General features: G+C 40.3%; 1 protein-coding gene across 1 annotated transcript; it reads right to left on the minus strand.

Moving 5' to 3' along the window:
* Positions 1-26,014: 26,014 nt before the first annotated feature.
* FGF3 (fibroblast growth factor 3) lies at positions 26,015-43,556 on the minus strand. The gene is made up of 4 exons (XM_063289596.1): positions 43,497-43,556; positions 43,280-43,445; positions 37,397-37,500; positions 26,015-26,347 (listed from the first exon to the last, which is right to left on the minus strand). The coding sequence occupies exons 1-4, from the start codon at positions 43,554-43,556 to the stop codon at positions 26,015-26,017; spliced, it is 663 nt and encodes a 220-aa protein (XP_063145666.1).
* Positions 43,557-72,089: the final 28,533 nt, after the last annotated feature.

The following is a 72,089-nucleotide window of genomic DNA, read 5'->3' on the forward strand; positions in this document are numbered from 1 at the left end:
GGGAAACCAAGTATCAGAGAATGAGCGCATGAGCAACATCACTTTTCTCTCCCCATTACTCTTATCCCTCCTCTCCTCACTGTGCGTCAAGTGCCGACTATCGTTCGTTATTTTCTCTTGCCTTTCTTCCCTAATGATTTATAGTAACCTACAGCATCATCTAATTTTTACTGCACGACATACCAGTAATGAAGACAGGGTTTATATTGCCAAAACAATGGCTGGTGATACTATCAATCATTAGGAGGGAAATAGCCTCTCTCTCCAAAGAAATGCCAGTTGAGGCCCGGATCATATGGGAGGAGAGAGTTGCTTGGACCTGCAGTGGAGATGAAGGGAAAGGAGGGGTGCTAAAGGACCTCCCTATTATGAAAATATAGTATGTAACTTTTGGGGCTTTGAGTAGTCAATCCAAAAGGTATTTCATGAGTCAGAGCTAGATTTTTGAAGAACTCCCTTCCATCCTTCCCCTTACATCACAAGTCCCCACTGAGCATCTTCAGAAATGAAAGTGCAGCCCATAGAACAGCAAAGAAAGAACGAAAGAAACCACACACACACACCCTTCAAAAAGTGTGTGAGGTAGGGAGCCCTTGGTGCTCTCTGAGTTTGGTTGTTTGCCAGCTACGCAACATCTTCAGTGCTGTGGGGTATGTTGCTCCAAGACTATTATATGGGCAAAGATGGAAAGGCTCTGAAACACCCACATCAGAGGATTGGGTGGTGAAGATGACAGAACTAGCAGAGGTGGCAAAATTAACTTACTAGATTAGAGAAAGATCAGTAACTACATTTATTAGTGACTGGAAACCCCTTATGGACTTTTTGCTGAAAAAAAAGAAAAATGAATCTGGGATTTATGGGCCTGAAGATTAGAAAGAGTAGCTTATGGAGAAAAGGAAACTTTGATGTAACCTTAGGGAGAGAGGGTAAAATATAAATTTATCTATAACTTCTGTCAAGAAGATCAGAAGCTGCTTCTTTATAATCTCTTCTCTTCTCTTCTCTTCTCTTCTCTTCTCTTCTCTTCTCTTCTCTTCTCTTCTCTTTTTCTATATTTCTTTTTCACTTTCTTATTACTTTTCTTTATTCTTTAATTCAAAAATTGCCCTGTTTTTAATTCTGTTGAAAAACTTCTTCAATAAAAATTATTTTTAAAAAATACATGGGGGGTGGGGGCAGGAAGATCTCAAAGGCATGCAGGCTTGGAAGTTACAGCTGTGTCCAAAAGTGAGTGTGGCTTACACCAAGACTGCCACAAGCCCCTTAAGGAGGCTTCATAACTGTCTTGTGAGTCACTACCCCAAAATACTGTAAATACTATTGGCTCAGTGAGTTGAGCAATGCAGGATTGGAAACAATCTAGAGAACTTCAGGTCAAAGGGGAATGATGGCAGATTGCTCTGTGGAAGAGGAGAGAACGGGTATCGTTATACTGTATAGCTCTAAGACAGTTGGTGGCTGTTGAACATACCCAGTATCTAGGCTTTTCTTTTTTTCAAACCAAAATAATTGCTATTAATTATAGTTCTCTCTCACATTTACATATTCAGACAAAATGGAAGGAAGGATCTCTTCTGACTCAAATACTGCAAAGATTTCTTTATACTGGCAGAGTTGTACATTCAGAAGGCTACAGAATCAGTTTCCTACATCCTACATTAAAAGACCCTGGAGACCTGCTTTCAGAACAGGCCAGTGCTTCCCAACCTTTTGCCTTCATTACCCAAAACCGCTTATCAGAAAGTCCTTTTTACCCAATATAGGTAAAACACTTTAAGTCAATTTAATGGGTTCATGGTGCGTCGTTACCCAAAGAAGAACCACTTTTACCCAATTCTGGGTAATTTACCCAGGTTTGGGAAGCACTGGAATAGGCAATACTAAGCTAGAAAGATGAACAAACTGACAAATAGAAGAAAAATTGCAGTTATGTTATTCTCCAGGATAGTATCTGGCTGTCCAAAAAGTCTTCTTGAAAGACCTTCAGCTTTAAAGGCAACACCTGGGCTTTCAAATCTACTCCCTTTTGACTTCTCAAGCAAAGACTGTCTATATTATCTCTAGGAAGTGAATTTGAAAGCTCAGTACAAAACAAAGAAAGATACAGAACTGAAGAGCGACACAAATTTATAAGGAAGCCAAAAAATTATTTACAATTCCTTCTTTTTTTTTCCTTTGGAGGGAGAAAGGCACATAAAGCTGGACTGTAATGATTGCCTATTCAAAATCACTATCAGACTCACACAAGGCTTTCATGGACATCTGATTTAATAATGAATAGTATGCAGGATCACAAGCAAAGCTGAGAATAGTAAAAGCATGGGATTTCTCCCAGTAAAACCCCAGGCAGTGTCCAGTCCCTCCCCCCAGAGTCAGTACGATTCCATTCCCTGCAGGTGCCCCTAACTGTCCTAACAGTGAGAATCACACTGAGACGAGGAGTAGTTCTCTAGTGTTTATTACTGCTACATAAACAGAATCCTAACAAACTGAATAAGCGTGGGAAAAACTCAGACATATAAACCCCAAAAGTTAAGGCGGGCCTGATCTGTGGGCTGCTTAATTCCTCAGTACTACGCATGCGTTTTCCACCCTGGATGGGAGCCCCTTCCTGCTCGCCATCATTACTCATGACACTAACGGTCTCTGCTGGTCTTCGGGAAATGTCCTTGACCAGGCAAGATAACCCAAACATGCGATCTTCATTCCTTGCATCGCAGCCTGGAACAAGAAAACAGGAGCAGCCCCCTCCCGTACAGCAACCCGTGTCAGCACCAGCATGGCATGGGAACATGTTACGATGTTTTCCAGGAACATTGGAACAGGGACTATGACACAGACATTGTAGCCATGACTGTGATTAAGGCATGATATGCAGAAACAAATGGCAAAGGAAGTCTTGCCTGCTAATTTTCTAGATATCAGAAAAAATCCTTAGAACATCTATGTTGTAATAGGAACAGTCATATAGGTGGGATATTAGCTATGCAGAGCAAGCCGGTAGTCTAAGTGGACTGAAATGCTGAAACCATTTTTTGGGGGGCAGGGGAATGTGTCTTATTTTAGAGCCATTGAAAGTTCTTAGAAGCCTAGAGCCTATCTGTTGTAAAATCCATAGAAGTAACACTATGCTGCATAAAGTATATCACAATTCTCCTCTTAAAAGTCTTAATTTCCTCAATTAGAAGTCTTCAGGTTAGCACTAGTGACATAGAACATGGACTCTTGATTGAATACCAAGGCCATAAATCAAGAGTGAGCCATTGCCTGTTGCTAATGAAATGTTCCAGTTGTGCGCTCCTAAGGATTATGGTGTCAACAAAACTCTTGATTTGGATCACGGCCTTGCCTTCACTCAGAAGCCATACATTAATCTTGATGTACAAAGTTTCATTGCCCAAAGCAAAGCAAAGCAAAGCGCCAAGCTGAAAATAAAACTGTGATGTCAAAATAGATGTAGGGAAGTGTACGAAATACATCACGGACAACAACAAAAGGGGCATGTGATCAAATATATTCCAGAAATAGAGAATAAGTCTATTTAGATGGTCATAATTGGATTACTAGATTGATGGAGAAATACTGAAATACCCACAATGAAGGAATGGATGGTAAAAATAGCAGAATTAGCAGAAATGGCAAAACTGACCTGTCTGATCAGAGATAAAACAATAAATACTTTTATAAAAGACTGGGAACCCTTTATGGACTTTTTGCTGAAAATGGAAGAAAAAAGTGAAATGGTGATTTCTGGATTTGCTAATTGAAAAAAAGGTTGAATATAGGATAGAAGGAATCTCTGTAATGAAATCTTAAAGAGGGAGGAGGGATAATTTGTTTGTAACTGCTACAAAGAAGATCAGAAGTCACTTATTTAATTATCTTCCTTTTTTCTTTCTTATTGTATTGCTTTTTGTACTTTTTCTTTTTGCTTTTTTTCTAACTATATAGTTTCATGTTTATCTTTTATCTATGAAAATATCTTTAATAAAAATTATATACATATATATACACACACACACACACACACACACACACACATATATATATATATATATATATATATATATATATATATATATATATTGATTACTAGATAATGGCTTTAATTGTTTTTTATTAAATCCATTGTGGGGGAGATGGGCAGTGATAAATTTGATAAATAAAATAAATAAAAAATAAATAAATTATGTGGCACTGAGTTGGTGTTGACCCATATCTGAGCTTAAATAATCAGCCTCATTGCCAATAATATTGCAATTCCATTTTTCTCAAGAAACATGGCACAACTACAGAAATAAGATCACTATTTACTAATGTACATCAAGTGAAAACACAGATGAAGTGGACAATCAGTTGCCAGATCTCAGATCTCTGCTTTAAAGGGAAGATGCACCTACATAAGCTAACTTTTTTTTTTTTTTTGCTTTTATTTTATTTTTCCCAAACATCTCTAGAATCCAGACAATAACATTTTTATCATGAACAACATACCAGTCTTTGGTAAAACAAAGTACCATTTGTTTCCCAGAAGTTTCAAGGAGATACTGTGTGCAAAAGAATATAGGCAGATTAATATTAATAGATTTTTGCTCTACATGTCGACAGTGTATCTATGCTGGTCTATGACCATAATAAAGATGATTTGATTTGATTTGATTTGATTTGATTTGATTTGATTTGATTTGACTTGACTTGACTTGACTTGACTTGACTTGACTTGATTTGATTTGACAACAGTGTATCTATCCTAAAATCAGTACCTGAATTATGAGGAAACCCTGATATCCCCCAATTTTAGTGTAGTATGACTTCTGTCCTTCTAAAAGCAAGAATGGAGGGAGTACAAAAAGCTCAGGGCCCCTCACTCCCTCTGTAATTTGAACACTCTCCTGAACCCTTATTGTGAATTTTAAAATGAACTCCATCCCCCTTACTTTTAGCCCCTGAACTGGAAAAACTGCTCAGCAAAATGCTTTTACATAAGCAGAGGTGTACTGTATGGTAAAAGACTGTATTCGCTCCTGAAATCTATGTCAAAAAATTGAGGACAGAAGATGAAAAACTGTATTCATGCACTGATTATAGCCCATTGGAGATGCCATAATTAAAGCTCTCAGCATTGACTCATTGAATAACCTTTCTCATTAAAACTTTAGCCAAATCCCTAGCCAACTGACTAGCCTAGCCAATTACACTGGCAGGAGTCCAGACACAAAAATAGAGCAGATCACTCAGGCTAGGCTTCTCCAACCTGGTGACTCCTAAATGTGCTGTGACTGCAGTTTCCATAATTTCCAGATGGTAAGTCCAACGGACAGCACATCTGAACGTAGCAAGTTGGGAAACTCCAGAGTTACTGTTTACACAGCATATGGCTGTCATCCTCAAAGTCCACAGAAGGGGACAACCAATCATCTTCTGCATCAAAGAGTTTTAAAATAATGTTTAAATGGAATCTACTGTACCTCTGTAGCTTAATCTCATTTGATTTTGTTTTGCCCTCTGAAACAGCAGAAACCATGTCTCTGCCCTCTTCTATGAAACAGGCAACACCTTTTGTGTTTGAAATACATCACAGGTAGTCCTCGTTTAGTGACCACAATTGGGGCCAGCAACTTGGTCATTAAGTGAAGCAGTTGCTAAGTGAAACATCACAATTTTATGATCTGACTTTAGATGTCCTTGGCTTTACAGACCGGTGAAGATCATAAATGCAAGGACTGATTGTAAGGTTACTTATTCATCACCGTCATAACTGAATGATCACTGTATGAGGCAGTCGCTAAACGAGGACTACCTGTATCATGGCCTTTCCCTTCTTTAAGTCAAGCATAGTTCATAATATAACACTTGCTGAGCTCCTGTATATACATTCTTAAATATGACATAGGACTGATTGTAAGACTTCAAACATTTCCTGGCTTGGAAAGTATGGTTTTATCAAAGCTGCATAAACTCACATTAGATCTTTTTAAAGCAATGTCACATTGCTTACTCATGTTCAGCTTGTGACCAATATAATGCCAAGATCTCCTCTCCTTCAGCTTCCTTCTTCAAAGAAGTTAGGCTGACTGTCTTGCTATTACCTTTTAGATAAAGATGGTTTTGTTTTAGCAGTCTTCCTGTGATCAATGCTCTCCTTAAAGGAAAATTGTCTTATTTAATCTGGTCATTTAATGTTGGAGATGGAGTTCTTCAAGGAGTATCAACGTGTGTGTCACTGTGTACCCTGAATAAATGGCCATGATGTGGTAGAATTCACTCATCTATGAGTAGTCCTACAGCAAAGGATGGTTACCTTGTCGTGGTGCTGGAGCTTGAGCACCTCAGTGATGCCATGAGCTAAACCGTGAAGGGCCACCCAAGACGGGAAGGTCATGACAGAGAGGTCAGACTAAATGCGATCCCTGGGGAAGGTAATGGCAACCCACCTCAGTATTCTTGCCGTGAAAACTAAATGGATCAGTACAACCAGAGATATGTCGGTATACCATCGGAAGATGAGACCCCCAGGTCGGAAGATGGTCAAAATGCTACTGGGGAGGAACAGAGGATGAGCTCAACTAGCCCCAGACGTGATGACGCAGCTAGCTCAAAGCCGAAAGGACGGCTAGCGGCCGACGGTGCTGGTGGTGAACGGCGAATCCGATGTTCTAAGGATCAACACACCATTGGAACCTGGAATGTCAGATCTATGAGCCAGGGCAAATTGGATGTGGTTATTGGTGAGATGTCAAGATTAAAGATAGACATTCTGGGTGTCAGTGAACTGGAATGGACTGGAATGGCCCACTTCACATCAAATGACCACCAGATCTACTACTGTGGACAAGAGGACCACAGAAGAAATGGAGTAGCCTTCATAATTAATAGTAAAGTGGCTAAAGCAGTGCTTGGATACAACCAAAAAACGACAGAATGATCTCAATTCGAATTCAGGGCAAGCCATCTAACATCACAGTGATCCAAATATACGTCCCAACCACAGCTGCTGACGAAGTTGAAGTAGAGCAGTTCTATGAGGATCTGCAGCACCTACTGGACAACACGCCTAAAAGAGATGTTATTTTCATCGCAGGAGACTGGAATGCTAAGGTGGGCAGTCAAATGACACCTGGAACTACAGGTAAGCATGGCCTGGGAGAACAAAACGAAGCAGGACATAGGCTGATAGAATTTTGCCAAGACAACTCACTCTGCATAACAAACACCCTCTTCCAGCAACCTAAGAGACAGCTTTATACATGGACTTCCCCAGATGGACAACACCGAAACCAGATTGACTACATCCTTTGCAGCCAAAGGTGGCGGACATCTATACAGTTGGTAAAAACAAGACCTGGAGCTGACTGTAGTTGAGATCACGAACTTCTTCTTGCACAATTTAGGATCAGACTAAAGAGATTAGGGAAGACCCACAGATCAGCTAGATATGAACTCACTAATATTCCTAAGGAATATGCAGTGGAGGCGAAGAATCGATTTAAGGGACTGGACTTAGTAGATAGGGTCCCGGAAGAACTATGGACAGAAGTTCACAACATTGTTCAGGAGGCAGCAACAAAATACCTCCCAAAGAAAGAGAAAACCAAGAAGGCAAAATGGCTGTCTGCTGAGACACTAGAAGTAGCCCAAGAAAGGAAAGCAAAAAGCAACAGTGATAGGGGGAGATATGCCCAATTAAATGCAAAATTCCAGAGGTTAGCCAGAAGACATAAGGAATTATTTTTAAACAAGCAATGCGCGGAAGTGGAAGAAGACAATAGAATAGGAAGGACAAGAGACCTCTTCCAGAAAATTAGAAACATCGGAGGTAAATTCCAGGCAAAAATGGGCATGATCAAAAACAAAGATGGCAAGGACCTAACAGAAGAAGAAGAGATCAAGAAAAGGTGGCAAGAATATACAGAAGACCTGTATAGGAAGGATAACAATATTGGGGATAGCTTTGACGGTGTGGTCAGTGAGCTAGAGCCAGACATCCTGAAGAGTGAGGTTGAATGGGCCTTAAGAAGCATTGCTAATAACAAGGCAGCAGGAGACGACGGCATCCCAGCTGAACTGTTCAAAATCTTGCAAGATGATGCTGTCAAGGTAATGCATGCTATATGCCAGCAAATTTGGAAAACACAAGAATGGCCATCAGATTGGAAAAAATCAACTTATATCCCCATACCAAAAAAGGGAAACACTAAAGAATGTTCAAACTATCGAACAGTGGCACTCATTTCACATGCCAGTAAGGTAATGCTCAAGATCCTGCAAGGTAGACTTCAGCAATTCATGGAGCGAGAATTGCCAGATGTACAAGCTGGCTTTAGAAAAGGCAGAGGAACTAGGGACCAAATTGCCAATATCCGATGGAAAATGGAAAAAGCCAGGGAGTTTCAGAAAAACATCTATTTCTGTTTTATTGACTATTCTAAAGCCTTTGACTGTGTGGACCAGAACTAATTGTGGCAAGTTCTTAGTGGTATGGGGATACCAAGTCATCTTGTCTGCCTCCTGAAGAATCTGTATAACGACCAAGTAGCAACAGTAAGAACAGACCACGGAACAACGGACTGGTTTAAGATTGGGAAAGGAGTACGGCAGGGCTGTATACTCTCACCCTACCTATTCAACTTGTAGGCAGAACACATCATGCAACGTGCTGGGCTTGAGGAATCCAAGGCTGGATTTAAAATCGCTGGAAGAAACATTAACAATCTCAGATATGCAGATGATACCACTTTGATGGCTGAAAGCGAAGAGGAACTGAGGAGCCTTATGATGAAGGTGAAAGAAGAAAGTGCAAAAGCTGGCTTGCAGCTAAACCTCAAAAAAACCAAGATTATGGCAACCAGCTTGATTGATAAATGGCAAATAGAGGGAGAAAATGTAGAAGCAGTGAAAGACTTTGTATTTCTAGGTGCAAAGATTACTGCAGATGCTGACTGCAGTCAGGAAATCAGAAGACGCTTAATCCTTGGGAGAAGAGCAATGACAAATCTCAATAAAATAGTTAAGAGCAGAGACATCACACTGACAACAAAGGTCCGCATAGTTAAAGGAATGGTCTTCCCCGTAGTAACATAAGGCTGTGAGAGCTGGACCATCAGGAAGGCTGAGAGAAGGAAGATCGATGCTTTGGAACTGTGGTGTTGGAGGAAAATTCTGAGAGTGCCTTGGACTGCAAGAAGATCAAACCAGTCCATCCTCCAGGAAATAAAGCCAGACTGCTCACTTGAGGGAATGATATTAAAGGCAAAACTGAAATACTTTGGCCACATAATGAGAATGCAGGACACCCTGGAGAAGATGCTGATGCTAGGGAGAGTGGAGGGCAAAAGGAAGAGGGGCCGACCAAGGGCAAGGTGGATGGATGATATTCTAGAGGTGACGGACTCGTCCCTGGGGGAGCCGGGGGTGTTGACGACTGACAGGAAGCTCTGGCGTGGGCTAGTCCATGAAGTCACAAAGAGTCGGAAGCGACTAAATGAATAAACAACAACAAACATGAGTAGTCATTCACATAAAACTCGTCCTTATACCTATAAAGTATTTGTACTTCTCCATGCTGAAACACTGTAAGTATCACACCTGCCTCAGCACAGTAATGAAATACCTTCTTTATCTAAATCCTGGGTGATGGGATGGTGTTTCTTAGCAAGAGATTTCAGAATTTCCAACATAATTCACCCAGCCATTAAAATGTTCTTTTAAGTGTTTGCTGATTAACAGATGGCCAGCAGATGCAACAGAATCATATGATGCAGGGTTATTACTGATGCTGTTGCTTCGCTTAATTATAGAGATTTATATCTAGAAATTGCCTGTCTGAATAAAAACAATTTTTAAAAAATAATATTGCCAATTGGAAACTAACATGGCATGTACAAGGAGCTCTTGTTGTTGTTGTTTTCATATAAGCACCAAAATATATGATTTTCTTAGCTGCTCTCAGATATTACTCTAGTTTTAAGGATGCTCCGTTACATTTAATCATCACTGTAATCTATTCAAATACTGAGCAATTTAACTATCCTACTTTGTATATTCCAATTATCTACACTGGAGATGTTGAATAGTGCTTCAAAAGAAATCCTCTTTTATAAAGTTTATAGTTGTTTTTCCCCTCCCCAGCTAAAATATGGCTGCATTTTGACAGCAGAATTTTAAAAAAAAGAAAGTCAGTTTTAATTGCCTTCAGTTTAAGTACAGTACTGGCTGAGTTGTAGGACCAGCTTTTAAGAAGAGGTTCATTTAAGAAGAGGTTCATTGTGGTTAAATGCAAAACATTAATGCAAATTCTTGGCTTGGAACTTGGTTGATCATGCCCCATTGTCTTGTCTCCCATAACTGATGGGAGTTAATTGTAACTGATGTATGCTCTCCACATATCTTGGGGAAGGTCTCTACCAGTTTATGTGTCCAAATTTTTCTGTTGAAAAGCAAGGCAATTCACTATTCTTCCAGCCACCAATTCTTTGAAACAGTTGGCATTTCCTTGAATTCAGTGGTGCATAATTATACCTTCCTCTCATTGCAGTCAAAGTGATTTAGCTGTATTGTCAGCCTGAGTATTCGACTGTTGTAATTGTATTACATCTTTAAGCAGCGGTACTTTCTTTTTAATGTAATTTTCCAGGTGATCATATTCTTATTTTTCTTGTACTACTTTAAAGATCATTCCATAACAATTAGATTTCATCATCTTATTTTGCCTATATATACATATTTCCCCCCCAACATCTACCCAGAAAGATTTGCAGGAAAGGTAAAAAGCCTTATTGACTCATAAAGAAAAGTGACTCACAATGCAAGGATTGCACCTGTGATTCCTCCCCAGTGCCTGCATCTACATGTGCAGTGTGAATATCTGTGTAGAAGAGACCTTTGCGCATACATTTACACACAAAGGAGTTCTCACCACAGCAATTCTGTATCAACTAGGATACTGTTTATATCGATCTTCTCACACAGCAATATGCACAAAGTCCCCTTTGGAGAGATATTTGCAATGTATTGGGGGCTGGAAGTATTTGATGGCTTCTCTTGCATTAGATAGACAGAAGTCAGATATTCCCATTGAGAAAAAAATGTTTGTCAGATCTGTGCCCAGTTTTTAGACCCAGAATAGATGTTGGAAGAGTTCCCTGAAAGGTCTGATGACAAATTGAATAACTGTATACATTGTTATGTGCACCTTGACTTACTCAGAATAGCTGGAGCTCCTGGCATCTCCCTGCCTTCATGGGGCAGATGCAGCTGATACAGATAATACAGAGCCAAGAAACCACTATTGACTCCACTGATCCTATTGATCAGTAGGAGACCATAGAAATACAAAGATGTTACTCTGTAAGCAGCTACCAAAATGCCACCATCAATAATGTACTACTTTAAGTCCCTGGAGACATTGCAGCAGACAGGAAGAGGAAAGACTTGGGAGAGGAGTGGGAAAAAAAGCAGAATGGAGAACTATGAGCATGCTTTGTTTATGACTGTTGTGTAATAAAGAGTTTTAAATCGCTATTTTTTCTGAAGTCTTTTGAAGGACCCTCTAAGAAAGAACATACCCACTGATGGAGAAGATAGGATCCTGAAACATTACATAAGCATGGCTCACTTTGATCTTCTTGTTCCCATACATCGAATATTAATGCAGATGACCTGTAGACAGAGTAGAAGTTCCGGATGGGCACTTTTACATAAAGTTGTGAAATTACTATCAAGGTGGGCAAGGAAGAAGATGCTAGCCAAAAGGCTACACTGCTGTAACAATATTTTTTCAAGCATATTAGGAGAGAAAAAGCACATTTTCACAAGCTAAAGCTGTTTGGGTAAACATAGAATGCAAGCACCTAATGAAACTAGGGAATTAGATAAATCATATGAATATGGAGACTTAGAAGCAGATGTGATTTGAGATCATGTGGTGGGAAAATAAAACATTGTGTGATAAATATCTCCAGCAGGAAGATTTGCCACTGGATAAAGCAGTTACCATGGTCAAATAATAAGAAAATGCTCAAGACGGAAGTTGCCTGAGGGCACCAATGGGTAGCACCTCTGTAGATATTTCCATTAACTGGGTTCATTAGCAAAAAGTAGTTACAAGGCTAACAAAATGTAGTCAGAAAGTGTCTGGGGCAAAGAATTTTAGGACTGAAAATTAGTCACAGGCAGAAATTCCTTGTTATTGCTGTGGATTATTGCTATGTTGCAGAGAACAAGTAGTGCACTTAACACTACCTGTTTAAGCTGAAAAAGAAATTGGACATTTGACTTGAGAAAGCCAGGCATGCATCTCATAACCAGGTCATAAAATGGTTATGCAAGGAGCAAGGTGATGATGTTTGTTAGGATAAGAGAAGTTGAAAACGGGGCAGAGTTTGTTTATTTTGTCAGTTCTGAAGAAAAATAAATGGTGAGTGTTAATGGGAAGTAATTAGAGATGGTGATTGAGGCTGGTAGAGTGCAGAATTTTATTTGTAGTGAACATTATTATGCAGTATTTTAAAGCAAGATATTAAAGTTTTGGCCAACCAAAATATTTTTTTTTTTGGCTTTTAATCAGCCCCACCCACCCACATGCTTGCATTACTTCACAGCACAACTTCCTTGGAACAGTAATGTGGTTAATGGTTTTAGATATATTATCAAAGGTATTCTGGAGTCATTATTTGGCCAAAAAGCTATTTTTGCTTTTTATATTCTTCAGAAAGGACTCTGTGAATCGTATTACAAGTGCCACCACTCATTCTCAGAGTCAGCTGGATCATCTGATGGAACAGTACAGCTTATTGTTTAAAGGGCTTGGGCAAATTCCTGAATATTCTCACAAAGTTACAATAGATGTGAGCATTGTGCCTGCTGCACAGGAGCTGAAATGTATACCATATGCCACAGCAGAAGCCATGAATGCTGAATTAGGCAAAGTGTACGTAGTAGAATAGCACTGCAGAGGTAGTACATGAAGGTACAAGTTGGGTATCCATCATGTTAATTGTACCAAAACAAGATTCTGATGAAATCTATCTTTGTACCAATCTAAGGGCAGTAAAAAAAAAAAAAAGCTGTGGTGTGGGAGCACCATCTTGTATGAACAATAGAAAATATTCAGCCTGTGATGCAAGATGCATAGATACTTGCCAGATTTATTTATTTATTTTATTTATCCTGCCTTTATTTTTTGTCTCAAGGCAGCATACATACTTAATGCTCCAACATCCTACTTACCACAAAATTTTTTGGCAAATAGGATTAGTACCAGAATCTTGCAATTTGACAACTTTTATAACACACCATCCTTATTATAGGTTCTGTAAAGTTCCATTGGGATTCAAGTGTCCTGTTGTTATCTACTGAAGAACTTTGTGATAGACTGAAGGCAGTTTTATTCCATAAAATAGGACTTAAGCTAGATAAAAACAAATGCCACTTTGGTCTCAAAGAGACATAATAAGACATGTTGTCTCAGCTGAAGGAATTAAATATGATCCGAAAGAAGGTACCAGCTCTTCTGCAAGCCACAACTCTTGAGAATCTGGATTTGCTATGTTCTTTTCTAGCTACCTGCAGCTATCTCATAAAATGTGTTCCTAATTATGCAGCTTTTCAGAACCACTGTGCTTACTAATCAAAAACGGAATTGCTTGGCAAGAGTTTGCAGTAATTGCCTTTGCACAGATGCATTTAAAAGATGAATTAATTAAGGAACATTAATTTGGCTTATTATAATATAAATGCACCAACATTTGTTGTGTTTGATGCCAGTCCTGTGGGACTTGATGTCATCTTATTATAGTCTAGGAAGATGGATCAAAGAAGCCTGTTAAGTATGCCAGCCATTCATTTTCTTTTCCTGAGCAGAGGTATTCACAGACTGAATGTGAAACTTTGGGATTTGTGTGAGCTATAGAAATGTTTATCTTTTGGGACATCTATTTGTGTTGTTAAAATAGACAAATCACTCCTATACATGCTTCAGCCAGCATTTTATCACTCTGCATCCAGCATCTCAGTTGGATATTGCGGCCTTATGGTTTTATTGTTCAACACATTTCTGGGAAATGAATGTAGCCAATTCCGTTTTACATGTTCTATTACCTAATTCAGGATCAAACTCATAGTGGAAATGTATGTTTGTCCAGTTGTTGATTTACGTATGCTGGATTTTTAAGCATTATCATTTAAAGAACTCTGTCTTGCTTCTTAGCAGGCTACTTTGCTCACAAGACATATGGACAAATAATTTAATCCAACAATGGCTACAAGTAATTCCTGCTGCACTGCAACCATTTAAGCATGATGCTGGCAAACTTTCTGTCTTCAATAATCTCTTGTAGTGTGAGTGGATTTTTACCACTAAATCTAAAGTGTGGAGGTTTTTAATGGTAGAACATGTGATATACTAAGGTATTGTACAAACCAATCCAATCCTGCATGCTAAGTTCTACTGGCCTAATACGGACTCAGGTATGAACCATTTTATCAAGAACTGTACTCTTGCATGAAGTCTCAACCTTTATATGATGATCAACCACTCTGCTCTCTTCCACTACCACCTCAACCTTGGACAAATTAGGCACTGATATTGTTGAACCCATGCAACAAGCATATGCGCTTAGAGCAAAAGATTCTTCTTACCTGGAAGCAGTTTGTTGCTACATATTTCAGTTGTTGCCACTGTCAGTGAACTGTAGAGAATTTTTCCCCATTTTGGATATCTCTATGAAGTGATTACTAATAATGCCCAACAGTGGGCATTAGGTGTTACCTTGTTTCATGTTTCCTCTAGTCTTGGGGCATTAAACATATCCGTGTTTTTCTAGTCCCAAGAATAACAAGAAAATAGAATCTTTTCATCACTATTTGAAAAAAGCTCTGCAGACTCCACACTGTGAAAAAAGGAACTAGAAAATGGAATTATCTGAGCTTTTAATGGCATATTGTTCTACTCTAGACAGGACTTAAATGATGTCTCCTATTTGGTGGCATATTATAAAGCTCAAGAGCTCTGGAAGATGATTCATCATTGAATGAAACAAACTGTAAATATTAACTTCTCTTTCCAGCCAGCTGTTTTTCTGTTTCTTATATTCGTACAAAATATACAAAATAGGTTCTGTATACGATAACAGCCGCTAGGAAACTTTATGCTTCCTACTGGAAATTACACGTAATTTATTCTTTAGAAGAATGTCATACTAAAACTTTAGGAGTAGACATCACTGTCAGTTAATTTAATTTAACGTGGAAACTATTCATGGTCTGTAACTCTGCCCAGGGACTTGTACTACATTACAAGTTTCTCTTAACATAAAGCTTGCCTGCTTTATGATAATGACAGATTTTCTTAGATAGAAATTCCTATTAGTTATTTATTCTGATTATTCTTATCATATCAGCTGCCTTTGCTAATGACTGAGTATTGATTCGATTTAATAACAGTTTTAAATGGCTACATATAAAGTCATTTTATATGCATGCTAATCTAAGTTACTTTGACGATTCTTGTTTAATTTTATATAGGTTGTAAATGGTTTTTTATTTCTTTTTTGTTTCTTTGTTTCTTTTTCTTGTTTCCTTGATCGCACTTTCAAACAAAACAAAACAATTCGTGCCAGGTTGCTTCTTTCTCAGGACATTCATATTAAGCTTCCTAGTCTTTGTCCTGAAGTAAAGATGATTGATTCAGGGGTCAGAAAATATCATCAGAGATACAGGGAGCATTATGCTGAACACCCATATGACGCAGTTAGCATAGTCTTAAAGTTGGGGACTTTCTTTGAATTAGTGAAAACCAGAGATGGTAAAACTTTAGATAGAAATGTCAAGCATGAAGAAATATTTCATCTCAGCTGGAATGTCAGTGAGGTGGTAGAATCTTCTACTTCTTTTTTAAAAAAAAGAAACTTCATTAAATTTTCAACATAAAGAAGAATACAAAAAGATAGAAGAAGATTAAAGAGAGACTAAAGAAAAAAGAGACATACTAAAAAGTGCAGAAATAGAGATACAGCAAAAAGAGTGACTTCTGACCTTCTCTAACACAATACAAATAAAAAATACATTAACTTCTTACTCTAATTTTGACTATAATAAACATTATTTCTATAATCTACACTAACATAATCATCAAATCCCAAAATCAAAACATCATCTTTTTCTGTTACAAGCAGAAAGTCCAAAAGCAGTTTCCAAGTAGAAACAAAGCTAGACAAGTTATTTTCTCCAATCAATATACTGTAGGAATTTGTGAGTCCTTCTACCTTTGTGCATACAAAAGTCTTGCTGCTGTGATCATATATAAAAATGAAGTCCCAAATTTTGTTTCAAGCTGTTTGTCCATCAGACCTAGAAGGAAAACTTCTGGTTTCAATTGTACATTCATCTTAAGAATCTTTTGAATTATAATACTTATCTGCTCCCAATATTTCTTAGCTTTCTTACAAGTCCACCAAAGATGGTAGAAAGTGCCTTCACCTTGGGAACATTTCCAGCATAGATTTGATACTCCCTTATACATCTTCAACAACTTATCAGGGTTAAGCACCAGCAATACCTCATCTTATAAAAATTCTCTTTCAAATTATAAGTCAGTGTAAATTCAAACCTTTGTTCCACATATTTCCCCATTAATCAAGCATGATATTATATCCAAAATTCTTTGCCCATATAATCATATAGTCTTTAACATATTCATCTTCCAAGTTAATCTGCAATAATAATTTATACATCTTAGCAATAACATACTCATCATTAGTACATAAATCCACTTCAAACTGGGTTTTTTCATTCACAAAATTATAAGTCTTCTTATCCAAATTAAATAATTCTGTCAGTTGTACAAAAGTAAACCAGTGACAAGTATAACCACCTGTCCTAACAGCCAGGAAACACACTGAGACAAGGAACTGGTCTCTAATATTTATTGCTAGTACTTAACAGGAATCCTAACAAACTGAAGAAGCGTGGGAAAACCCAGACATATAAACCCCAAGGGTTAAGGCGGTCCCGATCTGTGTCTCTTTGAATGGCTGACCAATTCCTCAGTGCTACGCATGCGCTTGACAGTCTGGATGGGAGCCCCCTGCTCGCCATCCTTACTCATGACACCACCCATTTCCAATTCTTCTCTTGTTTTTAACTTAGGTTCTCCTTCAACAAAGGTTAGTAATTTAGCATAAGTTGGTTTCACACTTATCTCTCTTCTGAAAAAGGCCTCATGGGGTGACAACCATAAAGGAACTTTAGGAGACCATCTTGTTTTATATTTATTCCAAACTCTCAGTATGGCATGCCTAATAAAATGATTTTTAAAATCCATATTAACCTTAGCTTTCTCATACCATGAACAGCCATGCCACCCAAATCTGTCATGACCTTCCAACTCTAATAACTTCTTGTTCCTCAGAGTCACCCACTCCTTCATACATAGCAAGCAACAGGCATCAAAATACAATTTCAAATCAGAAAGTCCTAACCCCCGTCTTTCTTTAGCGTCTTGTAACAATTTTTATTTAATTCTTGGCTTTTTACCTTGCCATATTAAACTTAGAAATATCTTTTTGCCATTGCTTAGATGGTATATCCATTGCCAGTATCAGTATTGTCCGAAATAAAAATAACATCCTGGGTAAAACATCTTTATCACTGAGATCCTTCCCAACAATGATAATTGAAGTTTATCCGACCTTAATAGATCTTTTTTAACATCATTCCATTCCTTAACATAATTGTTTTGAAACAACATACAATTCATGTTTGACAGTGTAACTCCCAAATATTTAACGTTTTCTCAATTTTAAAACCAGTCTTATTCATCAATATCTCTTGATCTTGTAAAGTCATGTTTTTAACCAACATCTTTGTTTTTTGTTTGTTTATTTTAAAACCAGCTAATGCCCCAAAGTCTTTCAGTTTCTTCATTGCATGCTCAATATCATCCAAGGGCTCTTGTAAGGTCAGAACTAAATCATCAGCAAAAGTCTGCAGCTTATAAACTTCTTTTTTAACCTTCAAACCCTTTATCTTTTCATCTTGTCTAATACCTCTACTTCCAGGACTAAAATAAAAAGTAAAGAGGGCAGAGGACATCCTGTCTTGTCCCTTTCTGTATCTCACATGGTTTGGTTAAATCACTGTTAACAATAATACGTGCCTGTTGAGATGTATATATCAACTTAATTCCTTGAATAAAGACTTCCCCAAAGTTCATATCTTCCAAAATTTTATACATAAAGGAACAGTTCAAATTGTCAAAGGTTTTCTCTGTGTCTAGAAAGATCAGTGTCACTTGTTTATGTTCTTGTAAGTTTTCAATAATGTCCAATACTATTCTCACATTATCTCCAAATTGCCTTTTGAGTAAAAACCCACATTGATCATCATGAATAAAGTCTTGCGGTAGACCTTCTACTTCTGATGTGGTGGCTGTAAAATTGCAGGATGCTGAGTTTCCTGCTCTGAAGGATTTTGGGGTCAGAGAGAAAAGCTCAATAAAAAAAGCTGGAAGTCCTGAGGTGAACTTCACCCGGGGGATGACAACTAGTAGTGACAGGCTTGTTAGAAGATGTCTGCATTTCGTAATGTGCTTATGTAGCCTTAGTGAAATCAGTGTGTGTGTGTGTGACAGAGAGAGAGAGAGAGAGACTGAGAGAGAGAGAGAGAGAGAAATATTTTCTAAAGTTAGAAATTTATTTATTTATTTGATTTCTATAGCCACCCATCTCAGCGAGTGATGAGCGAGAAATGTTGGTTTATCACTGTTTTCATATAAGAAAGGGAGGGATGTAGTATAATACTATGAAGCCCAGAAGAAAGGAGGAGGAAGGACTTAAGAGAAGAGTGGAAAAGGGACAGAATGGAGAACTATGAGAGTGATTATGTCTGAAATGGTTATGCAATAGTATTAGGTTACAACTTACCCTGGAGTGTGTATTAGGAATCCTGGAAGAGAGAATACAACAATAGCCAACCTCTGAAAAAATAGTTTCTGTATGTCCAGGCACTCAAGGTTTTTGAAGAGCTTTCTTTCTGCTCTGCCATAGAGGCATCTGAACTATGGCAAAACTAAAATGGGATGAAGTTTTCTTTTGCCATCTATATTTGGAGGTAGCTTTAGAATGCTACCAGGAGGGGATAGTTAACATCAACTGTTCTTTAATTATAGCTTTGCTTGTTCACCTTCCCAAATCCTTCAGATCTTCCAAAAGGAAACAGGAGACATTTGAACTTGAGCTTTACTGAAATCTTCAAAGGCCTATTTAAAATAGCCTTTCTTTCTTTTCCTTTTTTTTAAAGCATCTAATACTTCTGTGTATATAGAAGGGATTTTACTAGTGGGAAAAAAAAGAAAAGAAAGACGGAGGAAATAAATGGGTGGAGTGGAAAGCATAAAATTGCTTCCTTCTTAAACCCAATCTAATTTTGTTTTGTTATGGCTATATTTCTTTGGAACCACACTATTTCTGAAATCCAGAAATCAGACAATTCAGGTGGCTATGAGATCCTGATATTCATTTGAAGATCAGTAACATTTTAGTTTCAGTTTTCCTGTTCCTTCTGATAAAGTGGGCAGATGAACTAAATGGGCTGAATAGTGAAACTTGCCTGATTTATCAATTTTCCTTGATGCCTCTGTCCTTGACTCTATATCAGATCCAACAGACACCAATCATTTGAGATAGCATCAGGGTTACACTGGAGCTGTGCATAGTCTTAGCTTTGATGCTGAAATTGGGGCAGCAGCCAGTCTAGTGCTGGAGTCCAATTACAGCAGAAACATTGGGAACTAGAGTTTTCCAGGGTAAGAATGCTGGAAAGGTTAATAACCATTTGCCATCTAAGCCCGCAATGTTATCTAGCCAGTTCAGTCCAGTTCACGAGAATTGGTTGTTAAATTGTCACACATGTTACAACTAAGCCCAAAATCCACATTTTCTTACTTGTACGGGCACAGGAGGAAGGAAAACTCAGAGTGCATTTGAACAGGGATCAGGCTTTGTAGGCACAGGCAAAACCACAACCCTGAAAGAATCATGCTCTGGCCTTTCCAGAAAGGCAGCTTGTCCAAACACGGAGGTGGGGGGTGGGGGATATGAATTTATATCTTAGCTCCAATTGTATTGAAAACTTCCTACAGATTCCTTTTTAATAGAACTTGATGTGTATAGTTGTGGTTTACAGATGAAAATTTTGCCCAAAGTTTTAAATATACATTTGACTATTTAGTTTAGTAGGACTCTGAATAATATAACGTCAGCTCAGTTCAAAGCAGGAGTGTGGCCAGTGAGTATGGACTGCAGCCCCAATTTATCGCTGTCCTTTTTGGATTGTGGTACTGAACTGGACATAGTACTCCAAGTGGTGCCTGACCAGACAATTCAGATGATCCAGATCTTCAACCAAGAGCTATGTTTTCTAGAAGTTTCTTTCTGCCAAATACATGTGGCTGTGTCATCAGCACCAAGTTCCCAGGGTTAGTGAAAGGCACGTCAGTTCCTGAAGCAAAACTGCAAGATTCCTTCTTCCCACATACATCCAGATGTAGAGAGGCCAACTAGATAGGCAACTGAAACTTACTTCAGTACTGGCAAGAGGAGAATATGCCTCTCCACAGTTGAGGAAAGCAATCTAGTTTTGAAGGTTGTGTGTCATGCACAGCCCTGCTTCTTGCCTCACCAAACTTTCCATGAAGAATATCTGAAAAAAATGTCTACCTTCTCTGAGACGATAAATGTATTTTGTGGTGCGAGTGGGGCTACAATTTTTTTACTTTAGGGATGGGCTCTTTTCTTAACCTTCATCTATTAATCCCAGAAATCTTTTGCAACAACTCTGTGGACATTAGATGATGCATGAATAAAATGAATAGCTCCCTACACTGTTAAGTATACTGTCAGCATTAGTTTAGTGATTAAACAAAACATTTGTCATTGATACTATTGAAAATTATTGCCAAGCTGCTTCTCAATCTCCTTACATGCATTATCTCAGCAAGGGTTTGTGTGAAGACAGCATGAACAACCCAACCAACATTGATAATCCAGAGGATTTAAATATTATTTGTATGTGTTCAAAGAAATTAATTGCCCTAGAAAAAAATTGTAACATCAAAATTCGGTATCTGAAGACCCAAAACACTTTCAATGGTGCTATGGAGGAAATAAAACTTTCATAAAAGTTACTTCAGCAGGTTGTTTCTACTGAATGGTTCAATGTTACAAAAGAAAACCCCACAGAGACTAATGTTGCATTTGCTTTCATTTCATATACAATCCCATATTAAAAATATTCACATGTGTCACAAGCAGGATTTGAGAAAAGGTTATCTATGAGGAAGCCACCTACAGAAAGGGCAATAGATCTGACTTTTACTAATATCTCCTCTCCTTCCATTGGAATTATTTCCCATCTGTTTCCAGAGATTCCCCATCACCAATGCCAAAATTTTGGGAGGTTGTAGCAAAACATCAGCAAAGGATCGTTACCTTGTCGTGGTGCTGGAGCTTGAGCACCTCAATGATGCCATGAGCTAAACCGTGAAGGGCCACCCAAGACAGGAAGGTCATGACAGAGAGGTCAGACTAAATGCAATCCCTGGGGAAGGTAATGGCAACCCACCCCAGTATTCTTGCCGTGAAAACTAAATGGATCAGTACAACCAGAGATATGTCGGTATACCATCGGAAGATAAGGCCCCCAGGTCGGAAGATGGTCAAAATGCTACTGGGGAGGAACAGAGGATGAGTTCAACTAGCCCCAGACGTGATGACGCAGCTAGCTCAAAGCCGAAAGGACGGCTAGCGGCCGACGGTGCTGGTGGTGAACGGTGAATCTGATGTTCTAAGGATCAACACACCATTGGAACCTGGAATGTCAGATCTATGAGCCAGGGCAAATTGGATGTGGTTACTGGTGAGATGTCAAGATTAAAGATAGACATTTTGGGCATCAGTGAACTGAAATGGACTGGAATGGGCCACTTCACATCAAATGACCACCAGATCTACTACTGTGGACAAGAGGACCACAGAAGAAATGGAGTAGCCTTCATAATTAATAGTAAAGTGGCTAAAGCAGTGCTTGGATACAATCCAAAAAACGATAGAATGATCTCAATTCGAATTCAGCACAAGCCATCTAACATCACAGTGATCCAAATATACGCCCCGACCACAGATGCTGAAGAGCTGAAGTAGAACAGTTCTATGAGGATCTGCAGCACCTACTGGACAACACGCCTAAAAGAGATGTTATTTTCATCACAGGAGACTGGAATGCTAAGGTGGGCAGTCAAATGACACCTGGAATTACAGGTAAGCATGGCCTGGGAGAACAAAATGAAGCAGGACATAGGCTGATAGAATTCTGCCAAGACAACTCACTCTGCATAACAAACACTCTCTTCAAGCAACCTAAGAGACGGCTTTATACATGGACTTCACCAGATGGACAACACTGAAATCAGATTGACTACATCCTTTGCAACCAAAGGTGGCGGACATCTATACAGTCGGTAAAAACAAGACCTGGAGCTGACTGTAGTTGAGATCACAAACTTCTTCTTGAACAATTTAGGATCAGACTCAAGAGATTAGGGAAGACCCACAGATCAGCTAGATATGAGCTCACTAATATTCCTAAGGAATATGCAGTGGAGGTGAAGAATACATTTAAGGGACTGGACTTAGTAGATAGGGTCCCGGAAGAACTATGGACAGAAGTTCACAACATTGTTCAGGAGGCAGCAACAAAATACATCCCAAAGAAAGAGAAAACCAAGAAGGCAAAATGGCTGTCTGCTGAGACACTAGAAGTAGCCCAAGAAAGAAGGAAAGCAAAAGGCAACAGTGATAGGGGGAGATATGCCCAATTAAATGCAAAATTCCAGAGGTTAGCCAGAAGAGATAAGGAATTATTTTTAAACAAGCAATGCACGGAAGTGGAAGAAGACAATAGAATAGGAAGGACAAGAGACCTCTTCCAGAAAATTAGAAACATTGGAGGTAAATTCCAGGCAAAAATGGGCATGATCAAAAACAAAGATGGCAAGGACCTAACAGAAGAAGAAGAGATCAAGAAAGGGTGGCAAGAATATACAGAAGACCTGTATAGGAAGGATAACAATATCGGGGATAGCTTTGACGGTGTGGTCAGTGAGCTAGAGCCAGACATCCTGAAGAGTGAGGTTGAATGGGCCTTAAGAAGCATTGCTAATAACAAGGCAGCAGGAGACGACGGCATCCCAGCTGAACTGTTCAAAATCTTGCAAGATGATGCTGTCAAGGTAATGCATGCTATATGCCAGCAAATCAGGAAAACACAAGAATGGCCATCAGATTGGAAAAAATCAACTTATATCCCCATACCAAAAAAGGGAAACACTAAAGACTGTTCAAACTATCGAACAGTGGCACTCATTTCACATGCCAGTAAGGTAATGCTCAAGATCCTGCAAGGTAGACTTCAGCAATTCATGGAGCGAGAATTGCCAGATGTACAAGCTGGGTTTAGAAAAGGCAGAGGAACTAGGGACCAAATTGCCAATATCCGCTGGATAATGGAAAAAGCCAGGGAGTTTCAGAAAAACATCTATTTCTGTTTTATTGACTATTCTAAAGCCTTTGACTGTGTGGACCAGAACAAATTGTGGCAAGTTCTTAGTGGTATGGGGATACCAAGTCATCTTGTCTGCCTCCTGAAGAATCTGTATAACGACCAAGTAGCAACAGTAAGAACAGACCACGGAACAACGGACTAGTTTAAGATTGGGAAAGGAGTACGGCAGGGCTGTATACTCTCACCCTACCTATTCAGCTTGTACGCAGAACACATCATGCGACATGCTGGGCTTGAGGAATCCAAGACTAGAGTTAAAATCACTGGAGGAAACATTAACAATCTCAGATATGCAGATGATACCACTTTGATGGCTGAAAGCAAAGAGGAACTGAAGAGCCTTATGATGAAGGTGAAAGAAGAAAGTGCAAAAGCTGGCTTGCAGCTAAACCTCAAAAAAACTAAGATTATGGCAACCAGCTTGATTGATAACTGGCAAATAGAGGGAGAAAATGTAGAAGCAGTGAAAGACTTTGTATTTCTAGGTGCGAAGATTACTGCAGATGCTGACTGCTGTCAGGAAATCAGAAGACGCTTAATCCTTGGGAGAAGAGCAATGACAAATCTTGATAAAATAGTTAAGAGCAGAGACATCACACTGACAACAAAGGTCCGCATCGTTAAAGCAATGGTGTTCCCCGTAGTAACATATGGCTGCGAGAGCTGGACCATAAGAAAGGCTGAGAGAAGGAAGATAAATGCTTTTGAACTGTGGTGTTGGAGGAAAATTCTGAGAGTGCCTTGGACTGCAAGAAGATCAAACCAGTCCATCCTCCAGGAAATAAAGCCAGACTGCTCACTTGAGGGAATGATATTAAAGGCAAAACTGAAATACTTCGGCCACTTAATGAGAATGCAGGACACCCTGGAGAAGATGCTGATGCTGGGGAGAGTGGAAGGCAAAAGGAAGAGGGGCCGGCCAAGGGCAAGATGATGGATGATATTCTAGAGGTGACGGACTCGTCCCTGGGGGAGCTGGGGGTGTTGACGACCGACAGGAAGCTCTGGCGTGGGCTGGTCCATGAAGTCATGAAGGTTTGGAAGCGACTAAACGAATAAACAACAACAAAGCAAAACGGACTCCTACTTATGAGGAGTAACAAAGTCTTCATTCAATATAAGGTGTTTAATTATTTTGTTTACTTGTTCTCCTGAATCAATATTTTAAACAATGTTTTCTACACTTTCTTAAGCTTTGCATAAGCCCATGAAGTAAGGAAAATGTATGTTCAAATTTTGGTCAAGCAAAATATCTTTAAAAAAACACTCAAAATCTTAGTAACTCTCTCTTGCAATATCAAAATGTTCCTCTACTTAATATCTCATCTTAGTATAAAGAGTAATACATGGTATTTGATACCTTACTGTTCAGTAAAATGAAAAGAAAAAGAAAAAATAAATTAGAGTTTATGTAATAAAGCCAGTCTTCCTCTAACTGTTTATAACTGAGAAAGAAAAGAACATGTAATGTTTTCATCTCAAATCCAGGCTGCAACCTTTAATTATTAATAAGATATATGAATTTATTCAAAAATTACTTAAAAGAGATTCCCAACTGGGCAACATACTTTAAAGTATTATTTTTATAAATTAAAAAAAATACAAAGGGCAAACATCTCACTAGAGAGCATGCCATGATGGAGACACATACCATACAAATCAAAAGGTTTTTTCTTCTAAAATGACTGTTTTCTCACATGCAGCTTTTGCATAAGCATAATTAATTAAAAGCTAATTAATGTAAGGGACGCGGTGGCGCTGCGGGTTAAACCGCTGAACTGCCGATCGGAAGGTCGGCGGTTCGAAACCGCGTGGCGGGGTGAGCTCCCGTTGCTCGTCCCAGCTCCTGCTCACCTAGCAGTTCGAAAACATGCAAATGTGAGTAGATCAATAGGTACCGCTTCGGCGGGAAGGTAACGGCGTTCCGAGTCATCATGCTGGCCACATGACCCGGAAGTGTCTATGACAACGCCGGCTCCATGGCTTAGAAACGGAGATGAGCACCGCCCCCTAGAGTCGGATTCGACTGGACTTTACGTCAAGGGAAACCTTTACCTTTACCTAATTAATGTAAAGTGACAGCCTTATTATGGACTAGGCTGAAATGCTCCCAGGGCGTAAAACGGTTTTAAGAAACTGACAAAGAATACTCAAAGTCATTGTTTCATCATTATAACATACATGCAAGCATGCTTTAATTTATTATATATTCTTAGCAATGGGATACAGTTCTAAACCATCTATTAGCAAGTATATTTGGGTGTGTATATATACATATACATGGAATCATTTGTTACTGAGTCCACATGATTTAGCCAATGATATTCATAGAATAGTCTTTTTGTCTTTTTTGCCTTCAGTTTCCATCATATTTTCCCCACCTGCAGAATGTTTACTAGTGTCCTCTCCTTCTTCTCTGGTTCTTACTCAGTGGCTTCAATAGACTTTCTCTGTACTTAGCATTTGTATGGAATAGTTGGACCATGTCATGGTCTTTGTTATCCAGCACCCTAGGCAAAAAGAGAGATGATTTCTGGGTCCTACGGGTTTTGAAGCTCCTTCTGGGTCGTCCTTTCCCATTGATTGAGACATACCAGAGTCTCTCTGCACTAGCTTTGCGTTTGCTGCTAGTACCATTGGGCACAGTCCGATACAAGCGGGATGCATAGGTATTGTAGCCCAACTCATGGATCCTTTCCACAAACTCACATTCTGCATTGTAGGTTTCCTGAAAAATAAGAACAAAAGCCACCACTTACAAAAACTAAAAAGCAACACTAGCAACTGCAAGATACAAAGCTCATTGCATCTGTCCTTGGGAAAACTTTGATTGAGGCCCAACATAAAAGGGACTTCCATGCATCAAAAATTCTATTTATAAAGGAGTTCTGATGTCCAATGATATCTCCTGTTCTTACATATCAAACAAAGCAAAGAACACTAGTCAGACTACCCTTTTCTATGTGATGTTAACAGTGACTATGAGAGGATGAAAGCAAAGAAGTTTATTAGAGTCTATCCTGTGATTGATCATACTTCCCCCAGCTTTATATGAGCACTTTCAGACATAGAATGAAAAGTAGGAGTGTCTGTCTGCCACTACTGGAGAAGACCACTTTGGCAGAATACTCTTGCAACCTGCATGGTATTTATTTATTTATTTGACTTGTAATCCACTATAATCTACAGTACTAGGACTCCTGGTGGTTAACAGACAAGTATACATAACATAATTTCCAGAATAAATATAAACACTTATAAATAACAATCTCATAACCAAAACCAAACCAGCCCAGACAGAAGCTCAGATGCTAACTGCTAAGTCCACAAAATCTCTTTGGAAGAGCTGTGTTTTTGACATCTTCCAAAACAACCAACCAAGGGACCAGTATAATCTCAACTGGAAGGCTGTTCCAGAAAGCAGGTTCTGCCACAGAAATGGAACACCCTTCATGTTTCAACCCGCCTCCCCCCCACCCACACCCAGCTTACTTCACAGAAGTGGGGGACCACCAATAGGTCCTCCCAGGACAATTGAATCAGCCAGGCCATTACAATTGGAGAATGTGGTCTTGGAGATACCTTGATGCCAAGCCTTATAGGATTTTATAGGTCAAAACCAGTACTTTGTACCTGGAAGGGTACTGGAAGCCTATGGAGGACCCAAAACACAGGTGTAATTCATTCCTTGTGATGTGTGCCACCTAACTGGTGGACCACTGCATTTGAACCAACTGTTGCTTCCAGATGGTCTTCTGAGCCCCAAGTATAGCATATTGCGGTAGTCTAAGTGATCAGGGCATGAATTACTGTAGCTCCCTCTTCAGTGTTGCACTTCAGTGAAGTGTAGCTCCCACTTCAGGTTGCACTGCAACTGGTGCACCAATCACAGTTGGCCAGGGCCTTTGGCCATGGCCTCCACCTGCCTAACCAGCAGTAGCCATGAATCCAGAAGAAACCCTAAGTTACAGACTTGCTCCTTCAGGATCAGGGCTGCTTCATCTAGAGACAACACTAGCTGCTGACAGAGAGTCACAATGCACAGGCAAGAACTTGGTCGAGTTTGGTTCAAATTTAGCCTGTCCATTCCAGACCAAGGCACTGGGACAAGATATCATCAGCATCTTCAGCCTGCCCCAGGGTAGCATACTGATGATACCATACCCCAAACTGATTTGTGACCTCTCCCAGTAGCTTCAGACAGTTGTTGAATAGTACTGGAGAAAGAACTAACCATGAGGCAAGGGAGTGGTCACTGGCTTAGTCTCTACCACCAGCACCAACCAAACCACTACTAAGGAAGGAGTAGAACTTCTTCGAAACAGGGCCCCCAACACCCAATTCTTACAGGTGGTACAGGATACGGTGATCAATGGTACTGAAGGCTGCTGAGAGGGCTGATAAGACCAGGAGTGGTGCACAACCCCCATTTATCTCTTATCAACAATCATAATCTTAGAGCAACTAATGCTGTCTTTGTCCCATGCCCAGGCCCGAACCATGATTGAAAAGGGTCCAGATCATCCCCTTCTCCTAGGGCAATCTATAGCTGTGAAAGATATGGACCAATTGGATAGTTGATTGCTTCCCCTTCTTTCTCACATAATCCTTAATATTCTGAGAACAAACATTGGCTTGTGACAAAAGGGAAATATGATTGAAGGGGAAAATTCCAGATTCTATAGGGTATCTGTCAGTTTGAAGCACCACAGCTTGACAATGAAGAGCAAGCCATGAAAACATGGCAGGATATGTTTTCAGAAATTAACTACATGTCCTACTACTATCCTCTGCTGAAACGGATAATTTTATTGGCCAGGAATTGGTGGGCCCTTGTGCATCTCCTAAATGAGGTAATTTAAAAAAAAAAAATGTTTGGTGATCCCTGGTTAAATGTTCTGACAATACTTTTTTTCTATACTAGTGAAAGCGTAGTTCACTTTTCTTTAAACTGGTATCTTGTAGATGTGTTCAAAGTTCCATGCATCCTAATTCCCAGCCATCATTGCAGCACTGAAGTAAAAGATTGTGTTACTTAACAAAAATAAAATAAAGTTCTAATACTGTATATTGTAAATAAACTAGCAAATTTTAGCCTTGCTTCCATTCCATCAAAACCAAGGATGGTAGAGGTATACAGTTAAGTACTTAAAATCTACTGACTTCAGTGGGAGGTATCTATGGACCTATTTTTCATGCCAATTTCTTACAGATGCATTCCTTCACTTACTTTGCAGTCCCCACATTTTATTCCTAAATTTTGCAGTTCTAAGTTTTCCACGTTTCTAAATATAATTGCTACTAATCTGGAATGATACAATTAAAAAAAAAACTATAGGGAATTCTCAATTAGCCCAGCAGATGGAGTAAATTGGCTTGTAAAATCAGGGCTGCAAAGCTCATTGCTTGAAAGCGTATTGCATAAGCATATCACTAGTGCAGAGATGTTTAGAAAAGCAGATGAAATAATTTCACATACAGTCATTCATTGTTTATTTTATTATTTGTGATGTGATGTGATATCAGGAGTGGGGGACCTATGAGGATTCTGAGCACGTTTCTACATTAGATATTTCAGATTAAATAAGAATGTGTTGATGTATCCCCTGTCACATATATCCAATAGTTTCTTAATTGAGCTAAGTAGGCCTCAAAGTAATGTTGTATCCCCAAAATATATTGTTTTAGGACTTTCAGTGCCTATACCAAGGCCTCCCTGTTAAATTAATGGTTGCCATGATACATCGTAAGTAATTTATTTATTTACTTGCTTGTGTTTTAGACTTATACCCAGCCTTTCCCTCAGAAGTTCAAGTGCTGCCTCTTCCCATTATCCTTGTAAGGTAGATTGGACTGGGAAACAGCAAAGTCACAAAGTCAGTTTTCATGGCTGGGGGCTGACTAGAAACCAGGTCTCTTGCTGCTAGTCCAGTACTTGAACCACTACAACATACCAGTTTCTACTGCCACACATAAGGAATTGTTTTTAAACAAGCAATGCGTGGAAGTGGAAGAAGACAATAGAATAGGAAGGACAAGAGACCTCTTCCAGAAAATTAGAAACATCGGAGGTAAATTCAAGGCAAAAATGGGCATGATCAAAAACAAAGATGGCAAGGACCTAACAGAAGAAGAAGAGATCAAGAAAAGGTGACAAGAATATACAGAAGACCTGTATAGGAAGGATAACAATATCGGGGATAGCTTTGACGGTGTGGTCAGTGAGCTAGAGCCAGACATCCTGAAGAGTGAGGTTGAATGGGCCTTAAGAAGCATTGCTAATAACAAGGCAGCAGGAGACGACGGCATCCCAGCTGAACTGTTCAAAATCTTGCAAGATGATGCTGTCAAGGTAACGCATGCTATATGTCAGCAAATTTGGAAAACACAAGAATGGCCATCAGATTGGAAAAAATCAACTTATATCCCCATACCAAAAAAGGGGAACACTAAAGACTGTTCAAACTATCGAACAGTGGCACTCATTTCACATGCCAGTAAGGTAATGCTCAAGATCCTGCAAGGTAGACTTCAGCAATTCATGGAGCGAGAATTGCCAGATGTACAAGCTGGGTTTAGAAAAGGCAGAGGAACTAGGGACCAAATTGCCAATATCCGATGGAAAATGGAAAAAGCCAGGGAGTTTCAGAAAAACATCTATTTCTGTTTTATTGACTATTCTACAGCCTTTGACTGTGTGGACCAGAACAAATTGTGGCAAGTTCTTAGTGGTATGGGGATACCAAGTCATCTTGTCTGCCTCCTGAAGAATCTGTATAACGACCAAGTAGCAACAGTAAGAACAGACCACGGAACAACGGACTGGTTTAAGATTGGGAAAGGAGTACGGCAGGGCTGTATACTCTCACCCTACCTATTCAGCTTGTACGCAGAACACATCATGCGACATGCTGGGCTTGAGGAATCCAAGGCTGGAGTTAAAATTGCTGGAAGAAATATTAACAATCTCAGATATGCAGATGATACCTCTTTGATGGCTGAAAGCGAAGGGGAACTGAGGAGCCTTATGATGAAGATGAAAGAAGAAAGTGCAAAAGCTGGCTTGCAGCTAAACCTCAAAAAAACCAAGATTATGGCAACCAGCTTGATTGATAACTGGCAAATAGAGGGAGAAAATGTAGAGGCAGTGAAAGACTTTGTATTTCTAGGTGCGAAGATTACTGCAGATGCTGACTGCAGTCAGGAAATCAGAAGACGCTTAATCCTTGGAAGAAGAGTGATGACAAAACTCGATAAAATAGTTAAGAGCAGAGACATCACACTGACAACAAAGGTCCGCATAGTTAAAGCAATGGTCTTCCCCGTAGTAACATATGGCTGCGAGAGCTGGACCATAAGGAAGGCTGAGAGAAGGAAGATAGATTCTTTGGAACTGTGGTGTTGGAGGAAAATTCTGAGAGTGCCTTGGACTGCAAGAAGATCAAACCAGTCCACACTCCAGGAAATAAAGCCAGACTGCTCATTTGAGGGAATGATATTAAAGGCAAAACTGAAATACTTTGGTCACATAATGAGAAGACAGGACACCCTGGAGAAGATGCTGATGCTAGGGAGAGTGGAAGGCAAAAGGAAGAGGGGCCAACCATGGGCAAGGTGGATGGATGATAGAGGTGACAGACTCGTCCCTGGGGGAGCTGGGGGTGTTGACGACCGACAGGAAGCTCTGGCGTGGGCTGGTCCATGAAGTCATGAAGAGTTGGAAGCAACTAAACGAATAAACAACGACAACTGCCACACATTGTGCTGAACTGCCCAGAGTCCCCCGAAGGGAGGAGATGGGCAGGGACAAATTGGATGGATGGATGGATGGATGGATGGATAGATGATAGATAGATAGATAGATAGATAGATAGATAGATAGATAGATAGATAGATAGATAGATAGATAGATGTTTTAGACCTTCCACTGAATGGAATAAGACTGATCTGGAATGGTCTCATCCGTTTAGGCAAAGAGGGAGCTGCTGTTTTTTTTTTCTTCATATCAGCAGGAAGACTTTATATGTGAGCCTCTGCATCTGCATTTGTATCTTCATATGCATCCGTATATGTCATGCATATTAGTGTGGGCGCATGCATGCATCAGAACGAAATCTGACAGCAGGATCTGCCTACTCCTACTCTCACAGGAGTATCTCTACCAATCACCATCAGGAATCATCAGGAGTCCCTTCAATTTTATTTAGCATCCTTGCTACATTTTCCAATAGGCTTGGGAATTGAATGGCTTCAGACTCAAAATCCACATATTCACTGGAACCAGGGAAACATCAGCTTTGATTCATCAGCATGCAAGACTCACAGCCTGAAGGACTTCAACCCCACCATCCTCACCATCCCACACAAGAAGTTCCTTCCTTCCTTCCTTCCCTGCCAAATGTGCAGACGCTGATGAGTGTGGAAAGGAGAGAGCATGAACTCTGTGCCAGGTCAATTTTGTGACTGCACTGTCAACTATCTTCCTGGAGCTCAGTTTTCTGTAATGTCCCAATATTAAATCAGAGTTGGTCTATCGAAAAGAACGTATGGATGAGAATTTACGGAAGGGCTTTATCCACCCCTCCTCCTCCCCCACCAATGCTCTTTTCTTGTTAAGAATGCTAGCTTCCTACCTGTAATCCATGATTACAAGCCTTCAAACTCTGTAACCATTATGGATCACTACTTTCTTCCCCTCATTTCTGAACTCTTGGAATGGCTGCAAAAGATATTAATTATTACCAAACTGGATCTCGGGGAACTCAGAATGTGATTTGCATGAAAGAACATTTAACTGCCTTGGATTCTTATTACTGCAAGTTTGAATAGTATTTTTTTTAATTGGTCACTACCCTATTGCTCTTCATGCAATTTATCAATCCTTTTTTCATGATTTTTTTGGACATGTTTCTAGCTATGTATCTGGAGCGTGTATTGGTTCACTTGGAGGATCCCTCTCTCCACATTGATCAAGTTCAAGTAGTTCTTCAATATCTTTCTCATTAGAGTCCCTAATACTAAGCTAGATAAGTGTTTCTTTGATCTGCCTTTATTGGACTATGTGGGAAGTGACTACTATGTCTTTGAAAGGAATTAAGATGGATCCAGCTAAGGTAGAATCCATTCTGCTTGGTCCTTTGCCAATATTTACCACAGATTTGACTTGCCTTCCAAAAATCTTGGGGCAGGAATGGAGATTCCTTCCCTGACTTTGATAAGTCCATACACAGTAAGAATGGGACTACATGTGCAGGCTCAGACCTTCATCAGAAGCCCTGTCCTCTCCCTCCTCCATTTTTATTGGAAAAACAGAACATTGTGCTAGAATAACTATATGTTTTACACTGTTACTTCCTCCCCTCTCTTTTCTAGGACCTTGGAAAGTAGTTTCCTTGGACTTTATAACTAACCTACAATGGGCTGGATGCTATTTTGGTGAGACCCAATCACTACTCTAAAAGGGCTTATTTTATTCCATGCTGTGACCATGCTCCATCCTTTAGATATCTTCAAATTTTCTGAAACCATGAGAATAATCTCACTTCTGACAAAGGCTTACAATCCACAGTACATTTTTGGAAAGCTTTATTTCAACTATTGGATCAATAATGGTAGGCAGCCCTGAGGGTAGTTGGTGGCTTGAGGATGCTCTCTCCGCCTTTTAGCTTCTCACTTTTAACTTTGTATATTTTTATAATGGTTTTTATGATCTTTTATTTGTAAGCCACCCAAAGTCACTTATATAGTGAGATGGGCAGTATGTAAATTTGATTAATAAATAAAATAAAATAAAAAATTGGAAGTAAAACTCCTCTGACTATCTTCCACAGTGAGATGGTAAAACAAAGAGAACAAATGCCACATTAGAGTAATATCTTTGTGGTTGTATAAGTTACCAATGAGACAACTGGCTTGACTTTTACCTGTGGCTGAATTTGCTTATAATAACTCATTTCCTGCCTCCACTCAAATGTTGTTGATTTAGGCCACCTATACATATGTACTGGTGATGCAGCTATCACCCATACTAGTTACCAAACATTTCATGGCCCTCCCCATTTCATAGGCCTCCCATTTTCTCTAGGAACTTCATGCCACTCAGTGCCTCAAGGACCAACTAGATCAAGTCAAGGACTCCAGAAACATTCTGCTGATCAACATCACCAGGAAGCTCTCTCCATGGCTGTTGGACACAACATCTGGTTTTCTCACATATTTCTTCCTTCCACACAACCTTCTCAGTAGTGGAATGCCAGATTTGTTGGCCCATTCCCTATAATTTCACAAATCAGTCCCATGGTCTTTTGTCTGCAGCTTCCAGCTGTGCTGATAATAAATATTGTTTTCCACAATTCCTTCCTGGTATTGGAATATTCCATTGCTCCTTATTCACCTCTGCCTCATGCCCACCCCACCCCAATTCAGTGGGGAGAAGGAAGAATTCAAGGTGGCTCTTAGCACAGGAAGAGCAGACTGGAATATTTGATTATCGGAAAGGCTATGCAGATGCAAACCACATCTCCTTTGGCAGTTTCATTTTTATACACCCAAGTTTCTTGATTAGCCAATCAATGCTGCCAATATTTCTGATTCTAAAGGAAGGGGGAGCTATTTGGGGACAGGAAGACATTTGTTACAATTAATCAGTGAGAAAGGCAAAAACGGTTTCACTTAAAGATGAGAGGGAGTGTTCACAAATGGGAGGAGTTCCTGGTGAAAGAGAAGAAAATTTAACATTGTCCAGGAGAAGGAAGGGTTGAGAGGCCAGGAAGGGAGACCTTATCCATTTCGGCTGAGGAAGAGATACCTTTCTAGTATCTTCAGTCAGGAGAATGGAGGTACCAAAAACGCTTTGAAAAAGAAATGGAAATAGGAAGGATACAACACTCTCTAGCCAACCAGAATCAGAAAGAGATTGGCACCAGAACCGTATGATATCTTGAAATGCAATGGGGGAATCGAAGGAGAAAATCAGGAGGGAGGGTGTATAAGGAGTTAAGATGGTAAAATCAGCAGTTCCCAGTTGAGAGAAAACTATTATATAAACAGTAAGCAGGTGCTTCCCAATCTCAAGGCCATGAAGATAACAGCCAAATTTCCAGTGACTTGAAAAGGCAGGAGGAAAAGGCCTAGAATCTAGAAACCCAGCAGCAGGCATTTATAGATAGGCCTTGCACTCTATACACTGCAGGCTTCATTTCTGCAATAGTTCCCAAAGACCTAGAAACAGAGCCCTGTTCCAGTATTCAGGAAGGGTTTCACTGATAGGCAAGCAGCACTGAGCTTACCTGATCTCCCAAAAGTCACACCTGTGTCAGTATGTCAAAGAAAAATATTCATGTGCACAGGCCAGTTGCCTGTACTGTAAGGACCTGCACATGTAAACTTGTACACAACTTTGTTCAGTGTTTGGAGTTGTGTGGAAGAGTTCACATACAGCAGTTCACATAGTCATGCTGCTTATGCAGAAAACTTTCTCTTTCAATCAATCACTCTTTATTATGGTCATAGACCAATATAAACTTTCTATTTTAAAATTAATATTACAGTGTAACTTTTGGAGGGGAAGTTTTGCTTACTATTATTTGTGAAATGAGTAGAACCCTTTTCCTGAATACCTTAATGAAGTCTAGTCCTTCTTTTACCATGAAAACAGGGAAACTATAAATTATCCAGAATGACAGGAATTGGCACCTGACCCCCTGCCCCAAAGCCAATGCCCAGTGAGTATAATTTAGGTGTCATGTCAAGATATTTGTCCACCAGAAATTTTGTCAGCCCTAGTAGGTAGACCAGACCAGGAAATCAACTCCACAGGAAGGCTAAAACTACTTTGATGAGATTGACTATACAGTCCTCACTTACCGACCACAATAGGGACTGGCAATTCCATCACTAAGCACTGTGGTTACTAAGTGAAAAATCAAGTGACTGCACTGGATTTATGACATCACTTCTGCTTCAGTCATTAAGCGAATCACCACAGTTGTTAAGCAAGACATCATGTGACCATGATTTGCAATTTCACTTCCACGTTCTCCATTAATTCTGCTTGTTGGAAGCTAGTTGTGAAGCTTGCAAATGGCAAATGGCAATCACGTCCTGTGATGGTCATAAATGCATGCCAGTTGCGAAGCATCCAAATGGTGATCACATTACCATAGGATGCTGAAACAGCCATAAATGCGAGGAACAAATCTGTTTTTTTCAACCATCATAACTTTGAACTGTTGCTAAACATGGTAGTCGGTAAGCGAGGACTACCTGTAATAACAAAATCTTAAGTCTGATTGTGCTGTACCTCCTCCTCTTTCTTGTACTTCAGTGAGTTAGGGGGGCATCTGCCTGAGTCGCTTCCAAATATTATCTCATTGTTCTGAACTTAAAAAGTGCTTTAGCCCCTTTTGCCTAGGCAACAGCTCCTGCATATCTCCGTCAAGGACATATTCCTTACTTTCTACAGCTTTTAATGCTTAAATGGTGATGTATTAATAAAATCTTTCATGTCTCAGTGTTTACTGGATTATTAATTTCTACTTTTAAAAAAACCAAAATGAATGGATTCTTTTATCCCTTACTGACTATTCAGAGCATTCCTGTTGCTTATTTGCAGTCTGCTTCTAGAGCTGTTTTCTGTTAAGATTATGTGATTATTGGCATAACAGTGTTTAAATAGACCACTTATTTAACTACTTTGATTTGACCTCCAGTAATTGATCAGTGATGGCTTTAGCTAGCTAATCTATCAATTTTAACATTCACCTGGGAAGCAAAACTACCTGATGCCAGTCTCAAGTGGAGTGATAAAAATATTCTAGAAAGGTAGAATATAAATCTACATAGTAAATAAATAAATAATAAATTACCTCAATCACTTTAACTGATGCCTATGTTCCTATATTTCATTTTTTAAGAAAGGAGAGGGGGCTGAAAATAAATGAATACCCCAAGGCACAAATTGCACAAGGCTTATGACAGAAAATGTTCCTGTTCTGCTTGTGTAAAGGCTCAGTTAAATAATATCCTATATCAATCCTATTATGGAATAGTAAAGAGTATATTAACAGTCTGTTCCAATATGCTTTCACAGCAATATCTTTGAAATCTTTGAAATCTGGGGATTTGCGGAATGAAGCATAGCATAAAACACCATGTACAATGCATAAAGAACTACTTCATGATGCCAGTTGAAAGAATAAAAATGTATTTGCAGAGAGGTGGGGAAAGGATTTAATTTACACATTCCTTCAGTCTGTAAGCACCTTTGGATCCACATCTCTGGCATTAGATCCCAACTTTACATGTTTTGAAAACCCGTTAATTACCTTGTGCAAATGGGACTCCCATGCAGTGTTTCCCTCTCCTTTTTGAAAGCTTCTTCATCACACCATCAATTCTAGATTTCCTTTACCTAAATCAGTTATTTATAATCGCTAAATCAAAGTGTCCCAAACATAAATGTTTTGTTTTGTTTTTAATGTGCAAGTAGGATTATTTGAATTGTTGAACTGCTGCACGCATGAAAAGAGAATGAGTGTGCCTCATGCTTACAGTCATGTTTCAGCTAGAGGTCTCTGAATATTGGCTGCTTAATCCCCCAAATAAAACCCAAGCACATATTTTTGTTCTCTACAAATGTTCCTCCATAGGCACCTAGTATTTCTGCCCTTTTGACTACAATGGAGTTAAATCCCCATTGAAAATGACTGGCACTCCAGTGGAGGATGCTTCAACTTGCTTGCCATAGTTAAGATGCCTCGTTTTAAATAAGACTTACTGAAGCATAAAGTCGGCCTCTTTTGTTCATGGCCAGGTATCTGCCGGAAAAACAGCCTTTGATAGCAACAATCCCAATGTCCACTGCAGTTATTTCCAGAATACCTAAAAGGAAAATGTAAGATTGATTTAGATGATTCACATACATTTCATTTTATATTAGTATTGGGATTTTTTTGTAATCATTGGTATTGTTGTTATTTTACAAATTTAAAAATTTTTAAATACTACATGTTAAAGAAATCAGAGGGAAATCAAGCCTCACGTGTTCATTCAGAAATTAGCCCATTTGATTTCATTGGACTATTTCATATTTAAACAAGTTTTAAGCTTTTGTTTATTTCTGTGAAATATTCCCCAGCATTCAAATGATAAGGTAGCCTAGCCTTCTGAGCATCATTAGACCAATATTTTAAATCCTAATCAATAGCTTCAGAATTGGCATTTCTTTATGCAAAGTACTTTATATCCCTTTTATCCCAACCATCTCCCCAACAGAGTTGAAACATCCTCCCATTTTAATACAAGAAAAAAAAGAATAATTTACTATTGACTGAAAGTTGAACTGAGCAGGAATTTGAACCCAGTTTTTTCTTGACTCTCAAGCTAGTAATATTACTTCCATCTGGAAATCATTATGGTTAGTAACACTACCACACAACATACCAGCATTTACTCCTACATTCATAATCAAATCCGGATGATTGAAAATGACAACACTCAAGAAGATAAGATGGGAATTGTTAGAAACAAACCCTTAGTAGTAAATCCACAGCTATTTGATTGAGACTGAACTGTTTCAAAAAAGAAAGGATCTGACATTGAACTAGAGGTTCACCTAATCCTATATGTCTATAAAAACTTTTAAATCCCCTTTAATGCCTTTCTTAGGGATCCAAGAGTGCTTGACTTATTGAAACAAACCACAAAGCTGCCCATTTTGGGACAATACCCTTGTTGAGGTCTCCGGAGGACAAAATGGAGGAAGACAAGAGGCTGCCACATCTAAGGGCTTGGACAAGGAAGGGGGTCGGTCAGTTAGAAGTCAGTGTATCCTTGGGAAAAGGACAAAGTGGCTGTCTAACTCCAATTCAGAGAAAGGAACTTTTTTTAATCCATGAAAGAAAATGTCCTACAACCAAGACAGACAGTCCCAGAGGGACAAAATTGCACATACTATTTATCAAAGGGCTATTTTAAACATTATACTGAATAACATGAAGTCTGGAACTCATATACAGCATTCTCAGAGCTGTAGGTAATCCTTGCTCTCTAACTAGTGCACATGCCTGTGTGCATGTATGTGTATATGTGTACATTCACAGACATATACAGTATCTACATGCATACATACACACTCCTCATACATAGAGGAACCAAGGTGCTGGACTAGGAATGGAGAGATCCAGGTTCCAGTCTTCCCTTAGGGATGGAAGCTGGACAGTCTCTTTCTCTCTCAGCCTTAGACTGGGAAGTTGAAAAATATCTACCAACCTGCAGTAGACAAGCATAGGAGATTATGATCCATAACTTTCCATGAAAAGGCCTACATCCTGCAGTGGATTGATTCAGGCTGATAACAATCTCTCTCTCTCTCTCTCTCTCTCTCTCTCACACACACACACACACACACACAGAGTCTAAGGCTCACCTAACACTACATTTAAAAAAATCATGCCATTTCAAAAAATGCACATGAGGAGACATATGTTTTTACACACCTGTTCAGATGCACGTATTACATTTATAGGAATTTCTTGGGGATGGAATCTTAAATTTTGTGTGGAAAAACCAAACATCTAAGAAAATAAAATAGGCGGGAAATAATGGCATAGAAATTATGTATGAGGAGATTTACTATTTATACTTCAGATTATGCCACCAGCTATTTCAATAATTCGTTATCACTAATACCATCCCATGTACTCAACATTTTTTATCCTGAAGCTTTGAATTTTTTTTAAACAAGAGACAATCTTCTCATGGAGCTTATAATCACATGAAATATATAATGGAGCTGTTTTGTGCTAGTACTTTAAAAATGACTTGGCAACAACACATACTCAGAACATAATCCTCCTCAATTTATACTGGTTGGAGTGATCTAGGTTTTAATATAAGTCATATCCCTGCTACTGACATAACTCTGTTGGCAGAAGCCATGGAAGTAGGGCAGTACCAGGGACAGAAAGGCCTCATCTGAGCCTCAAACTCATACATCATTGTGGACACCTACGTTCACACAAGGTTACGTCAAGAGATCAGGTGACGATCAAATAATGTCCCTCTGAAACCAATGGAAAGCCAAATCATTGTGCTCTGAACTTCCTCTTGCTCCCTGCTACAGAGGCACAGTACAGGATTTTGACTATTTCCCATATTAAACATTTGGAAACAGTTAATGCATAGGCAGGGGACTACCGGCTCCATCATGCGGCTCTCACCTGTTTCAGACCTCAACATTTTAGATATGAACATACAATGCCTATTTATTTAACCCTCTAAGTGCAAATCTTTCTGCAGAACCCCATATGAAATGAAGATTAGGTTTTGTCCCTAAGCATTTACCTTTTTAATGGGAGGGTCACCTTAGATTAGCTGAAAACAACTTAATGGGGGTAGATGAATTAAAATCAAGATCACCATCCATTTAGGTAAATATTTACATAGTGTCCATATTCAGTGTACAGAGGTTGCAAATAGGATTAGGGAAGCTCTGCAGTATTGAACGTGTGTATGTGGATATGCATACACACACACATACATACAAACATATATACAAAAGGACAGCAGATCTGCTTTCCTATCTATATCTGGAATGTTTCATGCAAATAACTATAGAAGAGGTGGATATTCATGGTAGAAACTGACTGCCAGCATGGTCCCACCAGCCCAGTCAGTCATCAGGATTTTAAGCCATATTTGTAGACTGCCAACATGTAAACTTATTATGTTTAAAATGTTAATGGAGCTGATGTTTGAGCCATCAGGGTTCTTTCAGATAAGTAAGATGCCACTTAAGATTGCAGTCAGGATGCTTACATTTGTGAATTCATCCATAAGGCCACAGAAGATCCAGAGATAGCTCCTAATCTCTCATTCTCCTCCATCTCTGTAACTGAAAACATTTAGCAAATGAGATCCTTTTTCTTACAGATCAAGTGGAAGTGTCCAGATGAAGATTTAGCTATTCTACATCTTAAAGGCTGAAGTTAAGACTTAAACATTGCCTTTCAGACACAATCTGACCCTTTTCTGTAGTGCAGCTTGCATATATCAACACAGGGTTGTGATATAATAGAGAATCCTATATGCACATGAGATTTGGTCTACCAAATGTTTGGGAAGAATGCTTTCATTCATTGTATGTCATTTCCATTTAGATCTGTCCCAGAGGGACACAAGGATGCTTGCTGCAAGGTCAGTCCTAGAAAGCTGTATTATTTTCTCCTCTCACAGCATCTTTGTTCAGCCAAAGTGAAACCTTTGTATAATGCCCCTAAAAGCTAGATGTATGTGCAGATCCCGACATTTCATCATTTGGAACAGTTGAGGCAACACTTTTTATTCCAATTGGTTTTAATTGGTAGCAATTATTTTTTAAACTTTAGCTAGATCATGCCTTCAGTGATACTTCACTGATGGGTGAACATCTACCTAAAGAGCTCTGCTGGAAATGAAAGTGCATGGTAGAAAGTTCTGCCCTGGTGCTTGTCATACGTATATGCCTGGTATTCTTGGGTGCCAAAGCGTCAGGGGATGAATGATGTGTGCATTCACCCCAACTTCTGAATGCCATTTCTACCTCACAAAGGAGAACAGCATTTTCTGAAACTGGTTTGTCTCTGGTAAGTGCTATTTCCTTAAACAGTGCATAATTTCCTCTACCCTAAATACCCAAACTTTGCCAACACAAACAAAACAAGATTAATTGGAGGAAAGGAGGGAACAGAAAACCAAACAACCAGGATGAGATGAACAGACTGAAGTGTGAAAGTCATCTTGATGTGTTATTTACACATCTTTCTGGATGGTTACTCTGACTCTCCACCCCCAACATATCCAGCCTGGTGTCATAAAGGGAAGAGGGGATCTAAAGCCTTAAAGAGCCATGGGAAATCACACCTTCTGTGACAGAGAAACAAAGTGACAGCCACTCACTTATCCTGGTCTTGCAAATTCCGGAGTGTAGTGTATTTCACTGAGGCCTCAAACTGCAGAGCTATCTCCTTAGAGGGATGAAGAGGGTAGCATGCAAAAGCAGAGGTGCTGAGGTGCAGTGCAAAGATTTCTAGGAGCAGGGACAAAAAGGAAAGGCTTACCACAAGGAGGAAGCCCAGCAGACTCTACTCGCCTCTTCTGGGGAGAGGCAGATTGAAAAATATTCTATTTCAAGAAGACCTGAAAATCTTTTTCTTTGTGTTCTTGGCATTCTAGCCAAGCATCTGGAGGAATAGCCTGGGGTCTGTGTGGGTAACTTAGGCTGGTTTCAAAATCATTCCTATTCCTCCATTCTCATCATCCAAGACAGGGGAGAAAAAAGATCTCAGCTTCATTTGTCCCAGACACAACAGCCAAGCCATCTCCAACCTGATGCTCTACAGATAAGATCTGACAATTCCCATGCTGATTGGGAGTGAGAGGAATTTGGGTCCAAGGTGTTAGGCGTTGCCCGACCCATTAAAGTTGTGATACAGTGAAAGACTCTTTCCATTTCTGTCCTCTCTTTCTTTCCTACACACATTCCACAAAGACTATTTCACCTTATGTCCTAGGTTTGCACCCACAAAGTAGTCACTATCCAAAGTGAGGAGTAGAAATAGAGGGAGATAACTCAAAAGCTACTAAGACCCACCATCTCAGACATAATTGTGAATGAATCTGATTCTTTCCAAAGGTACCCTACAGTAGTTGAACATTTTAGTGTGTTCTGTGCTCCTAATTGCCTAGGTCTGCTTCGTTGGGGGTGTAAAAGGAGGGTCTATATTGTACCAGTCCACAAACAGCCAGCCTCTAACTTACAAGCCTTTTTAGCTGCTCCAGAAGTGGGAAACAATATTAATATGGTGAGAATTAAACAACAGCCTTCTCTGCTGTTAGGACATGTGCTGTCAGTCATGTTTAGGAGGTTCCTCACTGCATGGCAAGGCCGATCTGGAGATTCAACCATCCTGACACATAGATTCTCCTCACCTTTTGCCTTCACTGGGTGTCAAGAAGGGTATCATTTGAAGTGTTGTAAATTTCGTGATGGGAATCTATTTCCAGGAATTGGGCTTTTATATTTGCTCCTTCATTCCAAGATTTCTTTCCCAATTGTTTCTCCCCAGTATGCTTCAGTGGAATTGAAACCCTAGGAAGTTTCTTTTCCCAGCCCCAATAAAACTTCCTGGGCTACAAAAGCATTGTGTCTAGTTAAATCATCCAGCCAAGATCTTGCCCAAAGGATCAGCCAGGCTCTAAACGTTTGTTGTGGCTTCAGTCTGGGTTTAGGCTAGATAGTTGCCTTGACTGGCATCTCTCATCACCTCAACCGACAAACCTGATCCACTTTGCGTTACTCCGGGCCTGAACAGCCTTTCATACAAAGCTAATCCAGCGGCTGCCGCGAACTTCGAAAGGAGGGCTGCAAAGCGCCTTGAGCACCTTGGACGGAAAGGCGACAACGTTTTGTGTCGCTTTTCGGTTGAAATAAACGAACGGCGTTTCAGCCCTGGCACCGGGGCAGGGCAGAAATACTCCCCGGCCATTTCCTCGGAAATCAGGGCCAATGAAGCCCCGGGTCTTCGACTCAATGCTCAGAGCGGGGAGCAAGGGGCTAGCCTAGCGACCAGCTGCAAAGGAGGCGGGCAGGGCGGGAGAGGAGCCATCCGGAGGTACTCACTGAAGACGCTGTTCTTCTCCAAGGTGCCGTTGATTTTGCCGTTGGCATGGATCTGAAGGTGATACTTCGTGGCGCAGTAGAGCTTCCTGCGCCGGGGCGCTCCGCCGAGATGCTCGTAAACGCCGCCGCGCCCGCCGGCATCTCTGCGCCAGCGCGGGTCGCACGCCTGCCCTTCTCGGGCACAGGCAGAGCCCAGGGGAGGCAGCTCGGCAGCCACCAGCCCGAGGAAGCCCGGCGCCTGCAAGAGACTCAGCAGGACGAGCCAGGTTGTCACCATTGTGCATGATGGCCGAGGCGGCGCTCAGCTTGGAGCAGAGGACAGCCCCGCCGGACCCATTCAAGAGGTCTGAGCTGGCGTGGAGGCAGCCCGCCGAAGTCGCACAGGCGCGGCGGATCCGGTCGGGACGACTGGGCTAGTCGCCTTTGGTCGCTGCGGCTTTCGCTGCGCGGGGGGTGGGGTGGGGACAAACGAGGGAGGCTGTTTGTTTGTTTGTTTGTTTCAATCAGCGTCGATTTCGTCCCCCCTCCTCCCCCGCCCCCCCCCGACCCAAATCTGTTTTAGATCTGAGTGAATTGAAAGACGCCGAGGAAGTCCCAATTCTTGGAATTGCGTGGAGACGTTGTGACCAGGGTACTGGTCCCAAGGTCTCCCGAACTCATGAATGAGAGAGAGGGAGTGGGGGACGGGAAGGACGAGAGAGGGAGGGAGAGAAAGCGGGGGCGGGCAAGCGGGGGCATCTAAATTCACCAAGAGAGACGAAGGGGAAATTTCGACAGTGCATAAAGAGGAAAAGCGCTCGGCAGAAAATGACTGTTCTGCGACCGAGTTGCGGGGAAGAAAACCCCTCTGTCTCTGGCGAGCGCGACCTGGACGTGTTTGCTCTCCCTCTGGCTCGCGCGCAACGCTGCGCACACCCACATGAGCCAGGTGATGGCCTGTTGCAGAGAACCGCAGCGCCCACTCACCCCTGTTCAGTCGCCAACACCGCAGCAACACAGGGCTGATTTGTTTCCTCTTCCTTGGACAGTTCCTAAAGACAAGCGAAACAAACGCCGCCTCCAGACCCGAGACCAGATGCGTCGATGTTAGCTACCTTCGAGGGAACATTCTGGGCTAGGGCCGGACGTGACCTGCTCTCGTTCCCCGCTCGCCTAGTGTGTCGGATGAGTGATGTGGATGAGTGATGTACAAGGAGCTTTTAAAAATACACTTTTGAAACGAAAAGGAAGCATAAGAAAAGAGGTTTTGTCTGCCAGCTGGGAGGCGGGTAGAAAAACAAAACAACCGAACACCCACATTTGAAGATTTCACAGACAGATCGCTTTGGGTGACTAAAACCGTTTCCTTTTATCTTGAATGCAGAAAGAAAATACTTCAAGCTGTACAATTTTAGCCACTATTTCACCATTTTGCTAGGGTTATTTTTTATGCATACAACGTTTATAAAAATTACACAGCTGCAGTTAGACGGATATTGATGTTACATTCGATTTAACGGCTCAGCCTTTTACCTAACTCGCTGTTAAAGAGCCATCTTCGTACAAATCTAGAAAGAAAATTATGTTTTAACCCATTAATATGCGGAAACTTGAACAATAGTAACTGATTATTAATCATTTTTCTCCAGATAATGCCTAACTGGTAGTTTGGAGCAACACATTCGACAATTGTCCATTATAAACACCTGAGACTGTAAATATGGGCTTCCCCAGCCAATTTAGTTTCCTCCACTACAGATGTCTTAAAATAAATGCACACCTAAATTAAAATTAAGGGCACTGAAGACATTAAAATGCTATAAACTGTAAAGAGGGTGCATGTTCTAGAAGGGAAAAAGCCTTAAAAATCTTGCTTCCAAGGTGAAGTGAAAATCATCCAAATGCAGAATTTAAAAAATGTCCCGGAAATAACGTACAGACTTTCACTTATATTTCAAGACAGATAGATAGCATTTTCTTTTACTGAAAATCTTGATTTTATGGGAGTGGCCAATTTGATGTGTGCTTGGACAACTGATTTTCGATTGTTTTTATTATGGAAAGAATTGTATGTACGTATGTACGTATGTACGTATGTACGTATGTATGGGTATGTAATCCTACCGACGTTAAAAACCTTAGAGATACGTCTTTCCCATTGGTTCAAAGACTGGCTCGGTCACGCACAACACACACAGAGAAACACCAACAAATATCTTCTTTCTTCCTCCCTCAGAGAAACTGGGATGTAAAACGGATAGCAGCAGTATCTGGTTACTAAAGCTGGAAGGGGGACTATCATGATGTTTTTGAAAGGTTGGGAAAGCGCGTTCAAAAGGCATTGTCTAAACACCCCTCCTTCCGCGCTCCTCCCCCTCCCCGTCTTTAAATATATGAATCCCGTCAGTGTGGCGTGGAAACTCGATCGCACGGACCCCAGTTGGAAACGGGCAGCAGACCCTTTTTAACTTCGCAAAGGTTTCTCCCCCCCACCCCGAATCCATTTTTACGCCAGCCTTGGCTCCCAAATGAACCGAAAGCCTGAGTGCAGCGTGACTCAGGATGATGAGAGTTGTGGTCCAAGGCATTTCGACAGCACCGAGTTGGAGAAAGCTGCCATGGAGGGTGGGTGGAAAACCTCCCTGTTATTGTAATGAGATGGGACTCCGACGGCGCGTCTCTTAAGGGCGTTGTGGTTACAGCTTTCCTACCTACCTCATCGCCCCTCAATCTTTCCTGCCTTCAGCCTCGAACAGAGCCGGGTTTCCAGAACAACTAGCCCTTAGCTGGGCAGCCTTACAAGGGACGCGTGTAGCTCCTCGTTCGCCAAAGAAACGATTTTGGCTCCAAGGAAAGAGTGCAGAGTTTGCCGTCGGGGCACCCTTAGTCACCTAGACTAACCCGTCGGAACTGCCCGCAGTTTTCAGACGCTCCTGCCCCAATTAGACCGGCTTATTTCTATACACCCCCTCAAGAAAAAAAAAATCCCACCAAACAAAACCCCTTACAGTCGCACTCGAGCACGTGATAAGTTGTCTGGCGAACTTAAAACAACATCAGCAGGGCACTTTGATGTGGTCAAATTCGAACTGAGGGTGGGACCTCAGATGTGGTCGAGCGATCCTTTCTGGAAATATTTTTGATTATGTGCTATGGGTCTTCTTCTTGTTATAGCCCCAGAGTATTAATCAAAGGGCACTTTTGAGTCTGTTACTTAATGGAGCGGAGGAGGAGCAGGACGAGGCGGCGGCTATGCGCAAGCTGCGCCTCTGAATCGACGATCTATTAATTTATTTCAAATGTGTCATTTGAGGTGGTTCTTGCTCTCCTTACACGGAGAGCAAACGGTATTTTTTAAAAAAACGCTCAGAGCAAGGGTGGGGGGCAGGATAACCACAATTCTTGGTCTTCGATTCCCATGAACCGCAGCCAGTACGGCCAATATCAGGGGAAGTTCTACACCATTCCTGAAGTAGAGAGTCCTCCCAGGGGGTTCTCATGGTATGGTAAAAAAAAAAAAGTCAAAATGGCGTCCACGACGGCACAGTTGAACACCGCCTCTTTTTTAAGAGCCTCACAAACTTTTTCGACCACACCCTGCGGATTCCCCTGCAATCTCCCCTCATAATACCCAAACAAATCTTGTTATTCTAAATGTGTAGACTTGGAACTCTTAAATTAAACGAGATTAACTTCCTTTGTCAACCTGGAAGAGCGATTAGAGCGGGTGACACCTTTCCTCCAAAGAGGTCTTCAGTTTCCAAAGAATAACCCTGCAGAGGGCGGCAGCTCGGTTTAGGACCATTTGCTCCCTCCGGGCGCCCTTCGGCTGCGTAGCTCTTAAATTGCCCGCTGGCTGGGGACTATTAGCGCGGACAACCCTACACCTCTAGGGAGCTCCCGGTTGGGGGGAGGCTCCTTGACTGTAGATGGCAGTCAGAGAATGTACAGTCTATCCCTAAAGGGGGGAAGGAAACGACCAAGGGCGAGAACAACTCTCCCGGTGGCGCTTCTCCGGAGGCAGCGCGGCCGAAAACCAGTCGAAGGCGCGCGGTGCTGTCTTGGCGACCGGATGGTGCTAATTCAATTAAAACGCCTCAATTCAACCGCTTCGGCTTCCTGGCGCGGTCTTGAATTCTGCTGCTCACCCCCGGGGCCCTCCCCGCAGTCCCCATCATGCTCAGCCAGCTCAAGCCTGGCCCCCACGTCCAACAAAGCAAACACGTGAACCCGCCGGCTGCCTGCACGGAAAAGCCCGAGGCAGCGTTTTTCCGTCTTGGCTATCGAGACACGAAACAAACAAGCCCATTCCACCCTGTGGGGCTCGGGTGGGCGAAAGGTCTGTTTCTCCCCAGGATCTCGGTTTCCCGATTTCCCTGAACAATGACAAAGGACTTTCGTGGGCTCGTCGTTTAGTGAGCTGTGCCTGAACTCGCGGCCTCTCGCTAGCGCGCGCCCTCAACCCTCCCCACAAATACTTTACAAAGGACGCAAGGAGGAAGCAATATAGCGTGTAGAGCCCCCAATACTTCGCGGCTTTCGGAACTGGAGGCGGGTAAAAAGCCCGGTCCGCAGCCGCCCTCCGTTAGTCAACGCGCACTATCAGTTCGGCGTGCGTCGTGGGAGAGAAAGCGCGCGAAGAAGGCATGGCTTAAGGGTGTTCTCTTTGCCCCTGTGGGAGCGTGGCGAGAGTCTCTCCCCTCTAAATACTCCCTTCCTGCCGCGTTGGGCTCACCTGCTTCCTAAAAGTGGGGAGGTACTTGATACAACCATACTGAGTGACCTTTGTCATCTCCCACCTCCTCATGCGGCAGTTTTGCATCCAGAGAACTACATAAACTGGTTGAGGGGACTTTGCAAAATTATCCATCACTCCTTTGCCAGCGTTTGAGCGCTATGAGGCTTGTATGAAGCCTGAGAGACATGGACTGCTTTAATGAATAGCAGAGACATGATGGGCTCGGTCCAGGGCTGAGACACTTCTTCTAAAGCATCTTTGAAACATTCACAGAGTATTGTGCACAATTATCAGAATATTTGTGTGTGGGAAAATAAAATGTCATAGGTTGGACTCCAACTGGGCAGATCCAGTTGCCTGAGGTGGGGGTATTGGAGCTAGTTTGGTTCTGTAACTCACAAGGAAGTGGGCAGGGTTCTCCAATCTGTTAGCTCAGCCACCTGCTTGTTAGATCTAAGTCCCTCCTGGATGGTTAAAGCCACCTGGAAGATGACCTCTGGTTGGGTCCGTGTGGGGGTGTCAACTCCATTGGACAAGGGGATAGTCCCCTTGGTCTTGAAGGTGGCTCTGGTTCACCCTCTACTCAGGAAATTATTGCTGGACCCAACAGTCCTGGGCAATTACCATCCAGTCTCCATCTTCCTTTTTAAGGAAGGTGGTGGAGAGGGTGGCCAGGCTTCAATTCCAGAGGACCCCAGAGGAAGTGGATTGTCTGGACTTGTTTCAGTTGAGTTTCAGGCTGGACTTTAGAATGGAAACAGCTTTGGTCACACTTGCTGATGAACTGTGGCAGAGCCAAGATGGGGGTTGCTGCATCCATCCTGGTACTCCTTGACCTTTCAGCAGCTTTCATTGCCATTGACAACAGTGTCCTTTAGGATCGGCTTTTGGGGCTGGGAGTGGGAGGCACCATTTTATGGTGGTTGTCCTCTTTTTTCTGTGGCCAGTGTACATCAGTGTCAACAGGCAGGGAGAGATTGCCCCCATGGCCCCTCACTTGTGGGGTTCTGAAGGGTTCTACACTCTTCCCTTCTGTTTAACATCTACATGAAGCCACTGGGTAAGATTATCTGTCAGTCTGGGGTCAGGTATCATCCATATGCTGATGATACCCAGTTGTACAGCTCTCTTACCATATTGTGTGTGAGTAGAGATAGGCTTCTCAGAGCTTTGCTCAGTTGATTCTCATCTTTTCAGATAATTGCAGATCCCCACCCCCCCAAAATTATGCCAAACTATCTCAGCATCTGGTAGTTTGTCTCTGGGCTTGAAAACTAAGCAAGGTTGGGTTTGGTTAGTAGCGGGAAGACTAGTCCTGAATACCAGGATTCTAATGAGGTGTCTGGGAAATTCAAAAACCTCCCAGAACTTGGCAATAGCAAACCATTTCCATATGGCTGCCAGGAAAAGTGCATCAGTGTGTCCATGTAGTCATCAGGAGCTGAGCTCAATGCAAAGGGCTTTTCTGCATGGCAGCACTAAAATGCTGCTATCCAGTGTGGGAATGGGGATAAAAGTGTGCCAGTCAATTAGGAATAAGGGTTCAGTCTCCACTGAGAACCCAGGAGAAGGAGAGGACCTGGGTGGAGAATGCCTCCTGTGGTGCCAGTAACTGGCAGCAAAAGACTGGTGGGTCCTCTGCTATCAATTTTCCTATCCCACAGATTGGTCACCCCATAAGATCAAAGCATTGGCACCAAAGAAGCCATTCTCTGCCACTTCTCTCCTCCACCCACTTCTCTGTCCTCTGCTTCTCTTGCCACTTGTTATAAGAGAAGCAGAAGGGAAGATGAGAAAAATCCACTCCCCCTTCTCTCAGGTAAGCAAAGCAGGACAGATGCAGGGGAAGCAGTTCTTCCAAGTGACTTTAGAGCCAGCATTTCCATGGCAGAATTGGCCACCCCCCCTTGCTGCTTAGGCACTACCTAAGACATGGAAGGGTGAGTTGTTGTGCATGTAACTCATCTGAAGAGCCATTTCCTAACTTCCCTTCTCATGGAATTGATATTCCCATCTCTGAATTCCCCACTCCCAAAAGCAGCAATAGGCTGCACTTAATGAGGTGTCCGGTCTCCCTCACAGCCACAGCCAAAATAACGGTCTCTGGCTGTCTTAGTAATAGGCTGGCAATCCAATGGTGGCTGTATTGTGAGGACATGCAAATAAAACCAAAGGCATTTTATGCTACTCTGAATTGTCAAATCCTTCTGGAGATATGGCAGTAGATGGCACTGCATCGCACAATTCTGCGCTCATCTCTTTATTGTATTTATTTTAAAATATTCACACTTCAACTTTTTACACAGGGACAGGGGGTGGGGGAGCTGAAATGCACACATACAGATGCAACACGTTAAATTTTTGCACAAAATGAATACAGACACTTCATATTGCTACTACTGGTAAATGGACTGAGAATACGCTTTGGGCATTTTCCCTACCTTATGCAATTATCAGGAGAGAGTTTGTACTGAATGACATATGATCACATGTTGCTAGAATCAAATTCTATCTTCTTTTTCAGCGAATCGAGAAAGGGTGTTTCCTTTTCTGTGATTGAGAATACTCTGTGATTTGAACAGAGTATAAAGATGAAGGGAAATGGAATTAGCCAGTTTTCATGTTATATCTACACACTCTCAACATAACAGGTATGGAACCTGGGAGACTCCTGAAGTCAGTTTTAATGATGAGGTCTCAATTCTCAGCAGGAGCTAGGAGCAACTTCTACTTATTTCCACTGTTCGGCAGAGATTTTTCCCTCTGACACAGATCTTGCATTGGTAATTTCTGAATTAGACAGGCACAACACATTCTGGATGGATTTTAAAATTGGGTCAGAAGCTTCAACACATTTCTTGTTAGCCCTGTGGCCCAGTCAAACTGTTGATTATGACCGCAAAAGCCTTGGGCAGGGCCTTTCCCCACTATCATTTAACCATGGCCCAAACATGTCATGGCAACGTCTCTTGTTCTGCTGCCGCTTACTGTACATCCCCATGATCGTCCTTCACAGCCTATGGGTGAAACAGGCTTCTGCTGTCCTTAGCTGAACCATTCTTGAAGTAGTATTTTCCCCAAGGACAACCTCAGGGATCTATAATCTGTTATCTTTGCCTTGGAAGGAAATCAGATTATTGTCTGGGACAAGGAACAGAAGCAAAAAAGGCAGGATAGGAATAAGCAACAGAGATAGTGGGTTTCACACTGATTTAGTTTTCTGCTGCTCAAGACTCAGAAGCTGCTTAAGAGATTTCATAAGAAGTCTTCACAGGTACCTAGTGAAGTTCATTCAACTTCTGCCAGGTTCTTTCATTAATAGTCCTAAAAAGGCTTATTTACTAAAGAGCTATGTTATTTTTCAAACAGAACCAACAAAACCAAGAGTAACTATTTCTGCATGGAACACACACGTACTGAGCAGCAAATCTTAGTCCTGAAAATAATCCTGACTTGTATAAGCTATGTCACTGAAGAATTAACTATACTGTGGTTAAGAATTATTTAAGGGAACAAAGATTTAGAGGAGACCTCTGGTTGAACAACAGCATTTTAATTATAGACAATCTCTGAACAGCATGTACAAAAGAGGGTTTTTTTCCCTCCTCTGTGGACAATAACAACGATTATTAGCCTGTTCTTTTCCCCTCTTGGTCTGTGGTTTAAAAGGAGGCACCAACCATCTAAACCAAATAAAACTGACCTTTGAACCTTTTCTGCTGTACTTTTTCTCATGCCATGATTTCTTTAGTGTGTTACTGATCTGAAGGTTCGTTCTGGGCTACAGCCACTTTCCCAGACAAGACTGCCTTTCGTCCCCTGACAAATCACTGCTGAGCCCCTTTTGTCCTGCCCCACTTTGATCTCACCTGCCTGTCAGGAGAAAAAAGAACTCCCGTACAGTCAGAATGCATTACAAACAAATTGGCAACCATTTCATTCCCATACACACCATTTCAGCAAAGATCAAGATCGAGATAGAAATTGTTAACCCTTTCATTGACCCAGAGTGCCAGGAAGCAACATGGGTGCTAAGAGAATGACATTAATAAAGCCTTCCTTTGACAAAGAGGAAGGGGAGAGAGAAAGAAACTTATAAACAATAACAATTCAAAGAAACAGAAAACATTAAAACTATTTTTGGCACTTGATAGAGTTGCAAGCTTAGCAGAAAACAATTTCCTTCTAATTAGGTAACTAGTTGAGCATAAAACATGGAAACATAATAGGTATTCCTCAACATGAATGAAATTAATCCCATTGTAAATAATCATTGGTGGATTTAGTATCCCAGCTGAATTCATTCCCAGATTTAACCTTGATCATCGATCCATTGTTGTTTTTTCCTTCTCTCCTTTTCTTTTTCATTTTCCCTATGTTTAACTGAGATAAATGTTAATGATTCTCTGTCCCACTGGGAAAAGTAATATTACACTGTGGTTTCATTGTTTCTGTTCTAAAGTACACAAAGTTCATTTGCAAAGAAAAGGAGATTTCCTTCCCAAGATATTTTCAGCTACCTAAGTGGGAATTTTGTCTTCTGTATTTTGTAAACATGTTTAAAATCAAGGTGTTAATCCTTTACTAACAAGTGACACAGTTTCTGCTTATTCATAAACCATCATTGTGCACTGAAATCAAGGCCCTTAGAAAAGGTGAGCTGGGTTTGTGTGTGTGTGTGTGTTAGATTACTAGTTTCGCATGTTTAAGATCCAGGATTCAATTTCTGGCATCCAACTATCAGAGTATTATAACAATATTCCTACAATCACAGGAGAAAATTATATGTGAATTCTCAAAAGACTTTTCAGTTATGAATTTCTCTAGTTGGGCCTCAACATAGTTTTATATGCTTTCAAATTAATTTACCTTACTTAATTGTTATGAGATAATATTAACTTTATATGCCTGAACTCTTACATGAAAATCATAATATGTGATTTAAAAAAAACTATAAAAATCCTTGTTAAGGACAAAACCTCCCAACAATTTTAACACAGCAAATGTTTTCATATACAAAATAATTTTCTGTATATTGGGTTTGCCTGTCATTTTGAAGAATTTTTTGTTGGTGAGACCTATATGGAGCTCAGCTGTGTAAAAACACCTGTTCGTTGATCCCTCTGAATCCCTCACTGTTTTAGACTATAACTTCCATTACCTCAAGCCATTAAGAGGCAACAGCCAATCATGATCGGCATTCTAGTCCCCAAAAAATGGAAGAACAAGGCTTTTAAGGAAAGCACATGTAAAGGATCCAAAATTTATTCCCTTGGCAAAATATTACCTTAGCACTCCTGCTGAACATTACATTCATGTATGTAAGTATGTATGTGTATGCATATATGTATCTCTCTCTCACACACACACACACTGAAGAGTCATATCATGAATATCACAGTGCACGGGAAAATGCACAAGTTTGGAAATACTTGTTCTTTCTAGTGCACTGGAAAAAAAAACAGTTTTTGTTTAATATATGGCATTGATCATTTCATGACTATGTGCTATTTTGTCATGTAATATGGCTGCAGTGATACCCCCACAATGTTTTCTGTGCACAGTGACGTTCATCTCTAACATTCACTGACATGGAATGTTACCATGACTAGATTTTATAAAATCAAGGACATGTTTCTGGTAGAAACATCTGCTGTGTTAAAGTTGTTCTGCTAAAAAATGGTACCCCCCAGAAAGCCATAGAGTACAGTGTAGACTTAAGTGTTTTAAACCAGGGGTTAGCCCCGGGGCAGGGAGTGGGGGTTTCAGCCATATGATTTAGCATATGATTGTTATTAGATATGTACCTGAACCTGAATATTTAAAACTATGAAAACTGTAGAATCAAATATAACATGGTATATTAGTAATTTAACACAAATATTTTTGTTTTCCCTTTTTTTCTTATTGTATTTTTTAGAATTAGATTAAATTAAATTAAATATTTATGCTCAATCTGTTTCAATTGCTTTATGTTTCTCTCTAGTCCTTTAAAAATGACCATTAAAAAGGGTACAAACTGTTAATGAATTATAATAATTTAAACCTCTTGGGATATTTAGTTGCAATGTGATGACAGTTAGATTTTCTCCAGGTTGATATATTTAGTAAGCATTCTTCTGCTGCTTTATGGTTGTGTAATATCAACAGCCAAGATAACAGAGAAGACATATGATCATCAAAATGCCATAGGGATAAGAAACGCGTTTGACTAGTTTTAGACAGGCTGTCTTACACTATCATTTTGATTTTTGAAGCTGAATGAATATTCATTGATAATTTGTCAATATATTATTGAAGTATAGTAAGATTGAGGCCATTCTTTTGAGAATATCAGCAGATATGTAACTTTCAAACTAGAAAGACATCTTCAATGTATTGTTCAGTGGAGCCTCTTTTCCACTTTCTTTTCCAGCCCTGCTTCGTTACACTTATTACCTTAACAATGAATACCTCCATTATAAGCTCCATTCCTCTATCCTCCAGAGCTTTACATCCTTATGATTTTTGACCCAGAGCATGACGGGTATATGGAGAGTAAACTTGAATCTCCCACTGAAAATAAACAACCCATGTACTGTGGTACCTCTATGATTGAGGACCAGCTGGGAAGGCAATGGAGAAAAACAGGCTGCATGGAACTCTGTGTTTATCACCACCTTTATATCTAACACAAGTGTATGGAGGGAATATGTCTAGGTTTTTAAATGAAGCTGATGAATGGGAAAAATCTATTGCCTTGGATTGCAATTAAAATGTTGACTATGAAGAGATGAAAAATCAAAATAATTTATAAAGAAAAATGAAAATATTGTCTAAAAAAACACATATCCCCTTATGTTTAGACAAATGTATCCTGACAGAACAAATAATATGCATGCTTTTTTTTAAACTCCAAAGACAAATGCCATTCAATAATATGTTATTTAAGAGTCCTGCTTGCCTTGGATATAACAAAAGAATTCAACAGTAATTAATGATTTTAAAAAGGCCTCATAGCTGTAGAGATTCTCATAGGCAGAAAGAAAAATGTGGATTTGAGTACTCCATATCAAAGAGTTAATTTGGGCTATTTCACCCAATAAGTTATTTTCACAATCAGATGTTTTAGACGGGTGGTCCTTAAAGTGCCTGCTGAAGGCTCTAATTAGTGATCATTTAAAGTACTTAACTAATGTTAACTCCAGAACGCAAAGGATGCTCTTGAGACTGCCCCTGTTCATTCCTTTTCATTTTGGAGCTTTGAAGATAATTGATTTGTGAAGACTGCAGAATTCTCTCACAAACCAGAGGCAAATATAGCAAAGAACTACTCTTGATTTAGCCATTTAGGCAACTAATGGAGAAAAACTAACATTGTTTTCCCTCTCTTTTCATATAGTTTAACAAAGTTTAAAGTAAAAAAGAATATGAGTTTTAAACCTACTTGTATCATCACATTAAGAATTAGGAAAACAGAAAACTACCTTAGACTGCAATTCAATAGTACTGATGTGTGAATAAATCTCATTAAACTCAGTAGTGTCTACTTTGGAATTACCATATGTAGGATTACACTGTGAAATAATATGTAGGCATCTGGTTTGGATCAATAATGTTATAACATTCCTCATTTGGTCCAAAGCTAAATCATACTGGTGTTTAATTAGAGTATTTATAATGTCAACAACTTCTCAAACCCAAAGTACATTTTGCATGATTATTTGGGACAATGGATGTTTCCTAAGGAATATTTAATGATGTTATAGTTGCCTGCATCTTCTTAACTTGGATAATATCTCAAGAACACAAATAAACACTTTGGGAAGTATTTCAATATTTCTTATCATAAGAGCATTTGAATCCTCCTCATTGAATGTCTGTGAACCTAAACATGTTGATTTGTGCAATTAGGATAAGTTCTGGTAAGAATTTTAGCAGTGGGATACAATTAATATACATGATAATAAATAAATGTGCAAAATATAATAGAAAATAAAAAGTGGATAAGAAAGTGATGAGCAAAAGAGATAGTAATAATTTTTGTTTGCATACAGACAGTTAATTTGCAAACTGACAGTTTATTGATTCTGCTCTTATTCAACATGTGCCTTTCCTAGTTCATTAAGATCATGCTTACTAGCAGTTATTAATTATGATAATCACTATTCAACATTTTTGTATTTCTGTAGTACCACTATTCCTTATAAATAATTAGATAGTACATGATATGACCTTGGTAAAAACAAATGTTCATGTCACAGTACTTGTTTTGGAGATTTACCAACCACTTATGATAATAATCCTTTACAGATGGAAAATGGAAATGCAGATGATTTCTGATTAAAATCATGATTATTCCTGCAAGCTCAGAGTTTGCATTTACTGTTCTTGCTAACCATAAGGAATATCAAAATTTTCCCATTAGAAATGATCAATAAGATGTTTCTGGTTCCCTTTGAAATATATATCATTTTTACCAACGGAGGAAACTAATACTAGCATTACCAAATCTGAGCTGCAAAAATCTGGAAAAAACTTAGTTGCCAACAAAGAAATACAGAAAACTCTTTTTGCTGCCATCTAGTGGTCTACCAGATTTTTGCAACCCAGATTTGGTAGCCTTAATATGAACTGTGTATCTTGTTTTTTTTTATCACTACTTTCTAAGAGAAAAAGCAAGAAACAAACTGGACGCTTCTTAGTTCAGAGTACATCCTGAACTCCGCTGAGATTCTGATATCAGGCCTGTCAGATATAGGATGAGGACATGATTGTTTGTCAATCACAGGCCAGATAGGTATGTTGGAGATGGCATTCTCTCCATCTTAAGAGCTTCAAGCTTGTCAGATCTTTATTTTATTTATTTATTTATTTATCTATCAAATTTGTCACCGCCCATCTCCTCCGACCGGAGGGACTCTGGGCTGTTTACAACACAGAATAAATATACAATAAAAACTCAAATAAAAACACAGTAAAATTCCAATAAAATCCCATTAAAAACCAAAACAATTTCTTAACTACCCCAGCTCATAAAATCCAGATGGCTATGATCTCTTCAACCATCATGTAGGAGGGGCACTTCAAGGCACCAGCCAACCCCAAGTATGTCGATTCTCCTCCCTGCCCCAAGCCCGGTGACAGAGCCAGGTCTTCAACTTCCTCCAGAAGGCTAAAAGCGATGGGGCTAATCTTACCTCCGGGGGCAAGATGTTCCAAGGGGCGGGTGCTACTGCCGAGAAGGCCTGCCTCCTGGGGACTGCTGACATCTCTTGTTACAACTAGAAATTGCTTATTAGGCAGAAGTCTACAAAATGACTGCAAAGTTAAAACAAAGGCCAGCTGTTAGCCTCTGCTGGCATAAAATAGAGTTTGGCTGTTCAGAACTGCGTAAAATATGAGGACTCCAGCATTTCCATGAAATCTGTTCTAATGCATTCTGATGACTTCAGTCACTCCTTCGAAGCCTTTCTCTTTACAAGGTAGCACAGTATTTCCCAATCCAGTGTCCTCCTTATGTGTTAGAACCACAACTTTCAGAGTTCCCAGCCAGGATGGCAAAGAGGAACAGCTATGGTAGCACTCTGCACCAACAAGTCATTGGAAACTGAAAGAGTGCTTGAGAAACATAGACGAGATTTACCTCTCCCTTTACTTTTCTTTATAACATTTAGGGGAAACAATTAAAAGTGTCAGCATGAACATCTTTTCCTGGACAATAGGAAATAGAAGGAGGAAGGGGAGACACAATTGCTCTCACCCAGAGCAGGCAAATATTTTTAGGATGCTCTTCCTCAGAATGGCTTGATTGTCCTTTCAACTCAATGAAACTTCAGAAAGATGACTGAAACTATGATAATGCTGAGGTTAGTAAATAGTATTGGGTCCATTATCTGTGGAAAAGTTTGGCACAAACCTCACTCAGTGAAGTCAATGTATGCCCAGAGTATCTTGAATATCTCCAAAATAGTTCGTATCAGCTCTGGAGTAATCAGCCAGCCTTCCTGCCTGCCTTCCTTCCTTCCAAAAAACTGCATGCCATTCACTTCCTTAATACTCTGAGCAGTTTTAAATCATAAAATAAAAACTTTATTTATAAAAAGAAATATAAAACTAATCATTTAATATTAATACAATCAGTTAGTTTAAAAGCCTGGATAATAAGTATGATTTGACCCGCTCCTAAACTGCAATAAGGAAGGGGCTTGCTTCAGAGACAGCTTGATCTGTGCTCACTGTAGAGAAAACAGCACTGATATGAGATGGATCCATGATGGGCCTCTCAGCAGGTGCTCCATTTATGATCTAAGAGTGCAGGGGAGATTATATGAAAGTAAATAGTCCTACAAGTCATGTAAGGCTTTAACCCCATTGTGAGTACCTTTAGCACCTTTAGGTTGGCTTGGAAAGCAATGGACAGCCAGTAAAGCTATCTCAACATGGAAGTTAACATGGGACTTTCAAAAGACATAATTCACCACTGGCACTGCCACATTCTGGGTCAGTTGCATTTTCCAGATCATCTTCAAGAACCATCACATAGGGGCCACCACAGAAACAGCATATTACAATAATCCTGTCTGAGAAGAGAAGAGGTGCTACAATGGAGTACAGTAGTGGGCCCAAAACATCCTGTGCCACTATATTCCGGACTAACTGCAACATCCAAATGTTTGTTAAAGACAGTTCCATTTGGAGTACATTGCAATAGTCCTACCAGGAGGTGACTAAGGCATGAATGACTGTGAACAGTGCCTTCCAATCAGGAACAGGCTCAATTGGTGCACCAGTTGGATTTCTGCAAAGGTTCTCCTAGCTATGGCTGCCACCTGCTCTTTAAGCAGGAGCCATAAGTCCACAAAGACTCCAAAACTGAGCCCCAACTCTGTCCTGGGGAGTGCTACACCATTCCAAAATAAAGATGCCATTCAGTCTTCCCAGGGTTAAGCCACAACTTATCTTCCCCATCCAGGCCCTCACAGCCTTCAGACGCTTGCAAAGAACTTTGATATTGTGCTTGGTCAGACCAGGGCAAAGATGAACAACTGGGGACTGCCAGCATACTGATTATACCTCACCTTGTGTTGATGGATTATCTCACTCAATGTCTTCATGTAGGTTTTGAAAAACAGTGGATAGAGAGTAGACATCCCACAATGCAGGAGCTTTGGGTAGACCTCTCCTCCCTGACATCAGTTGAAACCAGCCTTGAAGAAAGGAGAAAAATCACCACAAGACAGTGCTCCTCACTCCCAACCCACTTACTCAGTCCAGAACAATACCATGATTAATGGTATCAAAAGCTGCTGAGATATCCAGGTGGACCAGGGTGGGTATACTACTCTCAGCCTGTTCCCACCAAAGATCATCCACAAGTGTGACCAATGCCATTTCAGTACTATAACGAGATCTGAAAAGGATAACACAATCTCTTTCCTCTGATCCTCTCTGGAGCTGCAAGATGACCACCTTCTCAACAATCCAGTGATGGCTTTTTGAGGAGATATCAGAATATGCCTCTTTCGGAGCCAATGGAACCACCCTCTCCCTCAAAGAAGCATGCAACCACTCAGAGGACTTGACCAGCCAAGAGGGACATGGATATAACACCAAGTGGCCAAACTTACAACCCCAAAGACCCTGTCCTCTACATCAGGACCAACAGGTTCAAACCCTTCCCAGATAACCAAGCAAGTCCATACCTCAGTCACTTCCATAGGAACTAAACAGCCAGAATCTAACTCCAAGCAAAACTGAGTGACTTTATGTAACAGATGCCTAGAAGAGTCCTCACAACAGCCCCATAAATTCTCCCTTGGTTCCTCCTTACCTAGAAGGGATGGGGTCACATTAAACAGATTTACTAGGTAGCCCTATGCAGATAAATGTGATAAATGTGGAAAAATAATTATGTTTTGCCACCCTTATCACCCTTAATCATACAGGCAGTCCTCATTTAGTGACCACAATTGGGACTGGCAATTCAGTTGTTAAGCGAAGTGGTTGCTAAGTGAAACCGTGACTACGCTTAAGACCTTACTTCAGCTTTCCTTTGTTTTACAGACCTGTGAAGGTCATAAATGCAATGGTTGGTCACAAAGTTACTTTTTCATCCCTGTTGTAACTGCAAACAGTTGCTAAACGAAACAGTCGCTAAACAAGGGCTACCTGTATTCACTTCGTTTTCCTCCAGAGGTGCTCTAAATATCTCTTATGTTGCTTCATCACCTGGGTTCCTCCAAAAACAGGGGGGTATGCCAGGATCAATGCACATAGAGAGTTTGCATAGGTGCAATTTGGTCCAAGGTCATTATCCTTTCCCATATTGCAGGCAGTGACTAAAACCACAAGCAAACCATGCACCAGAGCTTCAAGAACAACCCCGAGTTCCTTCTGAAACTCATTAGGCACCTGGGATGGACAAATCAAATAGGTCCTTCCTCCCTGTAGTGGGACTGTAGTCAGGGAGAACTCCAAAACCAATAGGGAGTGATCTAACTATGACAAGGGACTCATGGTAAGATCCCCCAAATTCAGATCAAGATGCCACCCCTCAAACAAAACCAGGCCTAATATATGACCCACATTGTGAATCAGGCCATCAATAATCTTGGTCAGGTCCATGACTGCCATGGTGGTCAGAAACTCCCAAGCTGCCTCTGAATATGATCCTAAATAAGGCAAGCTGAAGTCCACCAATACCATGAGTTTGCTGAACTCCACTGACAACCTGGCCACGGCATCAAGCAACTCAAGTTGGGAGACTACTATGAAGCAGGAAGGCTGATTCAGTAGTAGCAGTCCCATCTAATCCCTAGAGCCCAACTTCAGAAACAAGGTCTCACTTCTAGCTATTTGTGGAACAGTACCCCCAGAAGTCACCAGAGTCTCTCAGATGATAATCACCACACCATTACCCCTACTCTGGAGCCATGGCTAATGCCACATGCTGAACTCTGATGGGCAACCCACCCACATGCCAAACAAGGTTTCAGCAATACACACAAGGTTAGCCCTCTTAGTAGCAATTAAACCATGCATAAGGGGAGCTTTGTTAGCAGCTGACCATGCATTCAGCAGCAACAGCCAGAAAATAGGGCCACTGGAGCTCTGATGACCAGGTATTGAGATAAAGTACAGAGTGCCAAAATGTAACATTGATGCAAAACACCAGAACTGGATCCCCCACTCTCTCTGTCCATCACTGCCATGATGTTACTTCCTGCCCCTCCCCTCAACACAACTTCCCCCAACCCCGTCCTCCCTTGCTTGGATCAAGGGGCCACGCCATACAACTAGATGCCACAGTCCACTCAACTAGTTGGTAGTCTAGATTGCCAGGGCTTTTATGCCTAGCACTCAACAGACCCAGTCAAAACCAGCAGTCCATACTTCACTGTCCATCCACCCAAACTTCCCACCCCCACCCCAGGTGTTGCACTCATGCAATTCTTTCAGCCTATCATAAACTCTGCCCAACCTATTGAGCCATATAAGGTCACCAAGCACTTTCAGGGGGAACAAATTACCATGTTATTTGTCATTTTTAAAGTCACTACTCTTAAATTTATTTGTTTGTTTGTTTGTTTATCAAATTTTTATCACCGCCCATCTCCCCCACACGGGGAACCCTGGGCGGTTCACAATAAATCCAAACTGAACTAAGTTCAGACTTCCATTTCCAATCAATCTGATCAAGATGTCAATCTAGAAGTCTTTTGCTTTATGTTTAGAAATCATCATGGACATTCCCTGTAATGGTACTCCATCTCTGAAAAGCCTTTGCTAAAGACATACAGTATGTTTAGCTAGTTCTTTCTCAATATCTGAGAATCAAGGCTTCTATTTATGAGAGTATTCAGATGCTGGATTCAGAGTTTGAGGAGTGTCTCTATTTTGGATTTTAAAATGTTTAAGTTATATTGGATTCTTACATTGATTTATCAGATGCCTTAAGAACCCGACATACAGTTGACTAAAGAGAAATAGATTTTTAAAATGAATTGCTATTTGTATCTAAGTATGAGCAACATCCAACATTAAATAAGCAGGATTATATCTCCAAATGGGACTTTTACCTTCTCTCATCCCCTTTGAATGCCCCAGATCACTCTGGAGGGAAAAATGTAATCTGTTCCATTGGTGGATGTCACTTTATCAACAGATGGAGAATATTTAAGGTTCTGAACGACGCAGGCAACTTGTTCAGAGATGTGGTCAGCAACGCATGCAGGCGTTTGGAGAACCTTTCAAAAAATATCTTCAGTAGATGAGTCTTGATGCACTCGACGCCTTGCATACAGGCCAAGAAGCTTCTCTTTTTCCTTTGAGCTTCTCTGGTGCTGTGTGCAAAAGGAAAAATGTAGAATAGTGGTGAATTGGCCCCTCAGCTGAATGCGGGGGCTGCCTAATTTTGCCTCTTCCATAGGAAGCTGAGGCTGTGGGATATGTTTCATGTTACAATGAGGAAATTAGCTTTTTAAATGCTTTCCATGCTTAGTGTATCATTACCAAAGAGACAACAGATGAAGAGTGGCATTACGACCAGGGAGCAGGAGCAGTGCAATACAATATGTCGTTCTCCCTTATCTTAATTTCTCTTGCCCCTCATGAAGGCGGAGGAGCATAGCACTAAGATATGGGCAGATGATATGCATACAGAGTATCCTCTAGTGATGCAAATGGAGAACAAAAAAATCAGCCTGCGATTGAAGGTATAAATGAAATTTTACTTACTGAGCAAGAACAAAAGAAGCTGAACCAGGAAGAGAGACAGCAGGTTCAACTCACCAGCGGAACCCTTACATCGAAATTAAATAGCACTCATGGGAAGGGGCCCTGCTTTCAACAGGTTAGCCTAGGACATTCTGAGCCATTAGCAGGCCTAATATACTGCATTACCTTTCCAGTCGTTTGTTGTCCCTTTATTTTGATACCTACTTAAAATATCAAAGCTGTGAGAGGCTCAATGAGATATTGAAAGCTGAGTAATGCAGGTTTTATATGACAGCCCCAACCCTTCCCTCTATCTTTTAAAGAGTCCTCTGCCAGTGTCATGAGATGAAAAAGAAATCAAACTTCCATGGGTGGGACATCAGTGACTGACAAGGTATGGCCAGATCAAAAAGAAGCCTATGTTAATAAATCAAAGAGTCCAAACAAAAGGCAGAATAGAAAAAGTATTTTGAATCATGTAACCTAGATGTAGCCTGTCACAACTTGGTGTAATTTAAAGCTCTCTGAATAATTTCTCATCCCTTGCTTTTGCCCACAGTGCAAAGCCTGTTTCGATTTCTTGTTTAAAGCTGCAGTACTTAAAATGCTTGCAAGGGGATAAGTCCCCACTGAAGACAGCAGCTTTAAATTCCCTTGTAAACTTGAAAACTACAGGATAGCTAGACATTCCCCCAGTCATTCCATTCCTGTAATCTTTGTATGAATTAGGGCAATATTAACTGCAGTGGATAGAATAGGCAACCAATCTGAAGCCATATGATTACCGAGAGAGAGATCACAGAAAGATGATAATCTTGTGGAGGGCATCAGGTTCAGTGTTAATAAGTTCAGTTGAAAAAAATCTGATACAACTACAGAAAAAGCTGCTACCAACCAGAATGGACTAGTGGAAATTTTGTAATTCATGTTGTTGGTTCCAAAGGCCCAGATTTTTCAATCTGATGAAGACATTGCTTAATGGTCCTGACATTGATTGTTACTTGGGGATCCTATTCTAGAAACCGAAAAGCAGGGTACAAAAGTTATAATAGCAAAATAACTGAACATACTTTCACATAAATAATTTGTTTTATCCTGCAATAATTTTATCAGGTGAGCATTCTGTATAGGTTTTCCATTTTCATTTCAGGACTAAGGCTCTATCTCTACATGTAAAGGCAAGTGATCCAGTTTTCAAATGCCTAGCATCCTGTTTTGTCAACTGCTTTTAAGAGACCAGGGTTTTGTTCTCTTTGATGTGGGTATATCTCTTGTTTATCCAAAGTTCTGAAAACTTTATTAAATGAACAACATCAATAGAAGCTCATTGTACAATCACTGAAACAGATCCCTTGAAGTTTTGCTATTCATTGCACTTGCATAGGATAAGCAATACATCCAAAGGAAAGTTGGGCTTGCAAGAGTTGGGTTTAAATAGCCACATTATCCCACATTCACTAGGCAGCACTGAAGAGTTACTGCTGGCTCAATTAGGTAATCAGCAGCATTATATTAAAATGGAAACAGTATCCTACTTTCAAGTGCTACTTTGAGGAATATGCAAGTAAGAATTTAGAAGTAATTTGTCTTGCAAAAAATGACATTGCAATGAACAATAACATTCATATACTTAACAAATTAAAGCTCACGCCCGTTCTAACTATAGATAAAATAAAATCAGCTGAGGCCATCATTCTTCAGGAGTAGAGGAATCATATATCATAGTTTCATTCAGAACACCAGAATGCATCAATCATTTTCAGTTGTAAATAAACCATACTTAGAACAGATTCTAATGATATTACATATAAGATGCAATGACTGGGGATTTCCATACATTTACGGCTCACCTCATTCCAAAGATTATAAACAGGTAGCTTGAAAACAACATAAGATTCTTTCTTTTTATTTGGGGGAGGTGTAGGAAATCAGAGAAAGTGATCTTTGGATGATAAATTTTTGGCACAAGTTTAAGAATTCTGAGTCTCTCTTTATGAATAATTGCAAATGAAACATAAACATTCCCATTCTGAATTTATTGTAGAAATCATATCCTACTACAATATCTTATATCCTCTTCATATAAAAATAAACAATGAAATTCATTTCTACAAGAAATAATGATGGTTCAAAGCCATCACTGAAAGGAGATTACTGAAATTCAGAGAAGTTATTAAAATTAAATGGTACTACTGACTATAGTTTGCCTCCATAGTCAAGATACAATTTGCAGTTATTAATGAACAGAAACAGAAGGCTGTTATTGTTGGGCTTCTAACAGGCTGGCTTCTTGGCCACTTGGGAACAGAATATTGGACTAGTTAAGCTCTTACACACTGCAGAATTGTTATATTTGTGTTTAATTTTTAAAACAAAGAAATAAAATAGAATTGCTGGTTTATTTATACAGGTTCCAATCATAACTGCTATTATATATTCTTCCAAAATGTGATATATAAAACATGTATTTCATACAATCCCAAACAGTATACTGAATCTTGATATTAGAAGTCATTGGACAAACTTATGTGACCTTAAATATATTTTAAACTTCCACTTACCTACCATGGGATGTTTGACTTAGTCTACTAACCTTCTAAATTACTGCTTGTCCCATCAAGTCATATATCTTAATAACAGTTCCTATAATATTCTGATCATTTAAGCGTCAGATCATTACTGCATCCAAACTTGACTAAGCTGGGTAACACTACTTATTCTTCTTTTGCCCCTAAGGATCCAGCCAATCCAAGCTTTTGTTGCCTGAGGCAAAGCAACAATGGCATCTCCCTCCTCAATCAAGATGTGTAGTATCCAAAGCCACTCAGGATATTCTAACATTTGAGGCAGAACATCTTACAAGCACTTTCTTTCCATGCTAGCAATAAAAATATAACAACAAACAACTTACTGCCTTTCATGACAGTGAAGTGAATCCCTGAGTCTCTGTTTGGGGCAATCATCTCACTCTGCCTAAAGGTAGGGCTGGATCTACGCAAGCATGAAGTAATTTCATTTCTGATCTCTATGATTCTCCACCCACCAACTGCACATGGTTCTTATGAGTTATTCACATACTTAGATATGTAAAATTGAGATCCTGAGAGAGCTCCCCTAAACTGCAGCCATTTCTCTTTAGGACTTCACTACCCTTTTCCAGGGACCAGAACTTAGGACCACTTATTCTTTCTGGCTTTGTAAGCGCATCTGTTCATGTAGGTTCAAGCTGGTCATTCTCTCATCCAACTCAGCAGGGAAGTTTGTACTAGGGAAAGAAACTGGTTCTTCAAAAAGTGAAAGGCTGTATCACTCTAAATAAGTGTACATTCACTTGTGGGAATTTGGTGTGACCCTAAGTTTTATTTCTGAACAAAATGGCTATGTAACATCTTCAATGCACAGTGTGCACACCACTTTTTCTGGGCAGACAAACATTTTAGCACATTACCATAAATACACAGTCCAGAAACAGCACAATAATAAATCAATCCAGATTATGAAATTGAATCACATAACTCCTGTGTTCAGTGCAACTTCATTCAGTCCTCCTTCAAATCATAGGAAAGCTGAAACAGTTTTCAGCTGAGACCTGAAGAAAGCATTGTGAAATTCTTTTGCCATAGGAGCGCCATCTTGTGTCTCCATGCTAACTAATGGTTGGGGGGCTCTGCTTTGCATTTTAATCAGAATTGGGCCTGTACTATAGTAATAGTTCCAAAACCTATTTCCTTATTACAGTGGAAAGTTGGAGGTCTTCCATTCCAGGTATCCAGAGTAGAATCCTTACTGAAAATCAGATGGACAGCAGTCTCTCTCTGACCCTACTTTTATTAACTTGCATAGCTGCTTTGACTTGAATGTTACTTTTAGGAATATAAATACAGCATTATATTGCCTAAGCTGTGTTATGTCCCGAATTTCCTACCCTTGGGTAACAGATTGAAATACTGCTCCTTGATATAATATCCTTGGGAAGCTTTTGCTCGCAAGCCAAGTTTTATTGCTGTGCCTAGTTGAATCTACAAACCAGGTGCCCAAGTGAACCATGGGATCCAAACCTAGAACAGCAAAGAGATGAACAATCTTGTGACTGTACTGGCCCTATCCTGCCCAGGCTGAACTGAGGGGCAGAGAATTGTTCTCTGGAAACTCTTTTGGTTCAAGCTGGCCATTCTCTTGTCCAACTCAGCAGGGATGTTTCTACCAGGGAAATGAGTTGCTTCTTCAAAAAGAAAACATCTGTGTAAGTTCATGATTTGTAGGTGGAATGCTCTTAATTTTTGTCCCTCCCAAAGGATACTACTTGCTCCTAAAATGCTGATGAATTGAACCTTCTTAGGAGTAGTGGGTTAAGTGTCAACCATACTAATCTAGTCGCATAAGAGAAGGGACATTTTCTCTGTTCCCTCTGAGAAGGGAAGGTGGAGAATTGAGGTCTCAGCCACTTGATAGCTTTAACTAAATAAATCATTAGTGCACTTCCAGTCAAATTGATGACATGATTTCCAGGTATCACCATTTAGTACCCAGTGTTGTCATTCCTTCTTAGTTGTTAGTTCCTTGTTATTAATTCTAATTCTTATTGCCTCTCAACTGCCCAAGTCCCGAAAGAGAAGGACAGGCCTTTCTATATTTTGTTGCTATGTAACATGATATAAAACAACTTTGGAACATCTCCCTGGGCGCATGCCACTAGAAGGAGAGTCAAAATCCTTTCTGCTGCAGCTGCTGTCCATTAAATCACAAACCTGCTGCAGAAACCTCCTGCCAAACTATGTCAGGACCTAGAGAGCTGGATTTGTGTGACTACTAGAAAGAAATCCCTCCAAGGAATGTGATTACTTCTTAAATGACTTCCACTTTTTAAATAGGACATTAACTGAAAAGAAAAGAGCAGGCAAAGCAAAGAGATTATTTGTCCGTTCTTCATGGTGTGTTATTGTATAGGACAGAGATAGATTATGACTGAGATGTAAATCCAACATTAATTACACCAATACAGAATACACGATCACATTCTGCAATTACTAAATCTAATTAATAATAAAACAATGAATCAGTGCTAATCACCAGCTGAAGATTTAAAAAAAAATCAGGAAAGCTCCCGTGAATATCTTCTTTAATTACCCACTTAATCAAATTTAACTCAGTAGAGTAATCCAAACTGCTATGGAAAACCAACTGAGGAATCCCTGGATAATGCACATGTGTGGCATGATGTGCAAAACGTGTTTGGCCCACTAATATTCCCACTGATAGCAGTAGCCTAATAGGGTATTCCAGGGGTGTCAATAGTGCTGTTGAATCCACAAGAACCCAAACAGTCTCTTTCCCCAGACATGTGAATGGGACTGGAGCTGATATAGTTACTTTCCAACCCTTGTGGTCAATGGGAAAGAGGGGAAAGGAGAACATGCCAACCCTATCTCTATTCCTGTGGTCAGAAAGTCAGTGGGTCTGAAAGAAGGGTCACCACAATGCCCAGTTCTTCAACTTAGGTTGCTTTAAAACTTACAAGATTATTGTATGATATTTTACGTTTCCATTCAACCTGCTTTCAGAAGTTATGCTTTTGAATAAAACCATAATCTTGTTATATCTGAAAAAGCAATTTCTTAGTAATTTGATCTTGAATCTTTTGCAAAAAAACAATTATGATTGTTGTCGGGATAAATAGATGCAACTGTGCTCTGAATTCTGATCAGATTAAAGTATCTTTCAAATGAAGTCTTCATAGATATTTATTTATTTATTAAATTTCTCTGCCATCCATCTCACACACGACAACTCTGGGCAACTTAAAAATACTAATATATATTCATGATACTAACACTAATATATATATTATATATTCTAATATATTCATGTAGAATATATATATTCATGTAGAATATATAGATATAGATATAGATATTCACGTAGTTTTCTTAGCAACAGTACATATATGGTCTGCCATTGCCTTCTTCCGGGATCCTTTTTTAACTTCCCAGTCTAGCTCATAGTCCTGGGGTTTTCCACCAAAATACTAACTAGGTCCAATCATGCTCAGCTTTTGATATTAGCCAAGGAGGCTAGGTGCTGCCATCTGGCCAGACATGTAATAAAATTTGTTCATTGGTAAAAGACATTTTTGTGTTTGGAATCTCAAGGCAGCTCTAGCTAAGAACTAGGGAACCTTTCAGATGAGTTTTTTATTGTACAACCACCCCACTTTGTTTATAGAATTCTATGGAGGGCCCAGACAAAGATGTCTTCCATCCACCATGTTTTTCCAGTACTTCTTCCATCTTTTTTCTTTCCACACGTACACACCAAAAAAAAAAAAATTAAGAAGGGAATCACCACACAGCATCTTAGGAACTGTTCATGTGGAAGTACCCTAGCTATATTATGCTTTTTGTTGGTTGAAAAGTTCTATATAATTCAGAAGCTCTCACATTCTTGCAATAAATGATCAAGCTTATTAAGGTTTCCAGAAAATTAAAGCTTCACACATTTTGCTACCTCTTGAAAACACCTACCCTGATACTTACAGTATAGCTCTTCAGGGCTGGATAGCATTCATCATTCTGGTCAAGGGAATGTTCTTGAAAACTGCTTAGAGAGCAAGCGCTCATAGCATTTTCAAAGGCAATTGTGAATATTTCATTCCTGCTTTTCTGAAAGCCAATGAACATTTGTGCTCCTTACTTATCCTTCTAGGAAGAAAGGCTTACATACCAAGTATTCATTTGAAACATCTGCACAGTAACTGTGTCAATCACTTTCTTGGCCTTTTCAATATACAAACAAAATGTTATCAGCAACAATTGGTTTCACATAGATGAAAGAGACAGAACAAAAAAGATCTGTCTCTTTCCCCCAAGAATGGTTCACAGGAGAAGCCATGTCCTCTCTTTTCCTAACTGATCAGCAGATTCCTCCCTTTTGTATTGGTGAAACCTCACCATTGTTCAGTCAGCCTCTGCCTTGTCATCAGTCTTGTCCAACAAGATGCTTGATTTAGTCAAACCGCATGGGAGAATAACAGCGCTATTCCAGCAGGGCCAACAAACCAAAGAAGATGCTCCCCATTTCCCCCTTCCCCCCACCTTCAGTTCTTTGGGAAAGAGCCATCAGTTATGAGATGGCAGATTCTTCATGCCTTCCTCTTTGCCAAGACATTGACAACAATTAAGAATCTTCAGATGCAGTAAGATGAGATTACCTCAGCTGCTGCCCTCTGTCTGTGTTGGACTACAAGCCCAGTCAACCCCAGGCAGTTTCAATGCACATGCTGGCCAAGGGTCGCTGCAAGTATAGTTCAATATATTTGGAAACTACCAGGTTGGGAAAGGTTGAACTAGGTATTTTCTCTATGTTTAACAACCTACAGTCAGTGTGTTATGTCATCTGTGATATTTCCTAGAGCTGTTTCATAGCTGGTGTTTTTCTTACATGAAGTTTATTAATGTATGCTTATGTTAGCTCTTTTGTTACAACACTTTATATCAGTTCATGCACTCCAACTATTCATATTTACATTATTTTGTCCTAGTCTATTGTAAGATTTCTTATTATTGTTATTGTTATTATTTGGGGGGGAAATCTTGCAAAAACTTTAATACTGCTCTAAGTTGCTGGAGTTCCCCTCCTTCAAAGTTTGGTTCCCTACTCAAGAAAATTAAAACTCTTAGGCTGAAATCATATAAGCATAACTATCCGCAAGTCATTTTTAACCCAAAAGTAAGTGCAGGAAACCAACTGACATCAAAAATTAGTATATCATAATGTGTCATTTTGCTTCCACTACTCACACACATGCCCCACATTGCCAAAGGGTGATCCATTGCAAACAGTCAAAATCTTACTAATCCCACAGCAGTGACTAGGTACTACTCCAATTTTTGCATTAAAAAATGGAAAAAAGACATAGCTGCAAGCTGTGTCTTTAAAATAATACATAGTCTGAACTAAAATAAGTGAGGAAATGAGTGGTATCATGTATAATTACATAGCCTATTTATCTACATAGCCCATAGATTACAGTGCTTTGTAATCTATATAGTAAAAATAAGGTTGACATTTAAAATACATGCAAATGCAATTATTTTTAAGACAACCATCTGAATGTTATTAGAATTAATATATTGAAGGTTGCCCTGGTCATCTTCAGTTGCCAGGCTGGTTTTATTACCGGGCAGATCAAGTGATCATTCCAGGTACAACACGCTAATCTTTTCTCCCCATGCTCTGAGAAGAGAAAGACCATCCCCTAAACAACAATTGTATATAACTACGGCTGTCCAATATAGTCCTGATATGAGCAATCCTAATTTTTACAGTTCTTATGCAGCTGTGTATGAGAATGCAAAAGGTTTCATTCTCAATTATATGGACAACTGCAGCTGCATGTCTGGCCAAAACAGACTAGAAGCAAAGGCCACTAAGAAAACTTGAGCAGTTCCCTTTCCCATCAAGCTGTCTGGGGTGTCGGTCAGGTTTTGTTCTCTTTCAGGTTGACTACAACTGGGAAAGGGACAGTCAGAATTATTTGCTAGAACAACTCCCCAACTGGAAAGACCACAGAGGCTGGAACTCCTTAACACAGGAAATGGGAGACATGACAGAAGTATATAAAATCATACATGGCAGGGGGAAAGTAGACTGAAGAAGCTTTCCCATCTCACAAATTCAGAATTTGAAAGCTAAATGTGGGAAGAGTCAGAATTGCTGAAAGGAAGCTTTTCTTCACTCAACTCAAAAGTAAACTTTGGAACTTGCTGTCCACAGATATGGTAATAACCTTATATTTAGATGATGTCCATCATCATTGTCATTGTCATTGTCATTGTCGTCATCATCATCATCATCTCCACCTTTCTGACCATATAACACTTGAAGCAACTAACAGTACATCTATCTGTCTGACTGTCCGTCTAAGCTGCCCCACTCCCCAAAATCTCTGGGTGGCCAACAATAAAACAACCATACATTTAAATCAAACAACTAATGAAGTAAAATTCCTATTGAAAAGAAAAATAATTCATGGCACCCCCATTCATCTTGGGCAAAAGGCCAAGTAAAATAAACCATTTTAATCTGTTTTATGAAAATCCAGGAGGGTGGGAGCTGCAGGTACCTCTAGAGGGGAGAGGTCCGGGGGGGAGGGGCTACCATTGAGAAGGCTTGCTGCCTTGTCCACAACCCATGTAGCTCAGAAAGTTGTGAGGAGGGACTCTCAGCAGGCTCTACCCCAGTGATCAAACTGTGAGAACAGATACAAGTATTGCCTGATATTGCCTGGCACAGTGTCTTTAATCCTTCAAGATTTTACATCCTTAAAATATTATAGCCACTGTTAAAACTCCAATTAAATCTAATTGTAAAAGCCTGGCTGAAGATAAGTTTCTTGTT

This window comes from Candoia aspera, chromosome 1 (assembly GCF_035149785.1).
Source record: "Candoia aspera isolate rCanAsp1 chromosome 1, rCanAsp1.hap2, whole genome shotgun sequence".
NCBI lineage: Eukaryota > Metazoa > Chordata > Lepidosauria > Squamata > Boidae > Candoia > Candoia aspera.

What these genes read in the sequence shown, in the direction of transcription:
- FGF3 (XM_063289596.1), bottom strand. Translation starts at nt 43,556, where the DNA reads ATGGTGACAACCTGGCTCGTCCTGCTGAGTCTCTTGCAGGCGCCGGGC. An exon ending in GGAGAAGAACAGCGTCTTCA is followed by an intron (nt 37,501 to 43,279) that starts GTGAGTACCTCC and finishes TTTTCCTTTTAG; the next exon opens with GTATTCTGGAAATAACTGCA. An exon ending in GAGGCCGACTTTATGCTTCA is followed by an intron (nt 26,348 to 37,396) that starts GTAAGTCTTATT and finishes CTTATTTTTCAG; the next exon opens with GAAACCTACAATGCAGAATG.